General features: G+C 37.9%; 1 protein-coding gene across 2 annotated transcripts; it reads right to left on the bottom strand.

The window, feature by feature from the left end:
• Window positions 1-20,740: 20,740 nt before the first annotated feature.
• On the bottom strand, window positions 20,741-60,879 carry CDK12 (cyclin-dependent kinase 12). Of its 2 annotated transcripts, none has more exons than XM_006889382.1 (15): window positions 59,678-60,879; window positions 59,542-59,544; window positions 54,530-55,408; window positions 49,413-49,589; window positions 47,997-48,136; window positions 44,921-45,091; window positions 41,847-42,036; window positions 35,563-35,619; window positions 35,068-35,169; window positions 29,191-29,268; window positions 28,134-28,250; window positions 27,464-27,595; window positions 26,466-26,680; window positions 25,180-25,632; window positions 20,741-21,426 (listed from the first exon to the last, which is right to left on the bottom strand). In XM_006889382.1, exons 1-15 carry the CDS (start codon window positions 60,724-60,726, stop codon window positions 20,741-20,743), a joined length of 4,449 nt encoding a protein of 1,482 aa, XP_006889444.1. In that variant the 5' UTR covers window positions 60,727-60,879. The 2 variants fall into 2 exon arrangements, with proteins under 2 accessions (XP_006889444.1, XP_006889443.1); XM_006889381.1 differs by having other exon boundaries at window positions 20,741-21,453; window positions 59,678-60,726.
• Between the last annotated feature and the right edge of the window lie 11,210 nt (window positions 60,880-72,089).

Genomic DNA, 72,089 nt, shown 5'->3' with positions numbered 1-72,089 from the left:
AGAACAGATGATTACTTACTGTATCTTCTAAGATTGGAGGGCATGAGTCAGCTGAGGCTGAAAGGAAGGGAAGAGGGGAGGGAAGAGGAAGAGGTTTAAGAAAGAGGAGGGTCAGGGATCATGCGCTACTGAAGAGTGATTCTTAGCTCTCTCCTGGGGCTGAACTCCCACACCTGCCCACTTCCCACCTGGTGCACCCTAACCTGGGCTGACTCCCCATCATAATACTACCAAGAGCCAGGTGATGTGCTGATTCAGGATTGAGCTTTATTATAGGGGTCCCAACAGGAAACCCTGGACTTCAGATGTTGCTGGGAAGAACTGGTCTGGTGTCCCTCCACGTAAGAGTAGCTGGTCTCTCTTTTTTTCTGACAGAAGTCTTCTCTGGATCTCTAGGAACAGCCTGGCACAGTATTTCTTGTCCAGTCTGGAGAGAAGAACTAGCTGGCAATAAAAAGAACAGGAATAGGCAAATGAGAACTTAGACTCTATTACAAATGCCTCCCTCATCTTAGCCCACCATTCTCCAAGGTTTGTAGGAGGAGGTGTTTATTAGTATGTGTCTGGATATGATGGCATCCATAATCTCATATTTATTTTCTTTGCTGAAACAAGGAGGCACCTGATTGTGGTCAGAGACATAGATAGCTAGCTTCCTGGTCTACTCTGGATTCTTTTTATTTCTCTACTGGCTACTTTTTTTTTTAATTGTGATTTTAAAGTTTATAGAGAACATGGATTTCCATTCATTCATTATAGCACATTTTCCTCCCTGCCCACACCTCCCCGCCACAGTTCGCTTCTCTCTTTGGGGGAAAAAATTTCTTCCATTATTGTACAATTCCCTCCCCTCCCTCAAGTCCACTTGACTATGCAGCTCTTATTCTGGACTACTGTCATACAAATTATACCTAATCATATATTCCTTTTATACAGTTCTCTCCCTCATCTGTTTCAATGCAGTGCACATTATTTATCCTCTCTTTTCTTAGTTTACCCCCAACCCCCATGTCAGCCCTGTTTTTATAACAGTGGCATTATGCAGTATTTGGTGACTGAGATATTTCACTCAGCATAACGTCCTCCATGGTCACCCATTTTGTATAATATTCCATGAGTTCCTTGTTTTTCTTTTTTTTTTTTTAGTTCCTTGTTTTTCAATGCTGTATAATATTCCATTGTGTAAATATACCACAGTTTCTCTATCCATTCATTTGTTGATGTTCACTTGGGTTGTTTCCATTTCTCTGTTATTGTAAACAATGCAATGCAATGTAAACATGGGTATGCACTGACTTTTCCCCCCTGGTGTTCTCAGAAACAGAACTATCACCTTTGTGATCAGAACAGATCACGACGTTTACTACCTGCCTGCCCTACATCTTTGATAATCACATGCTCACTTTCTAGCTTTGCAGCTTCCGACTCTCCTCTGTCCTAAGGGTCTGTTTCCAGGGAGAGAACTCGGACCAAGTCGTTATCCTTCTAGTTTCTCATCTTGTATTGGTGCTTTTAAAACAAAACCTCAAAATCATAAGGTTATCTTCTAGATCCCCAGAGCTCTGGACAGGCAATAAGGGTGGGTGAAAGGGCTCTCTGTGAACACCACTCTCATGCAAGGTACCCAAAGATACAGAATTACTTGAGCACCATTTGTGCAGCTAACAACACAGTAGGGCAAGAATAACCAGACTTTCTTATCCTTTTCTCCCTTGGGAAGTCTCTCACAGAACACTTGGCCTCCCCTGCTCTTTTCTCACCCAGTTCTCTCACTTCTTTCAAAGATGGTGCCTCCCTTTGCCACACAAACCAGATAAGAGGGCTTCATCTACAGAGCTCAGAGTAGGAGCGAAGTAGGGCAGAAGAGAACTCTTAACAGGCCTCGTTCCCCTTCCCCTCTGTTGTTTTCATGAACCGCCTCCACCATGTGAGTCATCAGAACCTGGAGCTTGTCTGAGCTGCCAGCAGCCGAATCCATTCTCCCCTCCCTCAGTCAGGCAGATATGTACTCAAAGGGCCCCAGAGCTCACCATCTTCCTACCCACAGGGCTCCAGCCTCCTCCTTTATCCCTAGGAATGGAATCTGCACACAGTCATGGTGATGTGCTGTACTGGGGCTGAGAGAGAGGCTGCTTACATGGCAAAATAGGAGCATCAGCCAGGAAAACTGGCATACTCAGGTACACAGCCTCATCAGGAGGGTGGGGAGTTGGAGAGGATGAAGTTAAGGAGGCTTTCTCAGAAGGAAATTCTCTTCCTTGGCTTCAGTCCCTGGATACTGGTGGACAGTGTGGCACTCTATTCTTCTGGGGCATTTATCCCTTTCTCTGCCTTGTTTCCCTTTCTCTGTGGTCTTGGGGAGTTAGAGAAAGTACTTTCAAGATGAGAGGTTCAAACAATCAGGTCTCTATCAACCTGAAGGAAAATGAGGAAAGGTGTTCCATCAAAGTAAAAACAGCTAAACCTCAAACCAATACCAAACTACACAATTATTTCTCTTAAACCTCTTTTCCCCAGAGTGCTCAGAATTCTGTGTTTTGTTTTCTCTGCCTTCCACTTATACTTTTTACTTTCGCAAAGGTTCAATATTCCTCCTGCATTTTTAGAGCAGCATCTACACTCCAACTCCAGGCCTATAGAGCTGGAGACCTTGGCTCAACCTTGGAAGTGTGAAGCAGGGCTGGTAGGGAGTGGGATGTAGGCTCTGCTTCTTAAAAAAATCTAGGAAGAATGCTTTAAAAGCCTTTTAGTCTCTTTAATATGCCTCATTTGGAGAAAGCATAGAAAAAGTGAAAAAGAGGACTTAGAGCTGCATAATCTTCTCACTGCTATGATGCATTCTAGAGTGGAAACAGAAATTACCTAATGAAATTCTTCAAATAACATCTAATACAAAGTGCCTGCCTTATATGAGGAAGTCAGTCTTACAGGCCTCAGTCTGCAATTTTCCTGTCTTTTCTCCATGTTTGGGCGTCTTGATCTTCCCTGACAAGAGAACTCCCTGGGACAGTTCTATGTATCTACGACTCTACAGGCTCATGATGGCAGGAAGGAGTGCTAGACGGGCTCTTTCCAGACTCTCCTGAAAGAGGATATGAAGAAGTCCGTCTCTTCCTATTGGCAGTAGAGAAAGCAGAGAATCAGACAGTCAAGGAGAAGATAATTGAGGGTCAGAGAGCAGGACAAAGGAGAACAGGAACACTTAATTGAGACTTAGGGAATATAAAGTGATATACGAAGGTAGAAGAGAATTCTGGGGGTGGAAGGAAGCTGTTGGGAGCCTGGGAAGTATAACAAAGTTTCTGTCTGTGATGTGCTGCAAACCTGGCACCTATCCTTGCCCATACACTGAGCCTAATGAAGCACAGAAGAAAAGACTGAACTTTTTATAAGGAGGAGGATGCTAGGAAACGCCACCTCTGGCAACCCTGTACGAAAGCTCCTTTTCTCCTTCATTCTTTCCCTGTTTAACCCTAACATCTGATAGTGAAGGAAGTGGAGAGAGTGGCATCTGGAAACTTGCCTTTCTCTTCAGTGTGGACTATAACACATAGCCATATGGGGTTTCAGAGTTTTGAGGACGTATACTACATTACTTCAAGGTATTCCTTACTTTATATTAATCTTCATCAAGATTTCACTTCCATCTGATATATTAATGACATTGCTTAATAATTTTCACATTGTGCTGGATCACTGATTTTTGGTATCGGAACAAATATGGATCTCTTCCAGTTGGCTGGCCAGGTAATCTGTTGTCTTCCAAATTTCTTGGCATAGACTAGTGCGCACATTAAGAGCTGCATCTAATTGCTGAAAACACCATGATAGGAATTCTGTTAATTCCTGGAGCCTTATTTTTTTGCCAGTACCCTTAGTGCAGCCTGGGCATTTTTCTTCAGTACCCACTTAATCATATGCTACATCCTGAAATGATTTGGTGTTTATCAACTATTTTTTTATAAATTATTTTTGATACTGTGATTCTGCGTATTCCTTTCATCTACTTTTGCTGCTTCTTGCACATAGAAGTATTGTAATTCAAGTAGTAACTCAAGGTTTGAATTTGTTCCTTGGTACTTTCAGCTTGAGAAATCCCACTGGAGTCTAAATGTTTTGAGGCAGTGCACCACAAGAAGGTGGGACATTCTTTACTTGACCTTTGGAGTCTTGAGTTTAAATTCTACCTCTATTATAGGTTAACTTGGGGAACAAAAGGTATGAGATCACTAATTGCTATACTTTTTAAGGCTGACTGTCCACAGTGGTTTAGAATGCAGTGAAGTGTGTTCTTATAATTCAGGTAGTGGGATGGGGTGGGGGAAACTCAGTATTTAAGTCTTTACTGGGGGTTTAATTCTCTATTTTGGGAGTTGGGGTAGTTGATACCTTTCCTTTCCTGTAGATTTTAAATAATAAAGTAAAATCTCATGGGAAAGGGATGTTGTGGGGTTATCTATTTGCATGGAAGCAAGGAAATGAGTGAGGTGGTCTTGGGATGGACTATATGAAGGAATATCCCTCTAGTAGTGTTTCATAGAGCTGTACCTGCCTGACTCTCCTGAGGTGCTTCTAGCTAGGTCTAAGGAACTAAAGACAACGGGACTTTATATCCTGCTTCTGTTTTTTCCTTTGCCTTCTATTGCCCAAGACCTACAGATATTTCTTTTCCCTGTGTTCTTAAGTAATTCTTCAAATCTAAGAACTTGAAGCAACCCAAAGACAGGATTTAACTGATTGTCCCTCTCAGTATGTTTCCACATCTGTAAAATGAAGAGATTGGGAAATTTAAGTTCCAAGTTTCCTTGAAACATTAAGGTTCTAAGTCACCTCCTAATAGGTACCTGTCCTCATTTGTATGCTGGTTTTGTTTGGTTTTTTCCCCATGTAATCTCCACAGCACTTGTTTTTATGTAAAAATTCAGAAATATTGTCAAGCCTTGTTCTTCTCCTTTCTCCCATAGTCTCTGGTCCTATGGTCCTAGCCTTGGTCTTCTTAAAGCATCTCAAAGTTCTCAGCTCATCCTCCTTTTATAATTTTACAACACTCACTAGGACATGCTTAAATTGACTTAATTCCAAGAACAAGAAAACCACTTCACCTACTATTCTGGGTGCAATTTTGGGTTCCAGAGCTAGGCTAGCCAATCCAGTTCCATTTCTTTTGGGAGTTCTTATAGTTGGGGGGAGATCATGGCACCTTTCCACCTTTCCTTTCAGTGCCTCCCCTCCTCCCCCACCTAGCTATTCTCCATGCCAAACGCAAAGTGGCCAGTGATTGATGGGCCTGGGTTCCTGGTAACCGCACCCAGTGGCCCAATCCTCCTCCCTTACCCAATCCCTCCCCTGTCCCTATTCAGAGATCAGATTGTCTCATGTTGGTCCCTGAGGTCCCATTAATTAAAAATACATCCAATTATATGGCAGGTGAAAACGTGCTACTGGAGCTCTCCACCCCCTGCCCCAGCTTGCCCCCTCCCCCGTCGCTTTTAAGGCTCAGCTGTGCTTTGAGCTGAGGAAAAAAAAAAGAGAGAGGGAAGAAAAAGAAAGAGAGAAGAGGAAGACACAGGCGTGGGGCATGGGGGTTGTTTGAACTTCTGCCAGTGTAGCATGTGCCAGCCTGGGCGGGTGGCACTGTGCCCTAGTGTCTAATTTCTGGAGGTGTGAGTAGGTTGAGTCAGCTGAGTATCCTTCTCCATCTCTCTTAAAGGGGTAAAGGGACAACAGAAGGCATGGTTGACTATGGCTGCCCTTCTTCTGGGCTTAGCTGGTGAAGGGAAACAGTACAAATAGTTGTGAGACTACAGGAGATGGTGTGATGTTCAGGGTTGAGAGAACTCTGGGCTTCCATTCTTTGCACATCCTTTACTCTTGCCTAACTAGGAAGACTCTAACAAGGAGTCAGGGGTCAGAGCATTGTGATATTCCTTAACCTGACTGTGACTACCTTTGCACACAGAAAAACTGAGATGGAGGGAAGAAGGAAGCAAGCAAGCAGCCATAATCTGGGTGAGAGTAGATGTGTTGGATAAGATAAAAATATACAGATAAGTATGTCTGTGTGAATATCATATCCCCAGCACCTTGTAAGTTTGAGAACCTGAAGGAATCTGTCCTGTTAATCTGTTTTACAGACAAAGAGCAGCAGTGGTGCTGTGAATACACCTCAACCTGGCTGCCTGGCAGGCTCTGGTTAGGATATCTCTTGATGAGCACTAAGTTTCATTCACTTCCATTTGCAATGTCCACTGCACTTTGGCAGATTAGGCACTGGCCTCCTCATCCAATGCCCTCTAGCTCAAAGAAAAAAAAAGTTAATAATGGGTACTCAAGGTTGCTGTGAGAGGAGTTTAGGATGGAGAGGTAACTAAGGGCGGTCCTCAGGATCCAGGCAGAAGTGGGGGGTTGGGGAGTGCCAACCCAGGGCCCCTGCCTGGCCTCTCTGGCAGCCTCACCACCTCCTCACTTCACTTTAACGCTAATTGGAGATTTTAATCTGCACTGCTGCTCTGCTCAGGGTGCTGGGGGGAGCGCCAGCTGTGCAGTAATTCCAGCAGCACCGACTGTTTAATCAAGCTGTCCTCCTGGGGAGGGGCCCTTGGGCATGGGAGGTAGGTGGTGAGAACTCATCCTCTCCCTTAGCCTGTTCAACCTGGCAAGGCTTCACGAGTACTGAGGGTCATCTGCAGGGCTGTCACTCCCACAGAGGCCCAGTGGCCACTTGGCATCTCTGGCAGGGAATCATTCCACAGTATGGGATTGGTGTGAGCCTCTTGGGCTAAAACAACTCCCTCTCCAATTCTGCTTTCTGACACCTTTTTGGCTCAGAGCCCTGGGGTGTCTTGTCAGTCTCTAGCTACCCAAGTTCCAAATATCCATTAGGCCTTGAACCCTGCAAGTCTATGCTGAGATAGAGACAGAGAGGGAGATAAGAGCATAGAAGGACTGAACGTCCCCATTTCCTCAGCACCTTAGCACTAACAAAGACACTTTTCTTCGAACAATCGTAAGAAGCTTTTTCTTGCAAACTAGTCAGCCTTATTGTCTGGGCTGAAGAGACTCGCTTGGATGCACAGGGTATGGAGTGGAGGACCTCTTACACTCAGGGAGAGAAGTATTTGTGCAAGGTGCTTAATGACTAGAGCTAAGGGGCTTTCCAAGTTCAGCTGGGAGCACATCACTTTGCCAAAGAGTTAGTAGTCTCAGGCCATTTTTTATAGTAAATTGTACCATTATTCTTCTAGTTTCTTAGAATCTGACTCCTGGACTCTCTAAGGATGGCTCTAACCAATGAAAGAGGCAGGAGTTTTAATTGGTCTTTTAACTGGTCGGCACCGCCCTCGTGTGGCAGAAACCAAGACTGCAGTTGGGCAAGCGGTCCAGCCGATTTGAGAGATCAGGATCAGCCCCAGCATTTAGACAGACACTAGGTTGACAGGCTGGTGAGCAGGGTTAAGAATGTTTGCACTCTCTATACTAACAGGGTGTACCATACTTGCTTTTGTTTCAACCCACTTCCAGAGACACATCCTCCTTTCTGATACTTTCCCTATCCCGCCCCCTGCCCTAATCTATCTGATCCGCTTCTAAGGCACGTGCCATCAGGGGAGGGCAGATATACTCAGTAACTGACACTTTTTCAGATCTGCTGTCTGAGTTGTCTGTATTATAGCAATCGGGAAGCACACTGCTCAGTGGAAGCTTCAGGTCAAGAGGGAAAGCTGTTGCTACTTCCAGTATCTAGGAAGCAGGAAGATGCTCTGGCCCTCCTGTTAACTTTCTAGAGGGTCAATGAGAGATGCCATCTGAGCTCTAGACAGAGTGACATCTAACCATCAATTCTGTCCTGTGGTCATCCCTTCGCCACTCTCAGGTGGGACCTGAAAGTGAATAAGGAAGGATAGGCTATCAGAGCCTTAGCCCACTGCCCTGAAAAACACAAGCTGGTAGGATACTTTTCCTCAAAACATCCAATCTCTAAAGAAGCCAGGCCACTAAGTAGAATCTGAGGCATGAGAAAGGTTCCCTGTTATTATAGACCTTTCCTCTTTAGTATCAATACCATTCTTTTTACTGGTCCTTTCATCTACTGCCCGTATGTGGGGAAAATGGTTCTGAACTACAGAAAAAGTAAGGGAGACATGATACCAAGAAGGTATCCAGATGGTAGTTCACTAGGTCTAGAAGTCATCAGGTCAGAGAGCTGTCAACAATTTTTTCCTTCACTGGAGGTGATTAACAAGAGGAGTGAAATACTCTCATTTTGATCTTGTTTTCTTGCTTCATAGGGAGAGAACACCTACCTGGAGGGAAAAAGGGTCGAGGTAGGCAATGGAGGCTGGTAACCTGCACTCTGAGCACTGAGTAAGAGGAAAGAAGGCTTACAGGTCACTACTTCTGATGTCTTACATAGTGGACAAGTGGACTCTTTCACTGAATCTAGAATACTGGAATGGAGGTGAGGAAACTAATTCGAGGTAGTAAGAAGGGCCTGCACTCTGCTACCCAAATTCAGAGAAAAGACAGACTAGTTTCTTGTGGAAGGGGGGGGAAAGGGATGTGCATATGTGGACAGGGGAGGAAAGAATTGAGAGTAATCAACATCAGCATCTCATTGTAAAGAAATAATCCATCAGCATAGCTGGCCAAGAAGAAAGAAGAAGGAATAAAATATGCTCTAGCCAGAAGAGGGGCCTTGTTAACCAAAAAAGTAGAACACCAGAATAAGATCCAAGTAATAAGTTAAGAAACTTCCTCTGAAGAGCTCTGGAAATAAGAAACATCTCTGAAAGCAGAGTAGGATTGTAACATATAAAAAGAGGCCAGGGGCCTCTGATAGGTCTTAGGTCCCTACCTGGCTTTAGATTCTGTGAAAACTTTAGAAAAGTGCATGGAGGTTGAATTTGCCAGGGCTCCATATGCCATGTTACTGATGGAAATGACAGCTTTCTTCAGGGGCTGTCCCTCCTGTAGCTACTGCCACTACCTGTAAAAAAAAAAAAGAAAAAAGAAAAAAAGAAAAGTAACAGATTATATAAAACACAAGTCAAGAAGACTATCTTTGGTCTTTCACCCAAGTAACATGGCCTTTGTAGGCAACAATTAAAATTATGGTAACCTTGTTTAATTCCCTCAAACTTAAACTCATAGACTAATTATGTAAATTCCTAACACTGGAGAATAAGCTTCAAGTTTGATAAAGTCAAAACCACAGGCCTTATTCTTGAAGGTAAGTTAGGAATTCAATAAACACTAAAGTGGTGAAATACAAAGGACAATGAAGAAGAAGTGCAAGTCAAAGACAGTAATGATTGTATGGTAACAATCTGGAACAAGAGGTACAATGGAAAGTGGACTGGGGTGGGGGAAGGGAGAAAAATGTGCAACAGTGAATGAATGAAACCCAACCTTTCTGTAAACTTTCTTTAAAATCGTAATACATTTTTTAAAAAAAATCACATCAACAAAGACAGTACTGATCAAAGGTAATGCAAAACCTAATTTTCTCTATAAACTTTCAAATGTCTTTAACACATTATCTCTTTAGCACAGCCCCCCCCCCACAGTAATGCAAGAAGATGAAGCAGGAGAAGTCACCTAGTCAGATGATCAATCTGAATCTGAGATTCCCTTATTCCTTAATGGCTTATTCAAGAAATACTGAGAGGAATATAAGGGGTTTATAAGAGACAGAAAGAAAGATGTCTTACTGGTCTGAGACTGTGAGAAATAGGCAGGTTTAAAGGACAGCAGAGATGATGAAATCTGAGGCAAGAAGGTCTATCACATAATTTCCTAGTTAGGGACAAATTCACATTTGAGACAAACTCATATTCTCTCTATGCTATCAGTTTGGGTATGACAGAGAAAACCTAAAGCTTATGTACTGGCATCTGCTTCTTTGTTATTGGTAGACAATGTCCTTATTGCAGATTCCCTGTCTCTGACCTACATCCTTGACTCCATATTGAAGTGGCTTTTCTCTCCTTTTAAGATTCTGTCTCCAGCTTGAGAATGCTTTATCATTCCCCACTCTCCTCAATATTGGCTTCTAAATTCTTATGCTCAGAAAAAGTAAGCATTAAGAGATTATAGATGTATCTTGGAGATGTCCAAAGATAGGAAGAGTCTGTATCAGAGCGAGCTAACTTACAGAATCTGCCATGCACATGAGTCCAGGTAGCATACCAACTAGCTGACACTAGTTGTGGAACACTTGCTTCTGCCTGACCAGCAAACACTAAACTCAAGAACTACATATACAAAAAAAATACATATAAATTAGGGAGAGCACTAAACAACTCAAAACTATATATACAAAAAAATACAAACAAATTAAGGAGAGGTGAGGGCTAGTGGTTTTGCTAGGAACTTCCCTAAAATACTAGAAAATAACTTTTTGGTCAGGATTTTGAAACCTTTTTTTCTTAGACATTCTTCAATTTCCCAACAGATGTGTTTTCATTCTGGTTTTATTTTTCAGTCCAGCTGTACTACACAGTGCAAAAAAGCTCGAGTCTAGAGTTAGGGTGAATTCCTTACATTTATTGCCTCAGAGGATCTTTTCCTATATCTCACTCCCAAAGAGCTCCTTAAACTTTGGACTAACTAACTCTGGGGCATCAGACTGTGGCTGCTACTTGCTTCTCAATGCATGACAGCACTTAACTTTAAACATTACATTTTTGGAATTTACATGTAATTGAAAACTTGGCCTTTGAGGTGGAAAAATATAAAAAAAGTCTTAAGTTTCTTTTCTAGTAATGATTTTTTATCTTCCCATCAATTATTATCTCCCACCACTTTAAAATTGCACAGCTCTTCTTTCAGCATACCTTGAGGAAGCTCAGAGCTCTCAGGAAGTGATGATTTTAAAATTTGAGGCTCCATACTCACATAAACTCTCGGACTGAATGGTTCAAAACTAGCATCTTGGATTTTAGTCTTGACTGTCACTAACTTGCTGTGAGACTGATGGCAAGGCATTTGGCTACTTTTAAGCATCAGTTTCCTATTCTGTAAATTGAGAGGTTGGATTAGATGATCTATATGGTTCCTTTCTAGCTCTGGCAATTTATGGTACTGTAAAGGGTTATTCCACTGGGAAGTGAGAAATTTCTGGTCTTCATACCTTGAGTCCAGAAGAGAGAAACTCCCCTGCAAATGCCTGCTTTCCCCATGCTGGCTTAACTAAAAAGACAAACAATGGAGTCCCAATGAAGCTATCTTTTAATAGTGAAACTCCTTCTATTAAGAGGAAAAAATGTTAAGAAGGTAATCTAACCTATGAATGAAGGCAGTTGGGAAGGCAGAAAGGAGAAACATAAATATGCCTTCCCTACATATTATACTATTTAAGAGTCTGAGCACTTACTTGGTTTTACCTTAGGAAGCAGTATCTGCTTATCCAATAAAATTGTATGTAGATTAAAAGCAAAGATATGTGTAAACAGGTCCAGAGCACTGACATATTCACAATCAATGCATATACACACATTCCTGTTCTTTGTAAGAAACCATCATGGGAGGGGACACAACATCCCAATGCTTCCCCTCCCCAAAGTCAGAAAGGAAGAGACAGTGAGACAGGAGCTACTTGGCTTCCTATAAATTGTTTTGTCCTTCCTCACAGCTGCAATCAGAAGCTAAGGGCTCCCGCAGGCCTTGTTCTGATCTGCTGCAGGCGATGGAGGGTTTTTGAAACAGAGAGGACTTGGCTGCGGCCCCGTTTCAGCTGCCGTTGGGGCTGGCTAATGGGCTCATTCGGGAAGACCCCCGCCTGCTGCACTAAAGAGTCCCCTGCCGACCCCCTCCCTGGTCCCAACCCAATTAATAAATGGGGGCTCCCACTTTATGGCTCTGGGAGCAGAAACCAGAGATACAAATGACCCCTAGGGAGGGACAGAAAAAGGCCTTCCAAGAATCAAGCCAGAGAATTGTGCATCCACAGGCACATGCTGCCACAGGCTAGTCATAGCCCATTTTCAAAGCATTAAAGGGGAAGAAACTGGCAAATTGTATTTTTTCCTAGATTCAAAGTAGGGCACCAATCCTTAAGTCTAAAAGCACACCCCAGCAATAACTTTTCTCTTGTCTAGTTTTCCAACCTAAAAAAAAAAAGGTGAAGTGTAGGTCACATAGTACACACTCCACCACCACGAGGCAGTGTCCTCTCACAAACTCTGCAACGGTGAACACAGCTCATAAACTGGTTAAGAAACATTTACTACTTCTTAAAAGCAGAGCAGTTACCCCTTGCCAAGCTCTCATTACTGACAACAGCAAACGTATGTTCTGTAGTCCTCATCTTGAGGCTATCTTTCATAGCTCCTCTCATATTCAGCATACGAACACACCTCACACACAGCACTTTTGGTGGCTTCGTCCGTATCAAGTTGTACTGCTAACTCAAAGGCGAGTCTCCAGTGCTTCAAATCTACCAGTTCTCCTTAAAAGAAAGATGGACAGTATTCTCCTGTCATGATTTATTGTCTTGGAACCTGATGGATTCTAAGTTAGAACCAAATCAATGATAGAGATTCAAACTGCGACCAGGCCTTGCTAATTCTTATGGACACATCTCCTTATTCCCTTACCACAGGCCCTTACCTACCTCATGTTTAAAAAGAACAGTAATACCCCACATAGTTTTTCTGCTTCCTTGATGTAATGAAACTACAAAGTCCTCAATATCATTGTCATGTCCTCATGCTCTGCTATTAAACGAATATAAACAGTCTTCACTCAGGCCAACAAGACGGTTCCTCCAACCTTATTTCCTAATAAACTTTTCCTAGCTAGTCCATTCACAGCCTTCAGTATTGAGCATATATGGGCTTTTGTCCATGAATATTCTCCCTCTGTCCACCTTCCTCTTTTTAGACACAACGTCCTTTTCCATCATTACTTTCAAAAGATCTTTTCTCATGAGTTGTCTCCCCCTACACAGTATTTCTTTAATAACCTGCATAAATGTAAAGATTTTTTTTTCTCCTCACCCAGATAGAGGACTTATCTCTCTCAGTAAACGAAAAAGCTTTCTAAAGGTAGACCCCTCTCTCATCATCTTTCTCCTAGAAGGTCCTCTATACTCAAGATTCTGCTCTGTAATGAGGAACGTCTAATATTTCTGGTATCCCGTGAGTATACCTCATGGTGTAACTACTCAGATGTAAACACCTAGAAGAATGCAATCACAATTCAGTGTTTATTTTTAGATTGCTATCTGGTCCTATGAATATTGAATATGGCACCAAGTCTTTGCAAAATTGCAAATATAGTTTTTTTATTTCAAAGTGTGCCACAGAACCAAACCAAACGCCTGGGTTTATTTTCTTGACGAACTTTATTCAAAGTATACAAATATTTTTTCTGAAGGCATCCTAGGTTGAGAAGCCCTGTATATAGATTAATCCTGTATTTGTAGGTCATGACCTGACCAACCCAGTCAAAACTAATCTTCTTCGCTAACAACCTGCCTCTACTCTATCTCTAAATATACAAATGACTCCTAGGGAGAAACACATCACATCTGATTGAGACAGTATCTAGAACAGAGAAGTTACTAATTTTTTACACTGCTGGGTACTTCCTTAGAATAATCTCACTCTCATTCGCTGATTTATCACTTCCTCTGATTGAGACCTGGGTGGTTGAGAGAAAAGTGGTTTACCATTCCCCCTTATCTATACCATACTGCTCAGGACAATAAAAAAACATGCCTTAGGGAACTGAACCTATAGGAATGTATCAAGAATTGTGTCAGGCAGTGTGATACATAGTAGGGATCCAGAAATTATTAGTTCTCCTTCTCTTCCCTCTCAAAACCCTCAAATTTTCCAGCCTTTATGGATCTCTTTTTCCACTGGCCAAAGTGAGCACTGGTTTGCCTGTTCTTCTCTGTACTACCCTCACTTGAAATTGAAATGACAGGCAGAGGAGTAGGTTTAAAGACTGACCTAGCAAATGTAAAAGCACTTTCCAGACAATTTTGAAACTAAAAAACCAAAAACTCAACAACCATAAGAAACAATAACTTCTTACCAAGATGCATTCATGCCATTCCTGCATTATTCCTGATTTATACTCTCTTGAACTATGTAGACAGCAGTATGAATCAAATGTCCTCAAGAGTTATTTACTTACTATAGTTTCACTAATGAAAGTTTGTCTTTATAGTTTATGGGTTCTAAATCCACTCTTAAATGGAACACTATTATAACCAAGGGGAATTCATTCTCTTACAGTGGTGCTTTAATTGTACCTCCTTGAAATGAATCACGAACCCCTAATGTAATAGTATCCCCTTAATTTGACTAGCCCAATTAGATGCCCATTACTCTCCCATCCAGTATCTCTACTTCTTTATAATCAAATATATCCTAAATCTTTTTGCAGCTAGTTTAGAAAGCTTCAAAACTAGGCTACTCTAGCTCTCCCTTCTTCCTCTTATTGCTACCTCCTTTTGCCATCATTTCATACATGAGGCTCATATTCTCCTAATAGAATCTGCAAGTATTAGTGTGTAGGGTCAAACGCACAAGTTCCTGGATTTATAAAAGGATCAGGTCTAAGTTTTAAGCCTTTTAATTTAGTCTCAAAACGGAAAATTTTAGGGACCAAAATGGCATTAGCCTAGGTGGGGAGGGTACCATTAGACTTTGTTGTAGTGCAAAGACACAGGAGAAAAATGGATAGGCCAGCAAGTGGAAGACATCTTCCAGGATGTCTTTGTTCTTCACTTAGCTCTGACACTGTGACCTATTTAAGGTGTCTTAAGTCCAATTCCCTCAGGGACAGTTTGGCTTAGAGTAAATGTATTTCATTGCTTTAGAGTTATCAATACTATCTTTAGTTTACAATCATGCCAGAGCAAGACATTACTAAACCCATCTGGTCCTGGGGAACTTATGTTTGTATGAACTTGCATATATTACTTTTTATACTATAGAAGTATGCTATAGTTGAGGGGAAACATGTTAAGAAAATATCACTAACAACTACTTGTCTTTTCTTTGCTGTAGAGTTGATTCCAATCCTATAGGACAAAGTAGAACTGTCAACTATTTCCAAGGCTATAAACCTTTATGATAGCAGAATACCACATTTCTCACTCTCAAACTGGCTGGTGAGGTCAAACAGCTGACTTTGATAAACAGCTAAAGCTAAGTGCTTTAACCACTGCACTACCAGGGATCCTAACTACCCTTCTCGAATATATTAAAACATTAACGCTGTATCAGCATCTTTATCTCAGCCTTGAACTACCAATTTCAGAAATATAATGAAATCTGGTCACCACAATGATTAATCACCAGGGCATCAAAGCAATCCTCATTTGCTTTCTCATGGATAACAGGGTCCCCTTCTCACCAAGACTTACTTCCTACAGACACCATCTACAACTAAGCCTAGAAATGTCACCAACAAAAGCAAGAGTTTCAAGATATGGGTGAGAGGATGATGAGGTGGAAGGCTGAGAGGAAGACTGGAAGATGACTCTCTGCCTTTTCTAACCTAGAAGAACCCCTCGTACTTCACATAACTCCAAGTTCCTGTCTCAGCTCTTAGTAAAAAGCAAGCATGACTATTTTGAACACTTTTGAAAGTTTGAACACCTTAAGTTGAGGACTTGAATGGGTAATTGTCTCTTGAACTATTCATTACCTTTCAAAGGTGTGAAGCAGCAGTAACTCCAAATACCTAATAAGGGTACCAATCAACAAAACCTTTGGTAAGCCTAAATCACAGGGGTTGGGTGGTGAGTGGAAAGGGGGGGGGGAGACATGAAATGGGTAGACAGATGAAGACAGCTGGAAAAGTGGAGGGCAGAGTACCACAGGTATTTCCTTCAAGTGTTGTAATTTCTCTGAAAGACTGTCAACCCTGGGTTGGAGTAAAACTGCTACCTATCCTTAGAGTATTCCCAAGTCCACAAGTGGGGAATAAAACCAACCAAACTGTCCAAAAATGTTCACTTTTCCTCAGTTCAACTTGACTCAGCAGTATGACCCTCTTTTGCATTGGCTAGATCCTCCCTTTAAGTACTTCCAACTATTACTCTGTCTCACTCAGAATAAACATGACAGAGAAACCAGTGTATATGAAGAAAGTGTTCAACTACAGAGTACTTTTTATTTAACAGAAATCCCACTTTAGCACAAAAGCCTTATTAACATCTTTTAAGGAATTAACCTTATCATGAACTTAAGAATGTCTGCCTTAAAAAAAAAACCAAACAAAAAAACCCCAAAAAACAAAACGTCTGCCTGAGTAAAGATAGTGTTTAAGAAATTAAGGTTCTGAACAGTAAGGCTTCCATGTCAAAATGGTCTTAAATATGGTGGAGAAAAAAAATAGTTCAGGTTAGTTAAGTCCTTACTTTAGGCCTAGAATTTAAAAGAGAGTTATTACTGTGAGTAAAAACAATATTCTCTAGGAGATAGATGGTTCACACATTTAAGTCATGAATTTAAAATATACAAAACCAAAACCTAATCCTTTATTCTGGAGACTGACTACAGACACAGGATTTCAGAGAACTTTACCCCCCAGGAAAGGGAACACTACATGCTGGCAACATTCAGCATGCACTAGTTTGCTCACGTCACTCCCTGTATTCTGATGGGTTTTATTCACCTTGTCTAATCTACACATGAAATAACTAGCAGGACAGTAGCACATGCCAACCCACTGCTGTAGAGTAAGTTCTGACTCACTGGGGCCCTCCAAGGTTGTAAATCACAACGGGAGGAGATTGCTCTTTCTCCAGCAAGCACATACCATAGGGGGGAACTTAATCTTCAATATTTAGAATTACAAAATTACCATGGAAAGAAAAGTTACAAAAGTGAAGGGAATTAAGTCTCTTAGATAAAAATAGTATGAGAGTTCCCTTTTTAAACTTTCCCCCAACTTTTAAGACTCCGGTGCATGTGATCAATTTTTCAAGCACACCTTGGTTTTTACTAATTTTTTAAAATTGTGATTTTAAATAAAGTTGACAGAAAAAAATTTCTTTCATTCATTGTTGCACATTTTCCTCCAAACCCTCCTGTTCACTTAATAAAAAAATCATTTTTACTCACTTCCTGGGTTGGTGGAAGACCCAGAAAGCCCCATGCTGACCCTACCTGATTAACAGACATCAAGGAAAGCAACTAAGCTGGGACAGGGGGTGGGGAGACTAGTAGGTTTAAAAATAGAATATATTATGGGTCTAAGCAAGTTCTAAAGGCTAGTGGTATAGAACTGTAGCTAACTCAAAGGTAGGCAATTCGAATCCACAGTTGCATCACAGAAGATGGGCAATTTCCTGAGTGGTTAACTGCCTCTGAAAACCTGCTGGAGGGGACTGACCACTGGAGGGCCATTTCTGACTCGTCAATACACAACATGGGTCTAAGCAGCATCTTACCATCCTTGTTAACAGTTAAGCAGCATCCTTGTTAACAGTTGAGCTCAAACCCACTTACCTCTCCTGTCAGGAGTAGTCAGGGTACATGAAGCTCAACTCTTTGATGATCTGCCACTATCATCTTTTGTGTAATGATTTTCTACCTTTAAAAAAATTTACCTTCTATTTTCTCTACCAACTCTTTCTTCTTTCATTTCTAGTCTCGTGTTTTCAAGCACCTCTTTAAACCCTGAGAATTTAATGCCCTTTACACCTGTTTGATTTGCTCAGAGTACAGATTAAGAAGTAAAAGCAATGGAGCAAAAGTGGTATAGTAACAGGAAATATTTAATTTTCCAATATCCACTTTCCACTTGTATAAATGCAAAAGAAAAAAAATTTAATATATTACAAAATATCTGTACATAGACAAGATATACCCGATGGGGGGGGGGGGACAAGAGAGAGAAAGCAACATAGTGTCAGGAATCTAAGTCAGGGAGAATGAGGTGGCAACTGACACTTATATAATGTAACATTCTCTCTCCAAACCTGCTGGTAACCATTTTAGCACTATGCTTATCTCTCTCACACATTGGGAGATGCCTATGGCATAAGACCAAAGTTCTATTTAAAAATTTGTGCTAATTGCCCTTTAAGAAAAAATACACATCTCTTGTTTTTAAACTCTATTTTTCTATGGATAGCTGAAGAAAAATTAAGTGAGTCAAACAAATTTGTTTTCAAAACCACAAAAATTATCCTGGTCAAACCAGTTTTGTCTTCCATTCATGAACTGATCAGATTTTCCATCTTTTTTTTTAAAAAGGTATTAAACTAGATCTCATGGTTTAGTAATTAACCAAAACCACTCTTGGATAGAATTGAGCTGATAATTTTCTGTTACTGAAGTTGAGACATCAACAACTTTTACCATGTTATTATAAAAGTAACACAGGTGAAAAGTTGATAACTTTTTCTTCATACAGATTCCAAGATATCTAAGTAAGTTTCTTTCTCCTCTGTGTTTACAGTCAAATCCACAAAAAATTTTTAAAAAGTTTGGGTTTCTAAATGGGTAGGGGTGAGATGAGAATCAAACACACACACACACACACACACACACACACACACACTCTCTCTCTCTCTCTCATCCCCTTCCCTAGTGCAGGTGGGGCAAATGGAGGCTTAGGTAAATTAATTAAAATAATTAAAAATAAAGAATGGAGGAAAATATTATTGATGACTGTTAACAGCCAAAAAATGAAAATATACAGAGAATTTTATTAGTTATTTGATGGGAAATCAACTTTTCACTGAATAGATACTTTTGAAAATGTCCCAGGCTTAGGTTCTTTAATAAAAAATAAGGAAAACTGGGGCCAAAAGCTTATATTCAAGTATTCTAAAATACAAAAAGGCCCATGTCTGAGGACTAAGACGTCAACAAAGTTTAGATGAACTTCAAAGCCATTTACCAAAGCATCTCAGGTGAGCCTACCAAATCTAATTTGACACACTGTAAAAATATTTATCAATGCCAAATTGGTTCTCTTTCTAATCAGTGTTTGGCCAAAAGAAAGGCCAGACCAAAACCACAAAATAAAGAAATGCACACACTATTTATCTACCTATTTCAATCACAAGGGAAAACAATCTTCAAGTAAATATTTCAAGATGATTCTTTCATTTAAGATTTGTTGTTTTATTAGCATACCTTTCTGACTTTTCATTTTTATATATGAACTTGTCATTTAAACACAAATCTTCACTTGAACTCAGAGAAAGCTATACTCCAATATACCTTTTCCTTGTAAAGGGGAGGGGAAAAGGGATCTCTGTAATCTATTTATCAAAGAAGTCTAATTTGTATGAGTGTGTATTTGTTTTTAAAACATTTTATATGCTGGTAACACAGTATAAATGGAAGCCAAAATGAGAAGCTTCCCAAACTACCCCAGCTTTTCTCCTTTGTTTCCTGTTGTTGATAAGGCCAAGATCTTGCCAGGAAGCTGTAATTTAACCCTTTTACCAAATCCCTTTGAAGGAAAATCCTATAAGAATTGGCAGAATCCCATCCTGGGATATGCATATATCAATACTGCTCTCTCATGGTCCACTCTCTTAAAATTATAAAAAAGGGTATCAGGTACTGATATATTTTCAGAAAAATACCCTAAACTAAGTTATATTTCCATGTACAGCAGAATGTATTTTTTCTCTCTTTGACAATATTACAATGCTCTGTTTCAAAGGCTTTGTTTTGGTTTTTGTTGGTTTTTATTTTTTTACATAAAAATATATATGTAAACAATGTTAACTGTTCTTATTAGCCCTCTAGATATGGAGGCAATCATCTCTACTCTGAGCTCAGTAGCAATGTCCTTAGCTGTCCACATTTACAAATCAACCTTCCCATCAGGACTTGATTTCAAGAAAAAAAACAAAACAAAACAAACCCACAAAACAAAAAACTAACAACCTTCTGAAATTGAAGAGTTGCAGAGAACAATGTAGGAGTTTGAACTTCCTTTCCTTTATTTCAAAAAAAGGTAATGAAATTATCGCAGGTTCTTAGGCATCTCAACGATTCTTTTTCCAAACAAATGCCTCAAAAAAGAAAAAAAGGAAAATACTATATAAGAATGAGGCAAAAAGCAGAGTTGGGTAAAGTCTATCTACTTGCCAAAGAAATCACCTGCTTTATGTGCAGGGAGGGGGAATACACCTTTAGTCCAAGCAGAGTAAACTTTAATTTTATTGGGGGGTGGGAAGATATGTTCAAGATGCTCAATTGAAAGGAGGGGGAAGGGTTCACTTAAAAGCAAAAAATGTGTGATAGTGGGGTAGAAGGAAACATTTATTTAGATCAACTAGGTTATCATTACTCTTAGAGCAAAAGTTTATGAGCTGCTTATTCTCATTGAAGATGAAAACGAAATTTAAATTCAAAAGAAAATTTTAAAAAAAATCTTTAAAAATCTATTCTCCTGATAGTCACATCTCAAAACTGAACCTTTCTCTCTTCTGTCAAGAAATGTAGGCAATGAGCTAACACAGTGTTAACTTTTCAATTTAATGACCCCTCCATTATTCTCTACTTGTATCTACTAGGTAGAGTTTGAAGTAAATGTTCTGGCTATATCCCATCCTGAGGGAACTGGTGCCAACATCATTATTCTGTAAGTTGCCTGCTTGTAACAACTGAGCAAGGAATACAATGGACAGCTTTGTGGTAGTCAAATGCAGATTACTTTGCTCTGCAAATTATTTCATTAAAGGTTCAGAGGATAGAATGGAAAGATAGCTAGGTAAGGAGTCTTTCAGGACACTGAAGCCTCTAGGTTAGTAAGGTACTCCTCTCCCTCTTCCCCCTCGTGGTGGGACTCTTGTAGGCCCCCGATAGAGTTTTCCATAGGTAGAAGCCTGGGCGGGGCCCCCCCAGTTAAGGCCTGTTCCTGAACTGCTGGCCCCAGTGGTTCCTGGCCCCAGTTCCCCATAGTTTTGCAATTTGGTCTCTGCATGTATCACAGAGTTGCTGCTTCCCTCAGATTTCAAGAATGGCTGCCCAACCACTGAGTGTAATGTTAAGGGGACCCTGGCAAAGCGGAGGTCCTGGTCCCCTGGGAATTGTACTGACCCTGTACCCTGGTAACTGTTGGACTCCCCAACTTGGCTCACAGAGCCTGAAAAGGTCCTGTTCTTCACCAGGGTCTGAGTCAGGGATTCTGTCAAGGCTGGACCAGAGTTGCATTCATCAGTGTCAGTGGCACTGAACCCTGTATCAGGCTCATCAGTGTTTCTGTAAGTCCTGTTTGGATGGGGTCGGGTGGAGTACTCCATTGGTTTCAAGGCCTGGTCCTCATGTGGCAGTTGGCCAGGAGGCTCTGCTTCAGGCTGGGATAAGAGTTGCAGCAAGGCGGCTGTCACGGCTGGGTTCAACTCCTGGGGGGCGCTGGAAAGATCGCCTTCAACCAGAGGGGGTGGAGGTGGCGGCGGTGGAGGTCCAGGGGGCTCAGGGGGCCTCTTCTCTGGTGGAAGAATGTGAGGAGGACATGCTGTGGAAGGGTTACTTCTTTTAAACACCATCTTAAAATTCACATGTGATTATAAACACAACACACACACACACACTGCCCAACATAAACAAATACCAATACAAGTAACCAAATATATAAAGAATAAAATCTTGGGAGCAGGGAATTGCAATTTATAAATAAAATCAAGTGATTAAAAATAAGACAGTTGCATTCTGAATCTAACAGCTGGTATAAAAAAAGACCATTATGCTTCAAATTATTGTTCTGATTTTTGTCTGAGATTTCCTCCATTTCCTTCTTTAACAAACTGTTCTAATGTGTAGGTTGTTGGCAGCAACCCCTTCCCACCCCTTTTTGCTGCTAATTCAAAACATTAACCCAATAATGTAGAAAGAAGGAAATGAGAGGGAATAATACACATGTTGTGGTCACATTTCTAGAACATAATCTTGCTGTACAACAAAGAGATCTTGTATAGCTAACACATTTTACAGAAAGTTGAATGGCGTAAGGTTAACCTGAAAAAGAACTTAATATACAAGAAAGAGAAAATGAAGCAAAAACCTTCCATTACTATCATGTATAAACATACACCTGTTCCTCAAAATTTAAGTTCCCTTCCCCAATAATTACATTATGAAGAAAAGGTATATTAATCACCATACTCTCATTCTGCTTCCTGTGTTACAATAATGATTAAAACAAAAGTAATCTACTATTACGATTTTCTATTTTGTTTACCTACCTACCTCCTGCATTTTTTCCGTAATATATGGGGGGGGGAATCAATGTAGCACCTGTTGTCATGCAGAATGGGACTTTTTTACAAACATTCATTTGTCTTAGAAATAATGGCAAGAATTGGGTATATAGAAACATAATGAACTAATACTATATTCTATCTTCCCAAAGATCTTTGTTGTTGGGTTTTTATTAAAATTTATTTTATCTTTGTCTTTTTTGAATCATTCCTTGGATCTTTGTTTTCCACTCCTGGCTTAAGTTGCTTAAGCACAACAATCATTTGATAATGAATTCCTAACAAGGCAGAAGAAGACAGATGTAAAATGGTATGCATTTGAGGACATATAAAACCACTGTGACAAAAGAACATTCAAATAAATAAGTGTCTTTAAGAGAGCTGTGAGTTATCCTGCAGGAAAGATTCAAAGTTTTGGGAAATTATCCAAATAATTCCTGTTCTCTACGGAAGCATTAAAAAAAATCCTTATCACAAGCCAAAATGAGTTTTTAATTACAACTAATTATTCTGATAACAAATTTACCTTACATTTTTATATCACTAATTTTAAGGCTATATAGTAGAAATGAAGGCAGGAACAATGTTCAAAATACAGGTACAATCACTAATTGTCCTAGATAGCGCAGGACTGAGAGGGTTTCCATAAGTCTCCAAACCACTTGCTTGCCCTATAGACCATATCCATTTAAGCTACTTGTTGATTGCTTGGCTGGGTAACAGGTATCAAAGGAAAAATAATTTAAGGAAAAGAAAATATTGCCAAAAAAATTCACTGATAAAGGAGACATATGGGGGTGGGGAAGGGGAAGGCAGTGACTAATTTTACTGCAAAAATACCTATAGATTTCAAACCCTCTTACTGTCAACTTCAAAGATCTCTAAGGCCTTACTAGCTATTAAAAAATATTTATGGAACATCAGGGTTTTTGTTTTGTTGGTTCCCCCCTATCCCGCCAAATATTTTTTTAAAAGGTCAACTGCAAATGTAGGTAAATCTAAACTCATAATCTTCCCATGTTTATACCAATTTCATATTTACACTCTATCTTGTATGAAAATAGTGTTTCAACAGAACCAATTCTTGAATTCAAATCACCTTTTCAAGTTCTTTCACACAGATGAGAAGATAACTCTATTCCAAAGTAGATGGATTATAAAGAACATTAAAGTAAAACTAACAAATTCTTAAAAATAAAGATCACATTTTTACAAATAATACTGTAAGTAAAATTTAAGGTGTTAACAATATTGCCAATTCTTAAAATCTGTACTAATAAGGGAAGTATTAATAAAATGTACAAATAACTTTGAACTTCATTTGATTCACTATCAACCACCACCCTTTCATAACAAATACTGAGTGATAGAATGCCAAAATAACAGGTTTCACCCTTTTCTGGCTTATCCAGTCTGCCCTCTGGTGGAAGTGCTACTGAACAATTAAATGCCAAAAAAGAGGCAACACAAAGAAACAACAGAGGAGCATAGGCTAATCCAGAGGTGACTACAGTAATTAGAGTAATGGCATCTTACATATTCCTCTGAAAAACATATCTAACCATTCTGGCAGCAGGTCAGACCTTCACTGTAGTTCAATTTCACCATTTGGCTGACAGCTTGTTGGCTCAATTACTGGTGATTCTTTCAATCACTATGACATTTAATTTGAACCACTTTTTCCAAATATTTTAAAAAGAGATGAAATTTTCTTTGTGGTAAAGGGAGACAAGATATGAGGCCTGCTTTAATTCTACGTTAGCTTTCTCTGTTATTTTATGTCCTGGAGTTTCTTAAAAATAACTGAAATCAGCATGACAGAGTTGTTGGTTGTTTTGGGGTGTTGTTGAGCCGACTCTCACAGCAACCTTAAAAGACTGAAAACCTGCCCATCCTCACAAATGATAGAGCAGCAGAGTGATTAAAGAAACACAAATACACAAGGTTTAGTTCTGCTTCTGCAAATAATCAGCAGTGGAACTACAGTTATACATCCTGAACTAAGGTTTCCCTATCTGTAAAATAAACTGGTTAATTTTATTTATCTTCCTTTCCAAAAGTTATACATTTGAAAAATAGTTCATGTGTTTAACTCTAACAGTAGAAATAATGCATATTCTTTCTGCACCATCCCTTATGAAATGTGAATGCAGGACCCTGAAAGTTGAAGATTAGTTTATCTCATCCACCCTTGTATCTCTTCTTAATTCCCCAAGTCATAGGATCTTCATGAACAGTGAAAATTTTGAAGGAGTTGAAAACATTCTGATTAAGTAAACATTTGCCAACAGGCTGTAAATCAGAATTCATTAGACAATGTAACTCTCTTTACTCTCATATAAAATGCATGCTGTGGTCACGTGAGATCAGAGCATAACATATTTTATTCAAACTCTTTTCTTTATGTAATGTTAATTTTCTAATCTAGGATCCATTCAATCGTCTCTTTCAGGAACACAGGCTTAAAAAAAATCATATTTATATATTTTAATTTTTTGGAAAAAAATATATGTTAAATATCTACTTAAAAATATCCCCAAATTACTCTCAAAAAGATTATATTTTATTAGAACTACCTTGACTTCCGGGTTAAATTCTGGTATCCAGCATCTACTACACTAGACATACAGAAGTCAGGGTTTATTTGGAAGGCAGAGTTTCAAGTGCTAGCACTAGTTAGCCACCACACACACAGTGCTTCAAGATGCATTAGTTATGGTTTGTGGTTTCCTTGGTTAGAACACAAGGGTTTTATTTACCTACCTCCTAGGAAGTGGAAAAACAATCAATGTATGTAAGGTGCTTTGAGAAACTTTGAAACACAGATAAAAGAAGAAATACACAATTGGTGCTATGTTCTCCCGCAGATTAGGTTACAGAAAAACTGAAACTGATGCCATTGATGTGAAAAAGAAAATGTTAAAGAATTTTTAAGAGGACCAACAGCACCTGAGCTCAATGAGATTCATGACCGGTCTGTTTACCTGCTGCCTCCTCCTGTGGCATTGAGAGAGTTCTTCGGGGTCCCTGTGACCCACTGTTCTTGTCACCGTTGTTTTCTTCCAGGCTGCCTGCTGGCTCCTGGGTTTTCATCAGCTGGCTCAAGAGAACTGCCAACATATTCTGTGTATCAGCTGTTGTGCTTGCAACTTCAGGAGTTGTCTGTTCTGCTGAAGGTTGGACCAGTGGGGCAGGAAGTGCCTCCTTCAAAGCCTCCTCTGGGGCCACAGGCTGTAAGTCCTGCTGCTGGGAAGTAGCTTCAGTCAGGGCACTGATGGATTGGTTAAGGGCCTCCAGCTGTTGCTGCATCTCTGGGTTTGAGTGGATGTTAAGCAGCTGCGCCATTTGAGGAATGCTAAGGTCAGTTTGGCTCTGTAGCAGGTTCAATAACACTGCAAGTTCACTTTGATTCAGCTGCTGTGTGATGTCACCAAGTCCTGTGGAGAAATAGTGGAGGATGAAGCAAGGCATGGCCTTACTTTCTTTAACTGGCAGTAACAGCTTATAATATAAAAAAAATGAAGTTCATTTTCAATGTTCTTTTTAATACCACGTGTCTGTCATGACACAAATGGTTGTTCTTTAGACTTTTGCTTAAATATAAGGAGTAAAAACATAATTGTACTGTGTGTAAAGGTGATGTCATTTTATTTGTATTCTTCAAGTTCAGTGGTTTTCAACTCTTAGTGGTACATCAGAATCACCAAGGTTTTGAAAGTCAGAGCTCTAGGCCCTTTTCCTTGAGAACTAGCAATTGTCTGGAGTGACTTTTTAAGCTTCCTAGAATGATCTATAGCTCTTCTCTACAGAAGAACTATTTTGCCATTTAGTTTATTGTTAAGAAAGTAGATGTCCATGGATCAAGTAACAGTAAATGAAACAAAGTACATTTAGTAAATGTGACTAAATATAATTAGATTCCCCCAAAATTCTATCGAACCCAACAGGCATAAACAGTGTTCCAAATTATGTGTGTTTAAGAGACATGGTAAACTAACCTTAATGTTGACTTACCTCATTTACCTTTGTGTATTTAACTGAGACAAGTGTTCCTTATTTCAGGAAAAGAAACATTCTCTCCTGTAGACTTTTCTGTAGTGTATGTATAATGTTGAATTTATTCTCCCTCCATAATAAGGACACTTACTTTTTTACTAATGATTTAATGGATAAAAACTTTAAGACACTCTCTCCTCCCTGCCTTTGTACTTGACCTTCAAAACATGCAAAGTATGTTTATGAAAACAGAAAGGCACATCCCAGCACTGACCTACTGCATCGCCAGATCCAGGCTCCACCTTGCCAGGAGCAGGCTGAGGTGGTGGTGCTGGACTGCTGTTCTTCACGGGTTCAGTGCTTGTCCCTGAGGTAGTTTCTTTACGCGAGACTTTGGACGGAGGTGGCTCTTCGAGCACAACACCACTCTGTCGCTGCCGTCGCCTTTTCTTGCTCCACAATTCATGGCAATCTTGCCAGTGGGGGAGGCTGGAAAAAACATAAAGCAAGGAGGAAATATAAATGGGAATCTGATTCAAAGAATTCAAAGAAGTCCAAGAAAAGGCAGAGGGGGGAAAAATAGTAAAATAACTAGAAAAGTTGGTAAACAATAGCAATGTAAAGTCAACAGTGAGAAACTGAAGTTTTGCTAATAACTAAGATACACTTGCTACACATAACTCCTATATTTCAGTCAAATATTTAAATCTGGTAACTTGTTCATAACTGTACATAACAAGAAAAAAAATTTCACTGGTCAAGTTTCAATTAGGAATAGTTGGATAGAGGCGTTAAAGCTGCTATTTTTTAAATATGTAGGAAAGTATAGTTGTAGTGGTTTAAATCATAAATTTTATCATGATTAAGTCACCTTTAAGCAAAAGTGATCCATATTACTTGGTTTAGGATACATGATCTGACAATACTGCAAACTAATTAGAACTGTCCTTGCAAGTATAGGATATAATGGTCACTTAGACATAAGGGAGTCAATCATGAAAGGGTTAAGGTAAAACTAGAATTACTTTCAAAGAACTTGTTGTATAGTAGAATATATTGAGAAGGCAAAAACAAAAGCAGATCGTTTGAATCAAATTAGAATATCATAGCTCAATCTATTCCATGTTAAACAAAATGATCAAAGCTACAATACTCAAGGATACCTCTTCATTTTGGACTTAACTGAGTATTTGCAATTCCTCTAAAAACTATACTGAGTTTTCATCTCTAGAAGTGGAAAGGTGTTTTCCCTACACAGCAACCAATACTTACTCTGGGGGAGCCATTCTGCTGAGTTCAACATCTTTAAGGAAATCACTCTGTAGAGTCTGTTCAGCTGTGCAACGTTTGCTAGGATCTAGAGTCAGCATGTGGTCCAGTAAATCAAGTGCTGCTGAAGGAATGCTGGGGAAAGCAGCAGAAAAAGGACATGTTTTTAACAAGCTCACAGTTCTCAAACTTGTAATCTTGTGTCAAAATTTAAAACTGTGGTAGGGGAGCTGAGTATACTAACACAAGCAAACAGATTTAGTTTTACACAGGATTTAAGAAATACAATACAGACAGGAAAAAGTAATCAAATAGGCCTATTATCTTTTTATCTTAGGAAGATCAAAAGGATTATATGAGAACTTATGTGTTGAATGGAAATCCAAGTTCTCTATAAACTTTGATTAAAATCTTAATTAAAATAAATAAAATCCCACAAAAAAAAGAGAGAACTTATATAGGGTCTATAACGTTTCTTATCTCCAAAAATCTCCAGAATTAAAAAAAAAATCAGGAAGAAAGGGCTATAATAAAATGAAAATACTATTAAAAAATATAATGATCTCCTATAGTGTGTTCCACAATAAAATGGGATAACACCCAGTCATTAAAAAAGTCAAGTCCCAGTATCAGCTAAATATAAAATCTAGATGTATATTTTTGCCAAACTCACAAAGAAAATTCTTCTCGTAGTCGCCTCCTATACTGCTTCTTTGGTTTCATGGTGTTAAAGTAGGGGAGCTTGATAACATCAGGCCACACAGCTGGACAAGGGGTACCACACAGTCGGCTAAAAACAAAATAGAAGGCAAAAGAAATCAGTGAGTCAGAATCATGAAACTCTGAAGGTTACAGAAGCAGAAATTATCATCTCCTAAGGTTTGGGAATCTTGGCTTATTACATAGAGGGCAAGCAGATGAATAGGACAGAAAAAATTACAAGATACTGAAAATGCTACTACTAAAATAGAAAATGATCCACATATTTGAGTTTATAAAATATGTTTTTTAAATCCTGTGAGTAGATTTTCACTACCAGAATGGTATTTTTTTAAGAAACTGTGTCTTAACATTCAATGGCTGTTCAGAATCAATTCCAGCTCATAGTGCCCCTCCAATGGGAGGAGACTGTCTATCTTTAGCCAAGGAGTAATTGGTGGATCTGATTTATTTGTTAATAGTAGTAAACGCTCTGCCGTCAGAGCTCCTTAATGAGCTACATATCATTTAAAAAAAATTATTCATGCTAGTCTGCTGTAATCTTCACTTTAATTTTATTGAAAGCAAGTAAACAAGGTTCTATTGCAACCCTGTAGATCTTTTCCCCAATTCCTCTAATATAAGTTCTATTTTATAATTATCTGTCTTTCATTCTATACCTACTACTGAACACTGGATTCTCTGAAGGTAGAATTTATTTTAACCTGAATACTAAAGTTAAAAAAAAAAAAAAAGGTTTGCCGAATAAATTTAATCATAATTTAACCATTATGGAACTATCATCCTGAATATGACCTATTAACATATGAAGAGCTGATAAAAAATACTCAAGGAAAGAAATAAATCTTGTACAGAATATTTTACATATTTAGTCAGAGAAGGTATATGGCAATCTTGAAAAGAAGAGAAACTTACTTAGACATAAAATAGAGAAAATCATTTAGGAGAATAACTGAAGTGTTAGAAATTACACATCACACTTGAGCACCCACAACATTAGATAGCTGTACCTTATCAGTTCTAACTGAGCCAGTTCCAGATTCGCTTGAAAAATGGGCTTCTTTGTGAACAATTCCCCGAGGATACATCTACAAAGAATAAAAAAGAGAGGTCAAAAGAAATTCCTATAGGTGATTTAAAATGTGTCTAAAACATTTACAGTTGAGCTATATCAGATCTATTAGATTGTAAATTAGTTAAAAAAGGCAACAACTGAGTATTAGGAAAGGTTTATTGGAATGAAAATAGCATAGGAGGTTTAGATTTCTTTTCAAACAGATCAAATTTTCACTCTGTAAGTATCACTTTCATTACAAAGTAAGGAAAAATAATCAAAGACTAAAAAAACCCCTCACATTTCTATGGTGCCTGTAGTTTCTAATTGTTTCTCCTTATTCTGCTCTGTAGAATGTTCTAGACTACTGCCCTTTGGTTGGACATTGTATTTGCAAAGAAAACAGTTAACAGTGATCATCTACGATCAGTTTCAATATGCTTGTCAAAAAATTATATGCAAACATTTTCACCAATATGAAAAGTCCTTTCACAACTACATGGACCTTTAATTGAACAACTGCTTCCTCTGCTATGAGACGAGAACAACTGGATAGTAACTAATTAACATGACTGAGCACTGTGCTCAAAGATTCCATAGATAATCCTTATCAAAAATGGGAAAACACAGTACATAATTTTAAACACTCATGGACTCCAGACTTTCTGCAGAGTGTATGAGTTCCTGAAAATTACTGCCTTGAGATAATCTTTAAATTAAAAAAGTCCTCTAGAGTTAACAAAAACCAGAACAAACCACTTAGCTTAATTATTAACTAAAGCCTGATTTGGCATTGTGCTCTTTTAAGAATTATCTATATAGGATCAAATTAACAACAGCAAATCAAAAGACAGGAACTTTAGGGGCAGAGAATTTATGTTAATAAGGAATAACCCAGAAAAGGTAGGTGAAATTGATGATATAATTTAAAGAGTGTGACCAATGTCACAAAATTATATAACTGGTATGTTTATTTTCAACAACACAAAATTTAGAAAAAGACATTAGAGACATATAGCTTCTAAGTATCTCTCCACAAATTTCTTATAAAAGGAAACTAGTAATTAATTCAGTAGAAAAAAACCACGATAACACCTTAGAGACCAAAATCAGTATCATCATAAGCATAACCATTTACAAGCACAGATGTGAATACTAAGCACAGATGTGAATACTGAGAGACTTTAATACCACTTTTACAGTAGTCTAGCCCAAAACATGTATCTTAAATTGAATCATGACAAACTATCAAATAAACCCAAACTGAGTGACAATCTATATAAAAACTCATCTTTTTAAAAAAAAAATAAAAGAAAAATCTTCATATTTAAAGATTCAACTGCTCCAGATTAAAGATTAAAATATAATTCATGATTCTAGATTGGAACTTATTACCAGGAATAGGAAAATTCAATACAGAACACTGTTAGCTAACAACTATCAAACAGTTCTAGGAAAAATATGTGATACAGGATGTATCTGTGTGTACATACACATATTTTATTTATTGTATATTACTGTTTTACCATTTGTATGTTTTAGGGAGATCTGATGGAGTTGTCTGTAGGGAGATGCATTGCTAACCAAAAGCCAGTACCTCTGTGGAGGTTTGAGTTCACTAGTCACTCCACCTAAGAAAGGTAGGCAATCTCCTCCTGTGTAATTTACAACTTCTGAAAACTCACTGGGGGTCAGTTATTAGTCAGTTCCTACTCAAAAGCAATCACTTTGGTTTTTTTAATTGTATGTAATGTATTATTTTATGCACATGAAGAACCCTGGTAGGCCTAGAGGCAAGAAGCTGTGCTGCAATCCTGAAGGCACATCGTTCCTAGCTCCTCAGGCGAAGAATGGACAATCTCCTGTGTGAATTAACTGCCTCTGAAAACCCACCAGCAGGGTCAGCAATGGGTCGGTTCCAACTCGATGGTCCACAACAATAACAACAACAACAATGTGCATTTAATGTGATGGGATACTATCCAAACATTGTGACTTCAAATTCCCCTGGAAGAAAGATAGGCACCCTCCTACCAGAAAGATTTATACCTCTGAACACTTGATGGGAGTTGTTATGACAGTGGGTGGATTTATGTACGTACAGGAACGACAAAGCAAATATGGTGGATTTGAGAAATAAGTGACTCTGACATGAATGAATTCCAAATTATGCTGAATAAAAAATGCCAGAAGAAACATATCATATATACTATGACTCTATGTTTGTAAAATTATAAAAAACATAAATTGATAGTGACAGAATACAGAATAAATGCAAGCCTTTTTTAGTAAAAATTAAAATGGGGTACTATGTATACATACACCAAAACTTATCAAATTATTCAATTTATTATGTACCTCAATAAAAAAAGCTAAGATAAAATTTAAAAAATGATAAATTCTTAGTGAATTGAGATAAAGGCTATGCTAAACTTCACTGTATTATTCTTGAAATTTTTCTGTAAATTTAGATATTTTAAGATAAGTTTAAAGGAAAATTATATGAACACATTTATTTTTTTAAAAAATTTTATTATTTTTGTGTGTTTGTGTACCGTCAAATCAGATCTGACTGGTACAGGAAGAAACTGTTCCTCCTCCTCCAGCAGAGCATCTGGTGGATTTGAACCGCACACCTCTGGGATTGCCCTATAGCTTCTTGCCACTAGGCCACCAGAGCTCGCCCACATTCCTTTTTTGTATGTTTGAAATACAATTTTTTTTCCTCTAAATGGAAAAAAAAAAATCTATGCACTGGTCTGTACTTTGAAATGAGACTTATGTATTCTTATAAATAAGAATTCAGGCTTACTCTCAAAATTTTTAACTTCGCAAACTATCTGATTTTTTAAGTACTGTTGCCTAAGCAGTAGAGTTCTGATGTCAACTCAAAGGCTGACAGTTTAATTCACCAGATGTTCTGTGAGAGAAAGATGGTCAACCTCCCTTCTTGAGTTTGAGCACCTTTTTATTAAGCAGACTCATTTGTTGAACTCAACTAACAATAGAGAAACACTTCCACTATTTTCTCAAATTTGATCAAGAAATTGAAAAGTAAATTTAATTTTCTCCTCAAATTTACTGCCAAATCAAGTTTCAAATATAGTACTATCAAAACAAGTAATGTAAGAGTCAGAAAAAAAAAGTAAAGCTGACAACAGGTTCAATTTGTTGTCCTAGTCTTTCTAGTTTATTCTCCAATCTGCAAACTAAACTGTTCTGACAGTTCTCATTCAGGGTACGTTCACAGATCACCACAGTAGTAAGCAAACACAAAAAAATTAAGCAAAACCTCAATTCAATGAGCTTTTAAAGAACGGCTAGTCTTCTGTAGTCTTCATTTCTAATCAGTTTTGTGTTTTATTTTATCTCAGGACATATTCATTATATAATCAATACTTTGCTACTGCATGAGGTGGCAGGGTGCACAGACTGAAATGATAGTACCAACAGAGCTATGAACTTTCCTCATGCATCTTAATGGAGAGTTAACTTTAGGGCCTAGTTGTGACAATTTAAATGCTAATACTGTTAAATAAAATAGTTGAGAACACAAAGACACCCAGCTTGAGTCACTAAAATGTAACTAAAGCTTCATTTGATTTCGATAAGTTACTAAAGAAATTATGCTTTCTTTCCTTCACCCCTTTAAATTTTTAAATAAAGCCCTGCAGCATTCCCTTTAAAGACTAACATTAATAAAGAAGGCAATGAATGGGGGAAAGTGTTGTGCTCCTCTGGGAAGTACTAATGTTCTAAGTATGGAGGTCAAGGACAGCATACAAACATCAATCATGCAACATATAACCAAGTAGTTATATATCCATTTTAAAAAGTCTATGCTTTAACATGTAAATTCTGGTCCTTAGTGGTAAAAAGCTGTACTATCAACCCGAAGTCCAATAGCTGCTCCAGGGGAGAAAGATGACTAATTTCCCATTCAATTTACAGCCTTTTATTAACCTATTGGAGGGTCAGCTACAAGTCAGTTCCGTCTCCATGGCAAATAACAGTAACAATTCCAAGAAAAGAAACCAAAATAAATTACTTGATTCTCAGTCTAGGAGAGAAAACCACTGGCAAAAACTACTGTGAGTATTATCAAAAAAGGACGAAAAATTCATTTGACAAAGCACACTAAGACTGAACACTCTGAGCAGGACTAAGAATAAGAAGAATCATGAATAAGAACATACATTAAAATCCTTGAGTTAATAATGAAACTTAAAAGCAAGCAAACAAAAAGCCCACTAAAAAAATCTCTCACTGACCATGTCTGGAGAATATTAGAAAATGTCATTGTCTTTAATTCTTTTTTACCAGTTTTTAATGAGAGTGAGTGAGTGTGTGGTACAAATTATGTAAGAAGGGTAGAATAAAAATTTAATTCTTTTTTACCAGTTTTTAATTTTTATTCTACCCTTCTTACATAATTTGTACCACACACTCACTCTCTCTCATTATCATCAAGTGGGACCTGGGATTTAAGAGGCTGTAAATACACAGAAAGAGACTGCTCATCTTTCTTCTATGGAGGAGTTGACAGATTCAAACCACCTAGATTTAGACAGGCAGCACAACTTCTTAGCCAATATCCAGTAGCGTTCCCTAATTTGTACCTAGGGTTAGCCGCATAGATGAGATTATCTTTATACAATTATTCCAAGCAAAAATTATCTAAATGGAACAAGGCCATCACAAAGCAATAGTTGATAATGACATACATACATACATACATAAAAATAGAAAATCCAAAAACAGAGTTACATTATAATGTAGTGTTTACTGATTGTTCTTGTGTACTACTGAGTAGGAACCAATTCACAGCTGAGCTTTCAGTTGGTTTTCAGAGGTAGTAAAGAGCATAGGAGGAGATGTTCTCCCACAGAGCAGCTGGTGGAATTGAACTGCATACCTTTGTCTTGGTAGCACAATTCCTTACACAAGCCATAAGAACGCCTCATATACAGTGGTATGTGTGGATATATAAGTAACCTTTATAAAGATGAATGTATCATCAATGACATTATTTACAACAACTTGTACATGGTGATAAGTGAAAGCAGACCTATTTGTAGTGGCCTGTGCTGTTATTCTCTACAAGTAGTACACTCATATAATGGCTGTTCTGAGAAGAGGCTCCTACTGCCATCCATCCTCAAGCCTGACAATAACATTTATTATATAATTTCTGTCTGAAGTACTCAACATTACCCATAATGTAGCTGTGGGTGGTAAAACAAAACAAAAAAAAAAAAGGAAAAAAGATCCTCCACTGGATTTCTGAGCCTGTAAGTCATTATGAAACAAGGTATCTTTTTCCTCAGAATAATTGTAGAATTGAATTGCTGGCCTCTTTCAGTTAGTAGCCCAATACACAGCAAACTACCTCAAGTGAAAAAAAAAATTTTTTTTTTTGAGTGAGGGGTAGAAAGTTAAACTTGAACCCACCTACTGTTATAGAGACAAAATGGACTAGAGAACCACATTTAATAATAAATAAGTGAGATGGAGTGGTCCACAGAAAAGACTTGAGAATGATGAATCAATAATAATCTCTTGACCTTATTTGAATACCAATTTAAAAAAGTTCTCTGACCTCATAATAGTTTGTATTAAAAAAAAAATTTAAAACTGGGAAAATAATTTAAAAAACAGAAAAGTATGTCTCTAATATTAAAAATTCAAGTTGATTTCTCTAAAGTTTGAACTAAATTTTATCCTTATCTTTCTGACCTTAAATAAAGTCACAAAAACCCAATGTAGAAAGAAAACAAAAAAATGTCAACAATACATAAGCTATAGACAAAAGTAAACAGGGGAAGATTCTTACCCACAGCTCCAAACATCTATGGCTGGTGTATAACGCTCCTCTCCCAACAGTAGTTCTGGAGGTCGGTACCAAAGAGTAATGACTTTATTTGTGTAAGGGCGACTGAAATATAAAAGAAGCGTAATATGAATAGACACTAGTTCCTGATTAAAAAACACTTGTGGAAAACTCATATACTACAGTATCTAGTCCTGAAATTAGATATGGTTACCAATTAAAAATGGAATGGTTAAAAATAGCTCCATTAGAAGCATAGTGTTTCAAAACAAACAGGACAGAAAGAGGTGAAGGAAAAAAGTTCCATTCCAAAAAAAAAGTTCCATTCTAATTTGGTTACCTAAACCACAAGCTGACTCAATCATAAATAAAATTCCCTGTCTAAAACATAGGTATTAACACATTCAGGTTAAGAACGCTGATATACTTGCTAGAATATCCAAAACTAAAAAAAGAATGTTTTCTAAGTTTCCATACATAATTTAAATGAATGCCTACCTTTCCTCAGAGTTATAGAGTCGAGCAAGTCCAAAATCTGCTAATTTGATTTGTCCACTGTAAAACAAAAGATAATTATTTTCATGAGTAACATCTGTAGCTTTCAAATCATACCTGAATTCTCTAGTCCCAATTCAAGAGTTAAAGGATTTACAATACATTTTAACCTTTGCTTTTTCTACTCTCCTGGTCACTGTTCCAGATTAAACCTTCTTGATTATATATTCCTATCCATAATGTCTCGTGCCTTTTTGAACTACTATACCACATATTATATATCCACAAAGAAAAAAATAGCACAAAGAACTAAAAAGGAAATTTAAGATCTCAACCAACTTTTTCAGTCCAAAATTGATCAAACAATCAAGATACAATAACAATAATTGGTGACTGGAATGCAAAAGTTAGAAACAATGCTGGAGGTATGGTACTTGAAAAATATTGACTTGGTGACAGAAATGACACTAGAGAACAAAGGGCTGAATTTTGTTATGTTCAGTAATTAATTCATTGCAAATTTTTTTCAAGAAACACAGATGTCAATTATACATAGACCTCACCTGATGGACTGTACAGGAATCAAACTGACTTTATCTGTGGAATCACAGACAAAACTAGGCCAACGTGCTCACTGTGGAATTACTCATGTACAAGCTCAAAGTAAAGCTATAGATGATTAAAACAAATCTGTGATAACCTTTTCTTTATTCCATCTGAATCTAAAAATCGCTCAAGAACAGGTTTGAGGCATTGAACACTAATGACTGAAGACCAGAGTTGTGAGATGGTTTCAAAGATAATATCATCCATGAAGACAGTAAAAGGTCACTACAAGGAAGAAAAAACAAAATGGAAGAAGAAACCCTGAATATTGCACTACAGCATTGACAGGCCAAAACAAAGGGAAGAGATGCTGAAGTGAAAGGAACACAGAATAAAAAAAGAAAAAAAAAAAAGAAATGAACAGAAGACTTCAAAGGGCACCTTGACAAGACAAAGCAAAAGAAATGTGTAGAGAGCTAGAGTTGGGAGGATTAAAAGGGAAGTATTCACTTGGCAGTGCTAAAGTTAAAAAAACCAAAAAAAAAACAATGTCAAGCCTCAAGTTGCAATACTTTAAAGTTGCTATGGGCAAAATCTTGAATGTTCCAGGAAGTATAAGAAAAAAAGGAATACATACTTACTGTACAAAAGAAATGGTCAACAATGAATTATTTCAGAAAGCACCACGTAATCAAAAGCCAGTGTTAATGGAGAAAGAAATTCAAGTTGCACTGAAGATACTGACAAAAAAGTAAGACCCCAGGAACTGATGAGACACTAATTGACATGTTTCAACTAACAGATGCTGGATATGTACACAAGCCTGTGCCAAGAAATCTGGAGACAGCTACCTAGCCAACAGACTAGGAAAGATTAATATTTATTCTCATTCCCAAACATTTCAAGTAGAAATTATCAAACAGTATCATTAATATCACAAGCAATTATTACTTAAGGTCATACAAAAGTGGCTAAAACAGTATATTGACAAGGAAATGCCAGAAGTTCAAGCTAAGTTTCGAAGAGACCATAGCACCAGGTATCACTGCTGATGTTAGATGGATCCTGACTAAGAGCAGAGAACACCAAAGAATGTCTATCTGGGTGAACGGTTCAAATCCACCAGATGCTCTGCCTGGGAAGGAGGGACAATTTCCTCCTGTACCAGTCAGATCTGATTTGACGGTATACTCACACAAAAATAATAAAATAAAAAATAAAAAAAGAATGTCTATCTGTACTTTATCACTTAGTTTTGCTTATAGAAAACTTAGAACAAGAAACTGTTCAAACAGAACAAGGCAACACTGCATGGTTTAAAATAAGAAAGGTGTACATCAGTGCTATATCCTCTCTCCATTTCTATTCAATCAGTATGCTGAGAAAAGAATTTAAAAAGCTGGACTCCAAGAAAAATGTGGCATAAGGAATATTTATGTTCAAGACTGCTCCATTAAGATAGAAAGGTAGTGAAAGAGGCTATCTCAGAATACGCTCGAAGTACGAAGAATGGTACAGAATATTAAAAGGTAGGAACTACTATTAACAAAATTAAATATTACTATATTTTCCTAAGTTCTATTTATAAGTAAACTCTGAGAAAACAAAGGACTGAAGAAACAGCTGACTTGATTCTTATATATTGAGACATACAAGACTTCTAATCCCTTAGCATACCAGGATAAAAGCACACAGCAGGAATAAAAATTACAGTTTTATCACCCACTTATATTTCCTGTCTCACACATGTTAAATTGCACTGAATCAGTCCCTGATACATGAAGAATCAAACTATTGCGATCTACATGATTTTTTTCTTACTGGCTAAGTCTGGATGTTTCACTGAAACAAACCAGTTTAGTTAGCATCACTACAAATGCATAAGACTGGAGGGATGGCTGTGTTTGAAGTATACTGGTCGAGAATCAAAGGCACATGTCTTGCATAGATTGGGTGTATTCGAATATTAAACCATCACCGTCCACTGTCCTTTCTCTGACATATAAATGAAAAAAGCCAAACCAGCAGCCATCCACTTGATGTGCCACAGAGTAGATTTGTGCTCCACAAGGTTTTCAAGGTTGTTGACTTTTCAGAAGCACAGATTATTTCTTCCAGGGCACTCCTGCATGGTTTAATCAACTTTTCATTTAACAGTCAAGTGCTTACTACATTTCTCTTTTTTTCTTTCTGGAAAATTTATGTTACAAATGTAATGACATTTGGTCCTACATATTTTGACTTAATTATGTAACCACCTACAGTACTAAATAAATGTACATTAAATATAAATAGTATATAGATAGCCTGGCCTGATAGCAATTTTACTCATTGCTATTCCCTTCCAAATAAAGCCTTATATACAGTATGAAGTGTAAAACTATGGATAAACATTTGGCAATGTAAAATAAAAATGTCCTTAAATACTGTTTATTCAGACAGAACATCTTAAGAATAAGTGAGAGAGCGGGGAAAAAAAGGAATTTGCAAGGTTTCATTTCACAGATCACTGATTGGTTTTTTGATCACAGATCTTCAAGTACTTGATACCTTCATTACCTTGTAGTATATCTCTTTTATATAGTATTTCAATTTAGCAAACTATTGTCTCTGACTCTAGATTAGTAGAAATTGAAGAAAAATACATAGATTGGTGCTACTGCAAAATGTGTAGTTTCCTATTTCAGGTCCTCAAATGCTGTTTGTAAGCCTTTTTACTTGTCTATGAAGAAGTTCTAATTGAGTGTTGAATTAGATATTGTGGTGCTAATCAAAGCCAGCAGTTCAAATCCACTAGTTGTCCTTTAAGATGGAGAATCTTCAGAAACCTGATGGTCACAATGAGTGGGAATGAATTTTATGTCTTTGGTAAGTAATGTAAGTAACTTGGTTACTTACTCTACTTGGTTGCGCTCTGCATTCTACTTAAATATTGTATTCCACTTCCTACCCTCTCATTCTCAAGAAGTTTTTTCTTTTTTACTGAAGTCTTTAAATGAAAGCTCCTTAACTTTTTATCTATAAAGTTACTTGAATCTAAAAATCTTTTTCTTTCTTCTTCCCTATAATTACAGAAAACGTGCAAATCCTTTTTTTGTTTAATCCAGAATAATCTCCTCTATTTATTACTTTGATCTCAACTCCTCTAGAACCGTCTTTTTTTTTTTTTGTTCTGTTTCATGTCAGATCCAACTGGCATAGGAGGAGACTGCCCCACTTTCTCCAGTGGAGCATCTGATGGAGTCAAACTGCGTGCCTTAGGGATTGAAGTGCAGCTTCTTGCCTCTAGGGCCAGAGCTTCCTTTAGAATCTTATTTCTTTAAATTGTTTTGGTTCTCTGTAGAATCTTCAACTTTGCCTTACTGATTTTTTTTTATTAATTTCAATGAACATCTACAGAGATTCTGGATTTCCATTCATTGTTGCACTTTTCTCCCACCCGCCTTATTGATTTTTATTTTTAACATTTAAATATGCCCAAATCTCTGCCATACTTAAAATTTAAAAAATAAAGAAGACCTACATACTTCTGTTGTTCTCTTCATTGACTTTATTCACACAGTATTGTCATCACTGTTTAATTTTCAGATTCTCTTTTAAGGCCTTATAATCTATCTAAATCACTTTATATCAAGCACTTTTTCATATTCATTTCCCCACTCACTCACCAGTTTCTACTGGCCTATGAATTTATCCTGTTTATAACATCTGTATTGCTTGGGTTAATTCAGTCATCATTTCTTAATAGGTCTCCCTTCCTGAAGTCTTTATACCAAATAGTCTCCATTTAGTCACAGAAGACAAGCTGTCTCTTTCCTAGAACCTAAATAATTTTATTTCCCTTACACTGTGTAATATTTGTACAATCTCACAATTTAAAATAATGCATTATTTGCATAATTAAAAGGACACAAACAAAAACCTTAATCAGTACCTTTCTTTAGTTCTCTATTACTTATAGAGTTTAAATTTTTCAGGAGGATGTAAGATCTCCAAATTAGGTCCCTGTAACTGTCTACCTTTATCCTTTGTTATTATGTATCTTGCTCCAATACTGAGGAGCTTAAGAAATAAAAATATAAATGGGCTTAAAAATGCTTACTAAATTAACCAATTTATTTATTTAACTCCTCTACTAGACTCTTAACTCTAAATGGTGATCAATCATCCCACATAGGACTTTTAACTAAAACCAAAGCAGAAAGAGACAAACCTAGAAGACTAAGCACTCCAAACCATAAAGGGATGATAAAGTGTTATAATCACTCTATATTTTTTTATACATATGTCTGTTAAACAAGATTGAACAGAAAGGCTTAAAACCATGAGTGAATCTGAGAAAGATGGGTATGAACTATTTAATAATTACCAAAAAAACTCCCTAACACTGGCCTGCTCTTTATATCATAAAAGATAGGGCAATTAAAAAAAAAATTAAAACTTGTGATTTTTCTTTTTAAATCAAGAAACGAATGGATAGAGAAGCTGTGGTATAGTCACACAATGGAGTACTAAGCTGGATTAAAAAAAAAGAACTCATGAAATAATATACAAAATGGGTGACCCTGGAGGACATTATGCTGAGTGAAATATCTCAGGCACAAAAGGACAAACATGGCACTGTTTAGAATGGAAATGACATTAGGGTTGGGGGGAACCTAAGAAAAAAGGGGATAAATAATGTATACTGCACTTAAACAGATGAGGGAGAGAACTGTTTAAAAGGAATATATGATTAGGTATTATTGTCATGACAAGATTCCATAAAAAGAAATGCAAACATAGTAACGTAGACTGTGGTCTTGGGGGGGGTAGGAAGTGTGTGTAACAGTGAAATAATTTTTTTCTTTAAAAAAAGGATTACAGGCGACCTCTGGTGGCTTAGTGTCAAGAAGCTGCAACTGCAAGCTCAGAGGTGCACAGTTCAAATTCACCAAATGCTATGCTAGAGAAGGAGGAACAATGTCCTCCTGTACCAGTCAGATCTGATTTGATGGTACACACAAAAAATAATGGGAAAAAAAAGGATTACCCAGAAAAGGGGAAAAAAATTTAAATTCTTGAAGTACTTAAGCATTTGACAGTGCTGCAATTAATCAGAGTAGAAAAAAAGCAGATGATACAACTTTCTAGTTTGAAAATTTCCAAACATTTACATCTATTCTTCAAATTTTTGTCTATACTATTATAACCTAAATGTTGGACAGATCAATCACCAAATCCACCTATTTACTTTGAAATGCAGTAAAATGAGAGAAGACTCAAAAGAAATTAGGAAAGAGCAGTATATTTTCCACTACATAATAACTGTTATCTACTAACTATGGCAAAACTTTCTGAATACAGTTACAAGATGATTTCCCTAAAATGTCTTCAATTAAAAAAAACCTTTACAGCGTGGGTAGCGATGAAAATGTGCAACAATGAATGAATGGAAATCCAAGTTTTCTGTAAACGTTTTTTTATAATATCAATTAAAAAAAATTAAAAAAACCCCAACCCACCAAAACCTTTACAATTCTGTTAATTTTTTACTAAAACTGAAGTAGAAGGCTCTGCTGATCAGTTATCCCTAATCAAGGTTTTTCCTCAAGTAAAAACAACAGATGTATGTAAATTGGGGGGGTGGGGGGGGGAAACAACCTTAAAATACTGGGTCTGTCTATGATCCCCAGTTACTAGGAGAAATTAAGGGATAGAGAAGAATAAATTTGTTTAAACTTATCTGGTTACTACCTTACCTATTGTTCAGCAAAATGTTAGAACATTTAATATCTCGATGCAGGAAATTCTTTTTGTGACAATACTCCAATCCTTCCATTAGCTGTTTCATGAATGACTTGATATGATCCTCAGAAAAGTGCACCAAACCAGATTCTAGTAGTCCCATTAAGTCATGGTCCATATACTCGAATACAAGGTAAAAGGCACCTAAATAAGATTAAAAACATAAATATAAATAAAAAAAACAAATTAGAATTAACAAAGGATACTAATATGTCTTAATTTTCATACAGTTTTGGAGTTGTTAATAAGATCACTAGACTGGCAAAATATTTTAATTGTAAACTTTATGAATGAAGATACTAGATTATTTGGGTAATTTGTTTCTTCTCATAATAAACGACAGAACTACTGGTTGGGTTAGTGTTTTAACTACTAATCCAGTACTTTCTGAACAACTTAAAACTCAAGGAAACACTGGCCATCCACATCAACTTGTATTCAGTTCTATGATCTAGTTAGCAAATTACAGACCTACAGTCAAATTCAGCGCACTGCGTCATTAACTAAATGTTTTACTTGTAACAGCCATATCATGTTACATATTAACTATGATTATTTTTGTGAAGTCTTTATATAAATTAACAGGACACATAATATGCCAGAGGCAATATCTATATGGTATACATTATTAGTGAAATACATAGTATTTGAAAGTGGAAAGAAAAAAAGGTCAATCATCTGATTCAATCTTTAAATTTAAAAGTACATAAAAGGAGTGAGAGCTACTTCAGAAGCACTATTTAAGATCTGAAATCCACACTATCTTTCCACTTTTGGCAGGGTGTAAGATATACAACTTTGAGAACAAAAGAATTATTAGGTTTAGTTACAATGACGACGTAGTCCAAAATTCTGTCTTTCAGAAGTAAAAAGTAAAAAAAGAAGAAAAGTAATGATCTAGGCATGATTAATCTAGGGAGTGTCATATAAAGTGTATTAATAGTACATATAATTTTAAACACACATGTGTTTTTTAAGTGTAGATCGAAAGCTTTCACAAAATATTTGAAGAAATCTAAGATCTCTTAGATATATCCAAGATCTCATAAAATTAATAACAAAAATAGTAAAATCTGAAGAGAAATCAATACAGGATTTTAAAAAAACCACAAACAATTCACAAGAGAAAGTAAATAAAACTCATAATCATTATGGGGGAAAAAACTCAAATGTAATGTATAGCATGTACTTCAAAATAATGGCATCATCATTTCACCTAATAAGATACATTTTTATGAAAAATAGGCTTAATATTGGACATGGTACAATGAAAACTACACTCACTGTTAGGACATAACTTGTTACTGCCTTTCTTAAAAATAAGTGAATATTAAATATGAAATCCTACTTCTAAGACGTTATACCCAGGAAATAAATAAAAAAGCCAAAGATTTATACAGAAAATGTTCATGTGCGATATTCTTATACTGTCAGGAAAAACTGGAAGGCAACAGGGAAATGGCGAAGTAACTAAGTTAATCTACTTCACTTTTACTACTAGTGAAAGCTGTCTATGACATGTGAATTTAGAGAATATTAAAAATACTCAGTTACATTAAAATAACATACTATGTATACTACAAAGTGCTGAAATGAAGTGTGTGAGAATGTTAAAACTGTAAAGGTTTTCACGGCTGATGATATACTGACAGGAGTAAGAAACCATTTTCTTCTTCCCATTCTTCTGTATTTACAATTTTTCCACCACAGAAATATATACTTAGTTACAGATTAAAAGTGAGCACTTTGCCAAAGCTTCATCACTGTCAAGTTTAAAACAACTGATAGTGAATCGATTTTCAGAGGCTGTAAATCATGAGAAGACTATCTTTCTCTCGAAGAGCTGTTAGTGATTTTAAACTGCCAAAAAAGGTACTTTAAAACTACTTATTCTTTTTCGGCCTCTTCCCTCCCAGTCCCTGCTTCTCTCTCAAAACTACTTTTCAAGGGAGCTCTGGTGGCCTAGTGGCAAGAAGCTGCACTGCAATACCAAAGGTGCGTGGTCTGAATCCACCAGATGCTTCACTGGCAACTTCCTCCTGTGCCTGTGGGATCTGATTTGACAATATACAACAAGGGGGAAAAAACCCACCAAAAAACCACCTACTTTTCACAAATTCTAAAGGTGCTGCTACCTCTAGGACTAATATCCTTGATCCTTTATAAAATACGTATGTGGTTGTTAGGTGCCTTCGAGACGCTTGTGACTCACAGTGACCCTAAGTACAACAGCCCTAAATGCTGTTCTATCCTATGCCAACCTTATTGTCTATGACACATCTACACCTCAACTCAAGCAGGGTCTTCCTCTCTTGCCCTGACCCTCCACTCTCCCAAGCAAGATGTTCCTCTCCAAGGACTGGTCCCTTCTCACAACATGCCCAAAATATGTCAGACGAAGCTTCAGAATCCTTTCCTCCAAGAAGCAGACTGGTTTCATCCTCTCTAGGATGAACCTGGTTTGTTTTCCTAGCAGTCCACGGTATATTCATATAGCTTCACTTTATCTGTGTTTCCCTAATTTTATGTACCTTAATCACATTCTCTACTAACATTCCAAAATATACTCATCACTTCATTTGACCATCTCTAAGCTGTGTTCTGAGATGCTTTAAAAAAAGGTTAAGTTAGAGGATATAATGTGTAGGCTATGTAAAATTTAAGTATGGCAAAAATGGGAAACATTATCCTCCAAATAGATTTTAATTTCAATTACTGTTGTCATTTCTAAAGAAGAAAAAAAACAAAAAACAACCACCCAACCACAAATGACTTAGAAAAATTTCAGACCTATCGAATACATATTTTAACAATTTAATGATTTCTCAAGGTATTAAAGAGTACACTGATGAAATATTTTATAAGCAAGCACTATTCAGCGGAAGAGCAATCTACCAGTATCTAAATTCTGGAAGAAATACAGGAAAAAAACTATACTTGAGCACCATCTATTAAATGTTTCCAAAGACAAGTTTAAAAAGGAAAACAAAGTTATACTACCATGCAGAAACAAATATTTTGCAAGTACCTTTGTCCTTCTTAAAATCCAATGCATCTTGTTTATCTGTGACAATTTCTTTCATGTTAACAACACTTCGGTGGATTAACTGACGAAGAATTTTGATCTCACGAATGGCTGTAATTGGAAAGCCCTCTTTCTCATTGTCAAGTCTCACCTTCTTCAAGGCCACTAATTCCCCTGTCAAAATAAAGTAAAACTATTATTATTATTAATTAGCACTTTTGGTTACCATCCTGAACCAGCCATTAGATACTATTTTTTTTTTTAAATTATTGTGATTTTAATGAAAGTTTACAGAAAAGTTGGATTTTCACTCATTCATTGTACATTTTCCTTACTCCCTCTTCCTTCCCCCTCTCTTGGTTCACTTTTTAAAAAATATTCACTCATTGTTGTATATTTGCCAGATCCTTGTGTGCCTTTTATATACATATCTTAAAGGGGGAAAAACCCACAACTCTATGCTCCTCTCATCTTTTAAGACAGGTTTTTCCCCCCAAGATTTAGAAGTATTTAAGTTATTAACAACAGATAGCTAAATAGTTAACTATCAACTTAGACCCATTTAACAGTATTTTATTGCTTTACTAGCTTATTGGTAAATAGTTTAAGGACTATATAATACTCAGTTAAAACTAAAAAACTCAGAAGGCTAAAATACACTCATAATTAACTTCTATATTTAAGAATGCCCCTTTATCACACAAACAACAACATAAATTTTTCTTTTTCTCATTTCTTGCATTTTCAATGAGCTATAAAAATGTTTATAATGAGCAATAAAAAAGAGCAAAGTTTTACATTAATTAGTAACTATACTATTCTTTGAACAATTTTAGAGTACTTAATAAATTTTGGAGACCAAATAGGAAATGCCAAACTCACCTAACATTACCCACTGTGGTTATTTGGTTCTGATTCACACCCTACAGGAAGAACAGCACTACCCCTATTGTTACTACGTGCTGAGTATGACTCATACAAACCTTATCAATAACAGATTATGAAACCTATCTTATCATATCTGATATATTTGAGCCCACAGGTACAGTCACCCTGTCAATCCATCTAGACTCAGGTGAGAGCAGGGGGTGGAGGAGAAATTGGCACTGCTGTGCATAAATGATGGCAAAGTGTGACCTGAGGCTTCTTGTATTTGTGCTGGCCACAGTTAGATCTTGCTGTTCTTTACTCTGATGATGAAAAGAAAAACTACTTGCTGAACCAAAACCAGAACTTGGACTGAGGATTTGTGCCTTGGAACTACTGGGCTAAAACATGAACTTCTTTGGGTTAATATTATTGTGTTAAGTCTTTGCCTCCCCAATTCTCCAACTTCTTTCCCTAATAAACCCCACTGTTGGTACCGTAACTGCGAGTCTGTGAGCCAGCAATGAATAATCACACCTCTGCTGCTGGGGCTCTAGAGACACCATGGGGCTGGGCTTTTCATCTGCTTTCTGCTCCGGAGAAGTGAGAGGCTGTGTTATTTTTACTCTCTCTGGCCCTTTCACAGAGATGCTTAGGGTCCTGTGCCTCAAGGGCCTATTTTCTCTTTTTTAGACAGATACTGATTGTGGATCTAATCAAGATGAAATAATTTGACCATTTTAATCTTTTCTCCATCTATCCCAATGTTGCCTATTGGCCCAGTGGTGAGGATTTTTGTCATCCCGACATTGAGATGGAATCCATATTATATATATGATACAGTTTTGATCCTATGCAGTAAGAAAGTCTGCTGTTAGAGACCTCTCTAAAGTACTCAGGAGCAATGGTGTCTCTCTGGAGACTAAGGTGCACCTGATACAGGCCATGGTCTTTGTAATCGCTTGTTATGCATCAGAGAGTTGGACAGTGACTAGGGAGGACAGAAGGAGAGTTGATGCCTTTGAGCTGTGGTGCTGGAGAAGAGTACTGAATGTACCATGGACTGCCAGGAAAACAAACAGATTCATCTTGGAGAGGATTAAACCAAGCTACTCCTTGAAGGCAAGCATTCTGGGGCTTTGTCTGACATACTTTGGACATGTTGCCAGGAGGGATGGGTCCTTGGAGAGGGACATCATGCTTGGGAGGGTGGAGGGACGGCGCAGGAGGGAAGACCCTCTATGAGATGGATTGATTCGGTGACTGGGGTAATAGGGATGGGTGTGTCAGAGGCCGTGCGGCTGGCGCAGGATAGAGCAGGGCTTAGGGCTGTTGTACATAGGGTCGCTATGAGTTGCAAACGACTCGGCGGCACATAACAACAACAAACAACAATGTTGTGTCATAACAGAACATAGGCTACAGCAGCCAACAACATAAAAATACTGCCACAAAAATACAGTCCACAGACTGATGAAAATAAAGAAAGGAATTGCACTGTCCACCCAAAGTCACCCAAAGTCAGTTCTACTCTCCCAGCTGCTCAGTATGACAAAGACGGTCAATGTTCTCCTGTGTGAAAACCTGCTGGAAGGTCAGCTATGAGTCTATTCCGACTCAATGGCACTTAACAATAACTGAGATTCCAAGGTTATAATCTTTATCAAAATTGATTGTTAAATCTTTCTGAGGGGCTGGTGGGTTTGATTCTGCAACATTTTATTTAGTAAAACAACACAAAATCACGGTGCTAAGAAGACACTATTGTTGTTTGGTGCCGTTGAATCGTAGACGACTCATAGCAACCCTATGAACGAACGGCCTGAGCACTGAAGAAGACACTAGCATTACTAAATTATTAACCTTCTGAAATATAAAAATTTTGCTCAATATTCTGTTATTGTTGGCTGCTGTAGAGTCAGCCCTCAATTTGCACACAACAAAAGTGTTGCCTGGTCCTGCATTCCCATGAACGGTTATGGATCAGACTCTAAAGGGTTCTCACAGGCTGATCACCAGAGTTTTCTTCCTAGTCCATCTTAGATATTTTGTTCCTACTAAAATCTATTTAGCACCACAGCTAAATGCAATACTCTACTGATGGGTAGTAGATGTGCATAAGGTGTGCTGGTTAAGAATTGACTCCAAGTTTCCTGCATGAAAAATGAAAATTTTATCACTGAATCATCTTTGCTACCAGGACAATACTCACCTGTATCTTTGTCCTTGGCTTTATATACCTGACCATAGGTTCCCTCTCCAATAATACCAATAATGTCAAATTTGTCCACACAGCGTTTTCCCCAGTCACTTTCTGTCTGTCTTCTTTCTCCATAACGAGGGCAACAGATTCTAAAAAAGACAAAACAAAATAAAAAGCATGACTTAAAAAAAAATTAATTCTACTGGATGAGGAAAACAATTATTTTATGATGATTTCATTGGGTCCAGTATTTTAGGAATCTATTTCTCTTAAAAAACTCAAAAACTGCTGTCAAGCTAATTGCAACTTACAGCAATCCTTCATCAGGCTTCCAAGGCTTATAAATTTTCAGAGCAGCTGGTGGATTCACACTGTCTGCTTTTCACTTAGCAAAAAATATAATGTACTACTACCAGGATTCCTTCTTTATTAAAAAGACATTAATCAAATGTTAGAAACAGTTTACTAGTATTTCTCACTGGTCAAGACAAAGGCATCAGCTTCAGGAAGACTTAAAAGTCCTCATTCTTAACCAAGGAGAAGAAAAGGATCCACTTTCAAGTTGGTTAGGTTACAAAACCCAGGTCATAATGCAAAAATTCACACTATGGGATTTTCATTACATTATATAACCTGACAGACGCTAAGACTTATGGTCTAGGTAAAGTGGCATAATCATAACCATCACAGCCAGCAATACATCAGAGCCTTGTATCCTGGCATTCTTTATTACCAGACACATCATTAATACGTAAAACAATCATACTATTTTATGACTCTCCTAAGTATAAATTATAGGTTTAATAATGTTTACTGCTTACTTTCCAAGTTCAGTTTATTTTCAGTTACCTCAACTACAGAATGAAAAATAACCCCAAAACATGGGGCTACTGGTAAAATAAAATTGTTTTTATTAAGAAAGAAATACTGAAAATCAGAAGATTAAAACTGATCCTAGCACTTTAATGGAATAGCAATTTAAGCGCTGTAGTTTAAAGATTTAAAAATCTCTTACTAATCATTCACCTACGTCTGCATGGTTGACATATCCTGAATAAAAGGTCTTTTTTCTTCAATATTATTCACTATGACCTCTCAACTCATCATGAACTCAAGAGGACAAGATGAAGTCAGTAACTGTTACATATTTTGGATATTACTGCTTTTTGAAATCACAGCCAGCTATCTCTAGATGCAGATGAACAGCTGTCTCTTAGAAATGCTTTCTTTCATAAAAACTTTTATATTACAGGCATAGATTATGGAATAAAAATATGAGGTTTAGCCCCAAAGGTAAAGAAGTTGTAATTAAGAATAGGTAGCTCCTATACTATGATGAATGCAGAGTTCAACAGATTAACTGAAAAAAATATACCAACTATCTGATGTATCTGAGGGGGGGGGAAGGTAGTTCCTAAAACTCACTTTGGTCTCTTTTTATATGGTTGTTGAGGTGGTGTGATTGCCTTTGGTTCTGGAGAATCAGGAGGAGATGGATCCCCACCAGGCAGCTCTGGAGGGAGAGGAAGGTCCATGAGTGAGTGACGTGTCCTCTGTTCCTTCTCTCTTTTTACAGGTCTTGAAGGAAGAATTTCTTTTGGACTAAACAATGGAGGAGAAGAGAAGACATTGATCACAATTACTTTTAAAATAAGCAAACAAAAGTTTTCAAAGATTATAATACCAGGCTATTAAAATACCGTAACTATTTCACTTTTAAGGAGGAACAAACTCCACCATAAGGTCTAAAAAAGGAAGATTATCAGAGTTTTAAAAACTTAGCTTTGCAAAACAAAATCTATGGCATATTAACTCAGCACCACTTATTTGGAAGCAACTCAAAGTTGTCACTTCACTGACTTTTCAGAAGCTCTAGGTCACATTGAGAGGAGACTGTCCATCTTTCTCTTACTAGCATATTAAAAGGTCAGTGAAATTTGGGATTATTACACTTAAGTACTAAATGTAAATGATCTTCTTCAAGTTCCTTATATTTGCATACTCGGGAATGAAATAAAACATAAGCAGTAATCATGAAAAAGTCACAAAGTACATTTTATTTCAAAGAGTTTATAAAAATTACTCTTTATTTTAACCAGCAAAAATATATATAATGAGCACTCAAAAATTTAGAACTATTACTAAAAATCATCCATTATGAACAGGTTGTAATTCATACGAACCTATTATTAGGTTTCCAAGGCTGGGAGGAGACCACTCATCATTTCAATATTATGTACCAAACTGCAATGCCAAACCAAAAACTAAAGATTGAAGTGGTTCTTATCGATCATCAGGAGAAAGATGGACACTCTTTATCCTATTGTTCTTTATAGCCATGGAAACCCAGTGCTGGGTTCCAAATGAGTTTACTTTACTGTCTTTACTGCAGGGAGTTGTTTTTTTTTTTCCTATAATTATATTTTATTAATTTTCAGGGAGTTTTTTTTTTAGTTATATTCCCAAAGAAATGGAGAGAATTTGGAAAAAAAGAACATAGTATTTTGCAAAAAAAATACAGTTATAGTGAAAATAAAAATTGTGGAACTGTATGGAATTCTTTTATTGATATGAAGTACAATATCTCTGAGCAACATTTATCAGTAAATAACTTTCAAACTAAAAATGTACAGCAAAACAATCTCAAACTACCTCAAAAACATTATGTCAAGTTGGCAACAAAAAGCCAGCCCTTCACGGTAACGTCTAAATTTTTTCCTCTTTTTTTATGTCAATAATGTATTGCATGAAGGTTTGTACACAGAAAAGCCTTACAGTGGAAACTAAAATTATCAGGAACTTTTCTATTTCTCCCAATCCTCTAGGATAGGGGGAGGAGAGACACCTTAAGGGCATAAGATAGAAGCTGAAATACAGCTGGAGGAGGGAAGGGGCAAGGTTGAATAGTACTAAATTATTTTTAAAGGAAAAAAAAATAGTGTATTTACATCAGGAGACAGCAGAAAAAAACTGGCAGGTCCTTGGCTAGGTCAATTTACAAGAACAAGAAAGGTAAGGCAGTTGGACAAAGTAGAGATTTAGGGGTAAAAGAGGGGCTTGAGGGGGTGGAAGGTCCACATGCCCTTTAACTCCTTCCTTCCTTATATTCTTCCCCCTGATAACCAGTTAAAATCCTCTCAAAAAAAAACTGAGAGCAAGGGTGGTATGGTGAGGGAGGGGATAATGAATAAATTTAAGGTAGGGTGATAAGAGTGGGAAAACATAGCTTTCCTGCAATAGAAAGAAAAAGTACGTTTTCAGCAGCAACCTTTTAACATCTCAATTTATCTATGAATAAAGAAACGATTCAGCATTATGAATATCCTCAGAAAAGACAGGAACCTATAGGAGAGCATACTAATGCATGCCCACAAATCAAATCATGGTAGACAGTAAATTTTTTCTTTGTGGTATTAATTAAGAATCTCAGTCACAGTGCAACAATGAATGAATGGAAACCCAAAATCTCTGTAAATGTTTATGAAAATTAATAAAATATAATTATAGAAAAAAAAAGAAATATCACAGTAAAAAAAAAAAATCTCAGTCATAATAAAATCCTCTATTTTCTGACAGATTGTTATGGAGAAGGGGGGGAAAAAATCCAAAAATTTTTAACAAGCATATTCACAGTATCCTAAAAATACCCAAACAAATGTGCAATTAATGGAGAAGTATGGAACTAAGGAAGAACAGTGGTTTTCAATTATTGGTGGAGTTGATTGTTGACTTGTTTTTATTGTTTTCTTAAGTTTTTCTCTTTTTAATCAAACAAATTTATTCCAGGTGAGTTTAATCTTTTCCCATGCTGCAAATGGCCTTAAGCTGGCTGGATGCTATTCTGCAAAATACCCAAACAATATTTTGCCATAGATTTTACTAGTAAATTTAAGTGCTCTCTTTAGGTCGTAGACCTATATATATCATAATAAAAGTAGAAAGTTTAAAGGGAAGCATGGGATCTAATAATTAGACCTTTTCCTGATATCAATGTTAATTCTCTTTTATAATACTGAAATAAGATACTGCCACTGGTAAAAAAAAAATACCCAAACAAACCCAAAACCCTAATCCCTTGCAATGGACCTTAAATCATGTTGCTGCCCTTTGTAAGCAAACTTCTAACATCTCCAATAAAGAATATTCTAAATATAAAATAATACAATTTCAAAACTTACTACTTTTATCAATTTTCATTCTTATATAAATGAGACAGAATGAAAACAATCTATGTTACACTGTACCATGCATAAACAAGAACTGGGCAGTGTAAAATGAAATCTTGAAATCAGGATTATCAGAGCAATTTTTTTAAATTTTCCAATTTTTATACCTTAGGAAAGAAAAATCCCTATCTCAACTACCAAAGTCAAAATATTCTTAAAACATCTCAATTCTTCACTATTCAGAAAAATCCATCTTCTTAGTTGTCCTTCACTGGAAGAATAAGAAAATTATCTGAATTATCTCATCATCTATTCAAGCAAGCTGAAATAGTTTTACAACTGCATTTTATTTTCTCCAAAGTTTAATGTTTGCTACTAAGAAAATTTTGCTTTTGGAAACGTAGAGTTCTTGTCTGTTTATGAAAGAACGAATATAAGATATGGAATGAACTATTTGAACAGAGCTCAAATCTTTGTTAAACCAACTCTTTAATAATGACGGTCTAATACGATAGTCTTTACCCTTCAATGGAGCTCATTCAGTAAAAAACAGTTCTATTAAGTACTCAAGAGTCTCTAGGTGGCGAGCTCTGGTGGCCTAGTGGCAAGAAGCTGCAACCAGATGCTCTTCTGGAGAAGAAGGAACAATCTCTTCCTGTACCAGTCAGATCTGATTTGACGGTACACACAGAAAATAATGAAATAAATTTAAAAAAAAAAGTGTGTCTAGGTGATATTTAAGTTCAACTACTGGTCAAAAGTTTGGTGACTGTAACTTGGGAGGAACTGAAGAACATTATGCTAAGTCAACTCAGTCCCATAAGGACAAATATATGGCAATCCAGTTCTTAGGCATCAACATCATGACTGTGGCTGTGTCCAAAGCTGTGACTGTAAAGGAAAGAGCATGTCTGTTTTCACCTCTATTGTTGTTGAGTACAATCCACAGCAACTCTATGAATAACAGATCTGAACCCTGTCCTATCCTGTGCCATCTTCACACTTCCTGATACACTGGAGCCCACTGTGGCAGTCACCATGTCAATCTACCTGGTTGAGGGTCTGTCTACCTCTCCTTTGTTCACCCTCTAACTTTCATGTTCTTCTCCAAGGAATAGGCCCTCCTTTGCAAAAAGCTCAAACTATGTGAGGCGAAGTCTCATCATCTTTTTCTCCAAAGAGCACCGTCGTTATCCTGTCTCCAAGACATATTTGTTTTTTGGGAAATCCATGCAATTTTTCAGAGTTCTTATCCACCACCACAGCTCAAAGGCATCAACTCTTCTGTTATCATTACTCACTGTCTAACCCTCAGATCCACAGCAAGTGATTAAAAAGATCATGGCTTGAATAAGATGCACTTTATGCCATTCTTTTAAGCAGTGTCTGTCTGTCGCCTCCCCCCCCCCATTAATTTATTTGCACATTCTTAAAAGGCAGAAAGGAGTTTGGAAGAATACAGATCTAAAAGGCTGAAATGTATCCCTATCTGAATTACTAAAGTCATCTGGAACGGAATGAAATCTTAGGAAAAGGTCTAGTATACAACATCAGTTGAACATATTTTTCTGCTTACAGTTTTGCTGTAACAAAAACAAACAATTTTGCTGTAACACATGGAACTTAATACCCTAGGGAACATAGAGGTAGGATCTGCTTGAAGTAACATAGCAGTAACATAAAGACTGTCTTGGTAAGTATCACTATACTTGCTAAAGAATGTTTGGTGGTTCTTGCCAAGAAATTAAGTAAGTGTGTCTCTAATGCTTTCCTAAAACCAAATTCATATCTGTATCACTCTCAACACTCAAAAGAATTCATTAAATTTCCTATTATTCCACTGTGAAGTATATTCTAATCAGTAAAGATTCTACATTAATTTTTGCATCCTATTCACTAAACACTCCAGTAGAAAAATGAACAATCTCCTCTGGTGCAATTTAACTATGAATTGCTTGTGACTCAACAAAAAGAAGTTGGGAGTTTTAAGAATATCTTATAGGAGTCCTGGCAGCAGAAGAGTTGAGTGCTCAGCTGCTAAAAGGAATGTTAGTAATTAAAATTCACATAATGGCTCTGTAAGAGAAGGATCAGGTGATCTACTCTGATAAAGATTATAGTCCAGAAAACCATATTGCTAAGTTCTATTCTGTACCATGGGTTTAGGAGAAAAAAAACAGACTCAATGGAACCTAACAACATAATATCTGATTAAATATTACAACCGACATAACTTTCTTACAAAATTAACTTTTTTTTGTCATTTTAGAGGGAGGGAGGTACTATAATTTTAAAGAAAAATGTTCTTATTCTTCGAAGTTGACATTATTTATGAATCACAAGGGTTCATTTTTTTAAGTTAACTAAGTGACTTACCTATCCATGTCATCATCTCCAGGTAATAACGGTGGGAGAGGCAGAGGAGGCAATGTTGATGTCTTCAGATGTGGAACAGCAGCTGTTACGGACCCTTGAGATTTCATAGAAACCTGTACTGAGGGCTGAGAATTTGTCTGAGAGGGCAGAGTAGATGTCCTTGGGTGAGCTGAAGAGGGTAAAACTGAAGTACTGGAAACAAGAACCTGACTAAATGCTGGTTGGGGAGGAGGCAGAGGTGGTGGTTGTTGAAGAGCTGGTAGTGGAGGCAAAGGTGGCAAAGGAGGTGTCTGAGGTGGAGGGGTAGTAGTTGGTAAAGGAGGTGCAGAAGTAACTGTGGGGAGAGGTGGAAGAATTTCCTTTTCCAATGTCTCTGCTTCCTTTGGAGTAACAATCTCCTCTTTTGATGCTACAGGCTTAAAGTCTTTAGATGTTCCCTGTGCTTTCAAATCTTTAACAAGATGTTTTTCAGAGTTCTCATCCAATTTTGCTTTCCCTGTATCTAAAGAATTTTTGACCTCTGTGTTTAAATGTGTTACATTCCCCAGTTCAGTATCTGGAGCAGGTTTTTCCAATTTTATAACCTTGGGTAATTTTTTAGACTCCAAGCCTGAATCCTTAGTCTCTGCTGAACTGTTCTCTTTTTTAGGCAAAAATATAGGTGAACCCTTAGATTCCTTCCCATCCACTTTTGCTGCAGCAGCTGCTGCTGCTCTTTCCTTTTTTTTTCTACTGAGTTCAGCTCCCAGGCTAGAGTTCAACGGAAGTCTGACAGGTGAGATACTGGAATGCCGACTACGTGACCCGGATCGCTTCTTTTTACTATGAGAAGAGTGTCTTGAATATGCAGGACTTCTACTTCTGGACTTCATGGATTTCCTACAGGAAAAAAAGGGGAAAAGGCACTTTAGAATAACCAGACTACAGCAATACATGGAGGAAAACGGATTAATAAAACAAATTACGGAGAACTATACTGTGCGTCATCAGAAATAAGTCTGAAAAACTGTTCCAGTGAAGAGCCCATGGAGTAAGAATAATTAAATATAATGTGGTTTCTCAGATAGAAAGGAAATCCGGTTTCACAGTAGTTAAGTACCTGACTGCTATGTCAAAGGTCAATGGTTTGAACCCAAGAGTCACTATATATGGGGAAAATGGGGCAATCTGTTTCATAACGATTAGAACCTTGAAAACCCCATGGGGCATCTCAACTCTGCCCTGTAAGATCACTATGAGTGAAAATCTTTGCACACAATAATCCTCAACAGATTTAGAACAGTAAAAAGAACATTAGACAAAACTAAGGAAATACAAATAAACGAAATAGGGGCTTTAGTTAATAATAATGTATAAGACAGAAAAGAAAGATGAACAGAAACGGAGAAAATGAGGGGTGCTGTTATACCATGAACATGATACTGATTTAGTATCACAAATATAATGTATACGATCTATTGCATGGAAAACCAATTTGCCTATAAACTTTCATTCAACTAACAATAAAAGTTAATTTAAAAATGTTATCAGTACAGGTTTATTATCTGCAAAAAGTGTACCCCACTAAAATGCTAATAAGGGAAACTGGGTGTGAAATATAACCTGGAGAGAGGATGAAAGATGCACAAGCGGTGAGGACTCTCCTTCATAGGGTCGCTATGAGTTGCCTGCAACTCGATGGCACTTAACAACATGTATAACTTCACAGTTTTTCTGTATATTTAAAACTGTTCTAAAATGTTTAATAACTTATAAGAAGGAAATAAACCCTACACAACAAAAAAATTATCTACTCAGGTGGCCTAGTGGCAAGAAGCTGTGCTGCAAGCCTGAAGACATGCTGTTTGAGGTCACAAGCTCCTCTGTGAGAGAAGGATCAGCAATTTGCTACCATGGAATTAATTACCTCTGAAAACTTGCTGGAGGGTCAGCTAGGGGTTGGTTCCAACTCTATGGTACACTGCAACATCCAACTAAAGGAAACTGAATTTAATTTTTTTTTTTTCAAATTTAGGAATAGCCAAATTCACAATTAATAATTTTGCTTTAAACCTCAAATAAAAATAAGTTATTTGCTATACTAAGGAGAGATACACACACTTAGGAATTAATCAGTACTTTGTATGCAAATCAATATAAAATAAAAATTAATAAAATGTAACCAGTGGTATGCTTACCAAAGCTTAAATTTTTTTCACTAAAGTGGTATTTAATTGGAAGAGACTAGGAAAATCTTTTCTTCTTTGTATCATTTATTCATAATAAAGTATGCTTATAATAGTACACTGGTATTTTTAATAGACACTAAGAAAGCAAGGTATTATTGAGCTTTTTAATTTATTTTCCTCATAAAGAATTAGGCAACAAAATAAGAGCTTATGAGGCAGATTATTCTAAATGGAAATCCAACTTTCTTTCTTTTTTTTTGTACTGAAGTCTAACCTGTATAGACTTCAGTGCGAAGGCAAAAACAAAACAAAAAACAAAAAAAACACTAAAAGTGTGACTGGACAAAATAAAATTTGTCTAGTAGTCTAGAACAAATGCTCCCCCAATTCAAATAATCAGTATTTCCCTTTATCTTTATCAAAGAATTTTTAAAAAGCAACAAAATAAAATAGCTTATTCATGTAAGAGAAAAAACTTCATATAGCAACCATGCCATATTTTACCTGTTTACTTACTGCTTGGATTCTAGTGAACAAGGAAAAATATGAAATACAAACATCTAATGCTCCCATTAGTCAACTAAACTGTACTCATGACTCCAACAAAAGTACATAGTGAGTACTGTTTGCATTCTACACTACTGTATTGTCTCTACTTTTTCCCTATTATTGCACTACTTACAATTAAACTAGTAAAATGGAGAACTTCAGATGTGCTGTTTTCTCTAAGAATCCAAAAGGAATCACTGCAAAGATGTTGTTAACTGAAATTTGCTGAGGTATTTTTTCGCTTCAATGTAATCCTGTATTCTGAAACCCTTTCACTGCAAAAGTTCTCAATCTTCATGAAAACAACTCATTCAAGAAAACAAACAGTATGAAAGCATTTTTTAAAGGTTCCTTAAAAAAACTAAACAATCTTACAAATGGAACACTTAAAATGTGCATTTTAACAATCCCAGAGGTGCACGGTTTGAATCCACGAGATGCTCTGCCGGGGAAGGAGGGGCAATCTCCTCCTGTACCAGTCAGATCTGATTTGACAGTACACGCACACAAATAATAAAAATAAAATTTAAAAAAAATGTGCATTTTACTATACATAAATTCAACTCATTACCCTTAAAAAAAAAGCATCCAACAAAAAACTTGAACTTTAAATATCTAGGTGATACATATCTATTATTCATTGTACAATTTTCAACTTTTTTGTATTTTAGACTTTTTATTAACTTAAATATAAGGAAAAATACTCAAGAAACTTCAGATGTTGGGCTGTAGAAAACCTGTAGCTAAATGTATCCAAACTAATTTATGAATAATTATGGCAGCAAAAATTGCTCAAATTACATATAAAATGCATTAATTTTTCAAATTAGCATAATTTTCCTATCTACTACTCTTTACATTATTCTCACTCACCGACAGAACTCATTGAAGTAATACTCTGTAAAGGCAATATGCTATACACTCCTTATTAATTTAATCCTCACAATAAAGCTAGGAATAGATAGGTATCAGTTTAAAAATAAAGAAACTCAAGCATGGTGAAGTTAAATCATTGGCCAAAGGTTGCAAAACATATTCTAGTCATATGTGACCCTAAAACCCAAGTTGTACTTTTTCAAACAAAAGTTGAGTCCAAAAAGAAAGTATACAGTTCACCATGAAGGAACAAAATTGTTTCTCATAGATAATACACTCAAACAGAATTTCAAACAAACAAGCTTTTCTCACAAAAGTATTATCATGAAGGCATTATTAGAGATTTTTAAGAGAGTTTAAAAATTGACATTGACCCTAAAGAAGGTTGAAGGAGAGAAAATCAAATTGGGATATTATTCAGCCATAAAGAAAAATGAGAACCTGGAAGACACTGTTCTAAGTGAAACATCAGTAGAAAAGGATAAGTACAGTATGAGCTCACTTAATTACCTAGATACGGCAAATGTATATAGAACAAAGTTTACTGGTGGTTACCAGAGACAAGAGAAAATGGGGGGGAAAGAGGAGTCCATACTTCGGGAATATGGAGGTTAACAGTAATCAAGTAACTGAGAAATAGATAATGTTGATAGCTGCACAACATAATAAAGGTAAACTACTGAATAATGAAATATATCACTGAAATATTTCTAAAAATGATAGGCTGTATGTGTTAAAAAGAAAGGGAAAAAAAACCATTAAATTGTTTTTGCTGCTCTGGTGGCCTAGTGGTAGGAACATTGTAATCATGAGGGAAAAGTGGTTCAGATCCACCAGCTGGTCCACGGGAGGATGGACAATCTCCTCCTTGAAAATTAACTGCCTCTGAAAAGCCACTGGAGGGTAAGCAAAGGGTAGTTCCGATGCCAAAGCACACAACATGACATTAAATGGGAAAAGGACTCACTCTAAATTTCCAGCATAAAAATCCATTAAAAAGCTACAAGTATTTAATAAGCTATAAAAACACCTTCAATTAGGAAAAGAATAAACTTACATGTTTGGATGACAGCACACCCGGTAAGATGGACTAATCAAATAGCCTCAAGATAATACAAAGGAAAATTTGTAATTGCTTAGTTCTCCAATTAGGGTCAGTAAAGTATAAAGTACTAATAGTGTTTTCAAAAGACTAAGGTGGTATTGAAAAAAGGAGGGGGGGGGAACCAAACTAATATGAAGCAAAAGAAATAGCTAGACAAGCTCTGGGCACCATTCTGGGTACCATCGCTCTGTGTAAGTTCTTCCTCGACCAGGACCTGGCGAGTGAAGCAGTCGCTCCCTCGAGCGACTACCTACCTTCAGCTGTCTTGGCCTCTGCTTCTCTAATTCTGGGTTACACAGAGCGGCCAGAGCCACCTGCTGCAAGCTTAGCCAGAGACCCAGTCAGCGATGGATGCCTAGGGCACTCGGGGCTCCAAAGGTCAACATAGCTAATACCGAGCGCCTCAAAGCCTAACCTCGACCCAAAGGGCTGTGAAGACAAGACACTCACCTGGGAAGTGGACTCCGGCTCAGAGATCTCTTGCTCATGAACGGGCTGCTGGAGCGCCTTCGCCCGTAGGGGCTGGGGGATCTGCCGCTGTAGGAGCCACTTCGCTCGTAGCTGGACGACCGTCGGCGGCTGTAGGGGCTCACAGACCTCTGGCGTCGGCTGTAAGGGCTGGGGGATCGGGTGCTGGACTGGTAGGCCGAGGGCTCCTTGTAAGGGGGGCTAATCGACTGCCTTCTGGAGGTGCTTCCGGGACTCTTCTTGTAGGAATCGTAATTGCTGGATGCATGAGACCTCGGGGGGCTAAGGTCGTAATCCTGGCTATAAGAAGCTCCCGAGGGGCTGTCGTCTTGCTTGGGGCTGACAGACCACTTCCGGTGGGGACTCCTGGATCTGTGCTTAGGGCTGTCCACCGTTTTGTAACTCTTGGGTGTTTCCCTTTTCCGATGACTTTTACTCCGCTCTTTGTGGGCCGACTTCGGCTCCCGCTCCTTGCGGGTCTTGTCCTTGTGCAGCCTGGATGACCGGGCCTCTTTGCTGCTGCTGCTCTTGGACGGGGCCGCTTTCCCGTAGTCCTCGTTCTCCTCGTTGGAGCGCTTGGAGCTTCCCGTCAGCCGGTCCTTGGCCGACGCCGACTTGCTGGCCGCCTCCTGGGTTCTGTCTTTGTCGGCCTGTTTGGTTTTGAGGAAGTCCCGCGACCGTCGGTGCTGGTGGTGACGGTGCTTGTGCAGGCGGTCACCGCGATCGGCTCCCCGGCGCTCGTCGTTGTCTCTCCGGTCCGGTTTGAACCCCACGTCGTCGGAGAAGGTGTCGGAATCCGAGCTGATGTCGTCATACTCCACCAGAGGTTTGATGACGGCTCCCAGCGGGGCCGTCTCGGGGGTCACCAAGCCCATGTCTTTGGAGTGCTTGGACTTGTGCCGTTTGTGCTTCGACACCAAGCGGTGACGCTCTCTGCTGTTGGAGCTCCCACCTCCCGTTGACGGCTGCAAAGTTCCAGAAGCTCCTCCACTCCCGTCCTTCTTGCCCCCATGTCTCTCTGAATTGGGCATGCCCTTTCCCCTGGCCTCAAGGAGGGGAAAAAAGTTCCCCAGCACTTCGCAAAGTAAGCCCCACCCTCCCCCCCAGCCCCAAATCCACACGCACCAAAGCGCCCCTAGAAGGGGGTGGGGAGGGAAGGGGCAGTAGCCAGGCTCCTCCTCCCTCCCAACTCTCTCAGCACCCTCCTACATGAGGTGGGGGGTAAAGGAGCCAGAGGAGAAACGAGAGTTCCTCAGCAGTGGAGTTGCGAGACCAGGGGTAGCTGCTCTAGTCTGTTTTCTTTCCTCCCCGCACCGAGCCAACCCGGAGCCAGTGACGCTGAGGAAGTACTAAGCCGACGGCCCAGGGCCGTGGGGCCGACTCCAGCTCTGGGGCCCTGTGAGGACTACGCGGGCCCTTCTCCTACCCAGTAGTCCGGCTCGGGGCAGCTTCCTGTAGCTGGAATCCCGCGGCCTAGGTGCCTCACGCTGCCTTTGTCCCTCGCTCCTAAGGGAGTCCTTTTCCTTCCCCCGGCTTTCCCTCAACACCTCATACACTGAATCGTTCCCTCGGACTCACAGTAACACACTAGGTTAAACCGAAACGGCACTTGGGATAGGGGGAGGGGGAAAGCCCAGGAAATATCGCGAGACTTCATCAGGTCTCGTGCTCCACTTTACATCTCGCTTGTTTTGTCAAACAACGCGAGACTAAGACTCTAGCAAGAAACGCGTTTCAGCAGGCTCCCGCGATAAACGTTCTCTTCTTCTTCGTTCTTCACCACCCCCCCCAACAAAGCTTTATTGAAACGGAAATGACAGGATTTTGTTTTCATGAAAACTTTATTGGTAACTCATTGATCAAAAAGCAGCTTGCTGAAACTGCGGAGGACCTAAAGCTCTCGCTGCGGAAGGTGAAGGACTTAAGCCTTCAAAATGAATTGAAGCTCAACATCAAGAAAACAGATTCTCACCACTGGTCCAATTGGCAGCATTAGTATAGATGGTGAAGAGATCGAGATAATTAACAGTTTTAGTTTGCTTGGCTCCACAGTCAACACTCTTGGTACCAGCAGCCAGGAAATCAAGAGACGAATTGCACTGGGAAAGTCAGCTGTCAGGGACCTCTCAAGAGTACTGAAGAGCAACGACGTTGGGCTGGAGACTAAGGTGCACCTGATCCGGGCTATAGTCTTCGCAATTGCGTGCTATGCATCAGAGAGCTGGACAATGACTAGGGGTGATAGAGAATTGATGCCTTTGAGGTGTGGTGATGGAGAAGATTGTGGAATATACATACCATGGACTGCTAAGAGAACAAACAGGTTTGTCCTGGAGAGGGTGAAGCCGGGCTGCTCCTTGGAGGCAAGGATTCTTCGTCTGACATACTTTGGGCATGTTGCAAGGAGGGACCAGTCCTTAGAGAGGGACGTCATGTTTGGGAAGATGGAGTGACCGCGCAGGAAAGGAGACCCTCGATGAGATGCATTGATTCAGTGATTGGGGCAGTGGGAGTAGATGTGTTGGAGACAATGCGGTTGGCACATGATAGAGCAGGGTTTAGGGCTCTTGTACATAGATAGAGTCTCTATGAGTCGCAAGCGACTCGATGGCACATAACAACAACAACATTGACCAAATGAGGTTCTGGTGAAAATAATTTTCTTAGCTTACTTTGTAACAATTCATTTAACTGCGAGTATGAGAGGGATCGCTGGTGATTTAGTGGTGGTCAGATACTGCGAAAGGAACGCCACAAAAGAAATATGGACAATCACCTCCCCTGCGATTTACAGCCTCTGAAAACCCGTTTGCAGGATCGAGTCCATTCCAATTCCTCGGGACACAATAACCAAGTTGAGAAAATTCTTAACAGGACAAAGAGCGAAAGTGGGGACACATCAACCCAAATCTTAATATTTACAATGTCTCGCATTTAGAGGAGGTGTATGACCTGCCATGCATTTTACTGACATTTTCTCCCATTTTCACAGCCACCCTCAAAAGCACGATGTACTCGTCCCTATTTTACAGATAAGGAAAGTGATTAAGTAACTAAGGTAGTCCGTCAACTAGTGCCACAGGTCACGTTCAAACGCATGTCTCTGACGCTAAAGTACAAGGGCTTGCATTATTAGTAAGAATCTGAAATCTCGGCTTTTTTTTATTGTATCATAATTTTTCTGGGATCATTTAATTTCTCATGAAGGGAATCACAGTAGTGGGTTTAAGGAACAGAGAACTGATTTGTTCAAACTTAATTTTGTTTGGTTTTATCTGTAACTATGTACGACTATTCTATGTGGATATTCAGGAGATCTGATGATGTAATTCAGGGCCTCTGCTAAATGCAAGGAACACTATATCGACATCACCTTTCATCAAGACTTTTCTGATGCGAACACATGTATGTCAGACTAGAACTGTACTCCGTAGGGTTTATTCATTTTAGTGGGCTTTTTAAATTTTTTTTTTTTTTTTGGTATGTGTGTACAGTCAAATTAGATCTGACTGGTACAGGAGGAGATGGTCCCTCCTTCTCCAGTAAAGCATCTGGTGGATTCGAACCGGGCACCTCAGGAATTGCAATGCAGTTTCTTGCCACTTAGGTCACCAGAGCTCCCTTTATTTTACTATTGTATTTCTAGTAAAAGTATGTCATTGGGAAAATTTGCTGTCAGAGACTTCACCAAGGTGTTACGGAGCAATGATTTCTGTTTAAAGACTAAGATGATTTAAGATACGGTCTTTTCAAGTATTTGCTATGCATGTGAAAGTTTGAAGTGAATAAGGATGCTAGAAAAATTGATGGGTTTGAGTTGTTGTGTTGGAGAAGAGTACTGAGTACCCCATGGATTGTCAAAAGAACAAACTAAGAGAAAGCTCAACCTGGGTGCTGCTTGGAAACAAGGATAATGAGACTTTATCTCATTTTGGGCTTGTTGTTGGGAGGGGTCAGTCCTTGGCACATTATACTTAGAAAGGTGAAGAGTCAATGAAAGAAAAGAAGACCCTCAACAAAATGGGTTAATACAGTACAGTAACTGTAACAATGAACTCAGGTATGTCAGAAGTGGTGAGAATGGCACCAAGATAGGACAAGGTTCAGATTCATTGTTCATGGAGTCACTGTGAGTCATAGCCAACTAACTCAAGGGCATTGGTGCCATAATGGTAAGGAGCTGTGGTGCCAACTCAAAGGCATGCAGTTTGAGTCCACCAGCTGTTATGCAGGAGAAAAATGGACAGTCTTCTCCTGTGTGATTTATAGCCTCTGAGAACACAGCAAGATCAGCTAGGAATGGGCTCCAATTTGATGAAATTGATAAAAGGTGGTGTAATCTGCAGGGTGTTGCAGTGCTAACCAAAAGGCCACACCTCTCTCATCCAAATGAGGAGAAAGATGGGCACTCCAGCCTGAGAAACTGTTGGAGAGTTGCTATATATTTGAATTAATGCACATGAATGTGAGTTTTAAGATTGTGGATATACTGGAGCTCTGGGGATGTGGTATATTATATGTTGTGTGGTTTTTAAAATGTCAGCAGGTCAAATCTACTAGCCTCCTTGAAGGAGAGAGATGGGCAGTCTCCTATATAATGATTAATGGGCTAGAAACCTGATGGTGGGCTAATATGAGTTAAAATTTGAGAATTAACTAAGAAAAGTGAGGGGAGGTCTCTCTCTCTCTCTCTCTCTCTCTCTCTCTCTGTGTGTGTGTGTGTAAAAGGGAGCTCAGGTGGCCTACTACATAAAGAGTTGTGTTGCCAACCCAAAGGCAAGCCTCAGAAAACCCACTGGACAGTCACTTATGGGTGAGTTCTGTCTCCACAACAATGAGCTCTCATTTTATGTGGTTGGGTAGTGGGTTACAAGTTTGACTGCTAAAGGAAAAGTGAGGAGTTTAAATCCACCAGACAGCTCATGAGAAGGCTAGAGCGTTGGATTTCAGTAAGTCTGAACTCATTAAAAGACAGTGGGTTTATTTTTCTTTTTGTAGATATAGGAACTCTGGTGACACTGTGGTTAAGACATATATCTATTAACCAAAAGCCTAACTTACCAGCATCTCTAGGGGAGAAAGATGAGGCAGTCTTCTTCCATGAAGATTTACAGTCTCAGGAACCTGATGAGGCAGTTCTGCTCTGTCTTAGAAGTTGGAATAAACTTTATGGTGGTGGGTTTTGGTTTTGTGACTCCAAAGAGCCCTGATGGTGCAGCTCTTGCTGCTAACCAAAAGGAAAGATCAGCTGCTTGAACCCACCAGTTATTCCTCAGAGGAAAGATGTGGACAGTCAGCATTTTTACAGCCTTGGAAACTCTAGGGGACAGTTCTACCCAATTCAGCTGAGTTACTATCAGTCAGAACTCATTTGATGGAAACAGGTTTTGTTGTGGATCTAGTGTATTCTTAGGGCCCACAAGTGGGGAATGTGGACCAAATATTCATGTCCAAATAAAAGGGTGACAGAAGCCATAAGAATGATACAAACCAATCAAGCATTTTATGTATGACAAGAGTCTAAAATAAAAGGTACATTACAAAGAGGACTGGGAGTTGGGGGAGTGTGCAAAAATCAACGAATGAATGAAAATTCAACTTTTCTGTAAACTTTCATTAAAAAATCACAATTAAAATTAAAAATACTATTATTGGAAAAAAAGAATTCTACTAACTACTGTGGTGACCCAGAGGAGGTTGGAAGTGTTAAAGTTTTATTAAATTAAGGACATTTAAAAAAAAAAGTAAGGACATTTTGGCCAGGAAGATATGATTTATATCCATAAATCTTTTTCAAGAATGTTGTTGTTCACTGCAGTCCCGGAGATATGCAGTTTGAATCCACCAGATGCTCTGCTGGAGAAGGAGGGGCCATCTTCTCCTGTACCAGTCAGATCCAATTTGATGGTACACACACACAAAATAATAAAATTTAAAAAAAAAAGAATGTTGTTGTTGTTATTGTTAGGTGCCATCCAGTCGAGTACAACTCACAGCAACCCTATTAACAAAAGATATGAACCCAGTCCTGTCCTGAGCCATCCTCACATTTCCTGACACACAAGAGCCGATTGCAACAGTCACCATGTTAATCCACTTGGTTGAGGGTCTTCCTCTCCTTCACCAACCCTCCAACCTTCCCAACATCATGTTTCTTTCCAAGGAATAGCACCTCCTAGCAATATGTCCGAAGTATGTGAGGCAAACCCTTATTATTATTCTTGCCTCCAAAGATCACTCTGGCTGCACCCTCACCAAGACATATTTGTTCATTCTCTTGGCCATTCATGGGACGTTCAGAGCTCTTCTCCAACACCACAGCTCACAGGCGTCAATTATTTTTCTGTCATCATTATTCACTGTCCAGGTCTCAGATGCATAGCTAGTAATTGGAAAGACTATGACCTGATTCAGACTACATGAACTTTCTTGAAGACTTTCAAGAACTATGTGAGATCAAATTGACAATGGCAACTCAAAATGTTAAAGGGGAAAAAAATCCAAACTTTAGGCCTCAGTGAGTTCATGTTAAGGTGGAAGGCTGATTCCTATATTCTCAGCTTTCAGTTAAACAAGAGCCAGTAAGAGCCCTGGTGAAGTAATGTGTAATCTATCAGGTTACTAACTGAAAGAAAGATCAGAGGTTTGAATCTTCCAATAACTCCAAAGGGAGAAAAATGTGCAGTACTCTTATAAAGACTTAACACCTCAGAAACTAGATGAGGAGTCAATATGAATTGGAATAACTCAACAGCAGTGATTTGGGGATTGATAAAGTAAGCAATAACACCAGGAAGGTCCTCATTCCTTAGAACAACCAATCACATGGCAACATCTGCCAAGTGAGCTCAAAAAGTAGGAAAGGGAAGGATTGAAGGAATGATGGCAATGAGAATCATAGGCAAGAAGCAGGACGAATGTGGTTACAATATGAATATTATCACTAATGCCATTAAACAAAGTATATATAAGTGATTGAACAGAAAAATAATCTGTTTTTGTTCACTCATAGCACAATGACAATAAACAAAAGGAAGGTGAGTAATGCTGCAAGAGTTCAGGGTATGATTGTTGTCGTTGATTGCCTTCAACTCAACTTCAAGCAGAACTCAAAGCGATCCTATGAACAAAAGGCCTGAAGCGCCTCTACAACTAATAACATCAAAATTCATAGAGTTTCCGGAGGCATGTTATTTAGGAAGTGAATGCCAGCCACTCTTGCAGCCAAATTGGGCATATAGCAATTATTTAAGTTTTTAAATTTTTTCTGTGTACATTTTTAAAAGTTCAATAAAGTTATAAAAAAAATTGGGAAAATGAGCTGGCAAATTAGAGATCAGAAAACATGCAGGAATTTTATTCTTAAAATTACTCCACATGACCACCAAAAATAGTTTTGTACCTAAATTCTGAGTTCATAAATCTTAGTTATAAATTTTAAAAGATTAACATTTTTTAAAAATCTTGGCTAAAGTATACATAGGAAAGCATACACCAATTAATCAATTTCTTCATGTATATTTGTTGATTACATTCTCCAAGTTATGCAAGTTATTCTTATCCTCTTGTTCCAAACCGGTTTTCCCCCTTTTTCAGGAACTCATTGCCACCACCAAAGCTGACCTTAATATTAAAGTTAATATTAAAAAGATCCAGTTTTCCCAGCAACAATGACAAAGTTCAATAGACCAGAAAATTATAAATGCTGGCGATGTTGTGAGGAGATTGAAACTCTTATTACAGCTGTGTGAATGTTAAATGGTACAACCACTATGGAATGCGGCCTGGCACTTTCTCAAAAAATTGGAAATAGACATACCATTTGACACAGCAATTCTAATGGAGGAACATGTTGTTGTTGCTGTTTTTATTATGTGCCATCGAGTCACTTGCAATTCATAGAGACCCTATGTACAACAGCTCTGAACCTGGCTATATCCTGTGCCAACCTTATAGTCTCAGACACACCTGCTTCTATTACCTCAGTCACTGAATCATTCCAACATACCCTAATGAAATCAGAGCCACAAGTCAAACAGGTATGCACACTCATGCTTATTGCTGTAATATTCATAATATCAAAGGGATGAAAACAACCCAAGTACCCATCAACAAATGGACAGAGAAACTATGATACATTCAAAGAATGGAATATTATACAGTATTGAAAAACAATGAACTAAAAAAAACATAAAAGAAAACCAATGAATTCGTAAAACATTACACAACATAAGAGAGCCTGGAGGACATTATGCTGAGTGAAATATCTCAGTCACAAAAGAACAAATACTGCATAACACCACTGTTATAAAATAGGACAGACCGGGGGGGGGGGGTTTGGGAAGAGAATGGGGGAAAAGTAGCTAAATAATGAACACTACTTTAAATCAGATGAAGGAAAGAACTTAAAGGAATATATGATTGTTGTTATCGTTGTTATGTGTCGTCAAGTCGCTTACGACTCATAGCGACCCTATGGACAACAGCCCTAAACTCTGCTCTGTCCTGTGCCAATCACACTGTCTCTGATACATCCATCCCAATTACCCCAATCACTGAACCAATCCACCTCATAAAGGGCCTTCCCCTCCTGCGCTGTCCCTCCACCCTACCAAGCATGATGTCCCTCTCCAAGAACCAGTCCCTCCTTACAACATGTCCAAGTATGTTAGACAGAGCCTCAGAATCTCTGCCTCCAAGACATAATTATTTATGATGATAATCAGGAACAAGGAGTGCATTGCTGGGAGAGCTGGGGGAAGAGGGAAGAGGAAGAAAATGGGCAACAATGAAAAAAATTTATGTTAAAAGTAATTAAAAGACACACTGGATATTAGTGAATAAGAAAAAATAAAAATAAAGAACATGGGGTAAAAAAAGAACCAGTTTTTAATAACTTTTTAATCTATGGAAGTAAAATTAATCCTACCCAGAAAGAAAAAGAGGATTGAAGTAGTGTAGTCTATAGACAGTTAAGCTGTTGATTCACAGTGGTGTCCATCTGGTGGTTTCAGATCCACCTGCTAAATTGTACATACACCGGCTCCCAGGGAGAATACTAGGCACTATCTTCCTATGCAATTTACAACCTCAGAAAAACTTCTGGAGGGTCAGCTATGAGTCAGTTTCAACTGGATGAGAATAAATTTCAGAATTTATTTTAAGAGCTTTCAGAAGAAATAATGGGATTTTTAAAAAAGTTTTAAATACAATATCTACTCAAATTAGAGGTTCTAGTGGATTACTGATAAGGATTTGCACTGCTAACAGAAGGCATGCTGGGTTCAAATCATCTCGCTGCTCCACAAGAGAAAAATGGGCAATCGCCTCTTGTGTGATTTACTGCCTCTGCAAACCTGCTGGAGGGTCAGCTATGAGTCAGTTCTGACTTGACAGCACATAACAACAATGCCTTTGGGACTGCAGTGTGGCTTCTTCAACCCTAAATAAGAGAGTTAGCCAAACGGGATGAAAAACAATGCTTTTGTAAAATAAACTTTGGACTTAGAAATTCTGGTTCTGTGTGGTTTACTGTATTTGCATAACCTCACAAGGCAAAGTTACGTGCAACTCTGAAATGAAAGTGATCACTCAAATAGCAGTAATACTTTCTCTGTAAATTCCCTAAAGTCAGAAAGTTTCCCTTCAGGCTGTATACAAGAGGAAATATTAAAGTTACGGTAACTATGCCCACCCCTAAATAATTTATCAGTTTAGATTCTAGATGTAAAGAATTCTTTGGAAGAAAATCAAAGGTGCATAGAAACAATCACTCCAAAGGATTAAAGGACCATGGAAGCGTTGGTTGTCCATGACCCTGAGAGACCAGAATTTGTTTATGCCTGGCTAACACTGCTGATTATTCTAAAAAGGATAATAATGGAAGGTGTTGGATAGAATGGAAGTGAAATGTGGAACAAAATTAAAAAAACATTAAAAAGGTCAGGCTTACTGTCTGATACAGACTAGTGGAACCCTGAGTCCATGGCCCTTTGTCACCCTTTGAACCTGGATCAAATTTAACCCTCATGGCTTAACTTTCAACCAAATAATAGAAAGGCCTATCAAGTGAATAAACACAGCAGGAAGGTACTGGTTCCTTAGAGTAATCACACCTATAAGATCCAAAGGGCAGCATTTACCTAGGGATAAAGCTGAGAAGACAGAAAGGAGGATTCATAGAAAGGAAAATCAAGGGAGGAAATGGGAATAGTAGAATAACATTGTGTCTATATGATAATACTATATAACTAAACGTGAATAATGCTGCTGTGAACATTGGTGCACAAATCTCAGTTTGTGCTTCAGTTCTCATAATCTCAGGGTATATTCCAAGTAGTGGGATAGCTGAGTCATATGGAGTTTCTATGTTCAACTTTTTGAGGAAGCACCAAACAGCCTTCCAGAATGGTTATACCTTTTTATAATCCCATCATCAATATAAAAGTTCCTTTCTCACCACATCCTCTCCAACATTTATTACTAGCTGCCCTGTTAAACTTTGCCACTGTTACTGGAGTGAGATGGTACCTCATTGTGGTTTTTTTTTTTTTTTTTTTTTTTTTTTTTTTTTTTTCTCATTGTGGTTTTGATTTGCATCTCTCTATTGCCAGTGATTTGGATCATTTCTTTATGTTTGTTTGCCATTCAAATATCTTCCTCTGTAAAAATTCTTTCCATATTTTTTGCCAGTTTTCAAATTGTATTATCAGTCTTTTTCTTGTGGATATCCCATGTAATTGGATTATCAGTCTTTTTCTTGTGGAGACCCAGGAAAGGACATTTGTGTAAACTTTTGTTGTAAGACCGTCCAGTAGGTTTTCAGAAGCTATGAATCACACAAGAGAAGATTGTTTATCTTTCTCCCTCAGAGCAGCTGGCACATTCAAACTACCTATCCTAGAGTCAGTGATGCAAAACTTTATCCATTAAGCCACTAGAGATTAGGGCTGGATTAGACATCATAATCAAGTATATTAACAAATTATAGTTAGTATTATAAAACATGTACATTGTATGAGAAATTAAGAATTATAAACCTGCACTCAAATAAAGAATAAATAAATTTTTAAAATTCAATGAACATTGAAACTACAAAACTTGATAAGGTAAAGGGTCATTCCTTAGTGAGGTAAGGAAACTAAAAACCTCAAAATTCATTGTTATGGAAACAAAACTGTTCCATAACTGATACTCTATAAATCACATGGGAAATTTTATCCACATTTCTTTGGTGCAGCCACTACTGAATTTGAACAACTAGAGGAACTCCCTGTGGACAACACCCCAGAGCTTCCAATGACAAGAAGGGCCTACCCTTATTAAGGCTTTATAAGAGTGTTTGAGGCCTCTGGAAGTGAAAAGAATGTAGAGATTTTCTTGAAAAGTCATATTGGCTAGGCATTGGCATTAGAAGATCTGGTAGCAAGGTCTTTCAGGCTTAATGAAAGATTTACCTCCTGGATCCAAGTACAGTGCTAGGCAGTGGGGATTCAGAAATGAGAGCAATTCCTGCCAAAAGAAACTAACTGTTTAGTCACTCCAAGGAATGAAAGTAAGAATACAAGACAAGAAAGTTAGAACTTTATTTTCAAGGAACATGATTATAGATACTTTTGTGGCAATTAACATGTTCCCAGACATTTCCAAAGATTTGTTCTTTCTTACCAAATTTATACTGCTGTAACTGCTTAGCTGAACCATGGATTGACAAGAAATAGGTCGGTTTTGGAAAGGGTCAAATCAAGTTTCTCCTTAGAAGCTAGGATTTTGAAGCTCAGTCTCACATACTCTGGGCACGCGGCCAGAAGGGACAGATCCTTGGAGAAGGTCATCATGCTCAGAAGGGTGGAGGGACAACACCTCAGATGAGATGAATTGATACAGTAACAAGGGCAATGGGGGTTGGTGTGTCAGAATCAATGAGATGGGCTCAGGCAGGGCAGGCTTCAGAACTGCTGTACTATGGGTCGCAGTGAACTCAACGGCACATAACAACATCACAATGATACTGAACAATTTTAGGAAGTAGCATAGGATTCAAGAATTGATCATACTGAAGGTTGTAATGACAGCTCTTTTGCAGCAAGTGTTTCAAAAAAGCCTCTTTACTTTCTGGATGTGCTGACTAGCCTATGCCAAAAAATTTGGAACAGTTATCTGGACAATGAACTAGAAGAGATCCATATTTGTTCCCTGCGAAAGGAGCAGGGGTAACATTGGCATAGCCAGGTCTGACATCTGCTTGCTTCATAAAGGGGGGGAATATATCCCTACCAATAATGTCCATAGTCCGATATAAATAACTACATGGTCAAACATGCAATGCCACATGCTTCTGCACCTATTTCTACCTATCATTGAGTCTGATGTTAGTTGCAAGTTGAGTTACAGA

The sequence above is a fragment of the Elephantulus edwardii genome, unplaced genomic scaffold (assembly GCF_000299155.1).
Source record: "Elephantulus edwardii isolate Elephantulus edwardi_28Jun2011 unplaced genomic scaffold, EleEdw1.0 scaffold00077, whole genome shotgun sequence".
In the NCBI taxonomy this organism is placed as follows: Eukaryota; Metazoa; Chordata; class Mammalia; order Macroscelidea; family Macroscelididae; genus Elephantulus; species Elephantulus edwardii.
The sequence above is the reverse complement of the archived record's forward strand: the minus strand, read 5'-3'. Positions and strand labels throughout refer to the sequence as shown.

Coding starts and splice junctions, on each gene's coding strand:
- CDK12 (XM_006889381.1), bottom strand. CDS start 60,726: ATGCCCAATTCAGAGAGACATGGGGGCAAGAAGGACGGGAGTGGAGGA. Junction 42,037..44,920: donor GGATTTTAAGAAGGACAAAG/GTACTTGCAAAA, acceptor AATCTTATTTAG/GTGCCTTTTACCTTGTATTC. Junction 35,170..35,562: donor CTCTATAACTCTGAGGAAAG/GTAGGCATTCAT, acceptor TTTATATTTCAG/TCGCCCTTACACAAATAAAG.